The sequence below is a fragment of the Cavia porcellus genome, unplaced genomic scaffold (assembly GCF_034190915.1).
Source record: "Cavia porcellus strain 051 isolate PalLab524CR breed Dunkin Hartley unplaced genomic scaffold, mCavPor4.1 scaffold_5, whole genome shotgun sequence".
Taxonomy (NCBI): Eukaryota; Metazoa; Chordata; class Mammalia; order Rodentia; family Caviidae; genus Cavia; species Cavia porcellus.
Window position 1 is genome coordinate 49081806 of NW_026947488.1, and position 65460 is coordinate 49147265.

Below are 65460 nucleotides of genomic sequence, written 5' to 3' on the forward strand. Positions count from 1 at the left end.
TTGGCCCACTAAATCAGTGGGAGAGGTGCTGCTCAAATGTCCCAGTCTTCAGATCATGGGTGTTATTGTCCTTTTATCTATGAGCCTGGTCGATTCTCCAAATAAAGGCAGGGGCTGCCCAGTCCCACTCCCAGTAGCCTGATCAGGAAACTTTGCTAACAACACAAGCAGACACAGAGCTGGGCACTAGCGTGCACGTATACACACATACACACCCTTGTTCCTGCATGGTTTACACAAACGCAGCCTAGTCATGGTCAGACTCCCCAATTCTCACATGTTCCTGTAGGCCTAGGGCACTCCTGCATGGCCAGCCCCATGAAAATTTCCAGATACATGCAGTCCTGCTGTCTCCCATGTTACTGGAAGTACACAGTTGGATGCCCAGGAATCACAATCAGGAGAAGGGCAGAGGCTGCTTGTGGCTACTTGCATAACAGCCAGAAGATGCTGAGAAAACGGGAAATCAGACAGAGGAAGTCAGTAGGGACCTGGAGAGCCAGTGACAGGAGCTCAGCTCAGAGTGACAGAGTGTGGTGCAGCTGAGTCCTCCAGAACTCCAGAGCTGACACTGTCTCTTTTTCCAGTTGGGCATTCACTGACATCACTGTTGGTGGCTTGAAACCAGCCACACTGGGAATATTTACACCGTGGAAATCGACAAGACTAAAATCCATGTTTCTTCCCTCTCAAACAGTTGCTTATAAAACATTTACCAGCATACCACTGATCCAGGCCACAAGGGAGGAGCCAGCAGCCCTATTTGTAAATCTTAATTCTTTCTTTTTTTTTTTTTTTTGTCTTTTTTCCTTTTTATCAGTACCGGGGATCGAACTCACGACTGCCTGCTTTACAAGGCAGGCGCTTATGCCACTGAGCTAAATCCCCAGCCCCTAAGTCTTAATTCTTTACCACAGAAGTACTGGACATTTCTTCAGTGCTATCCTCTGTGCTAAGTGTGGGAACCAGTTTCCCACACTTAGAATGCATGAAAGAAAGAAGGAAGGAAGGAAAGAAAGAGAGAGAGAGAGAGAGAGAGAGAGAGAGAGAGAGAGAGAGAGACAGAAAGAAAAAGAAAGAAAGAAAGAAAGAAAGAAAGAAAGAAAGAAAGAAAGAAAGAAAGAAAGAGAGAAAAGATCTTTATGGTCCAAGAATATTGGATCTGCAAGAGAAACAACCTAGCACTGCCAGGAAGACTAAGTCAACACTGGATTCCATGTCCCAACTATCTGCTTGTAATCTCCCCAGCTTGCACCTTATCTCCTGAGTGTGTGACCCTACAGGGGATCTCTGGGATATCAAGGCCTTATGGCACTCAGTGTGAGTGCATCATGTCACCTTTCCATACCTCAATGCCTTTTTCTATAAAATGGGTGCCACAGGGATCATGTGAGTACCAAGTCCAGATATGGAAGGTATTGATAAAGGGAAGGGGAACATATTGTTTCTTTCATGATATTGATTCTGAATTTCTGCTTGTTAGAAGTTTTCAGTCGTACTGAGGATTTTATTGTACATATATCGAGTTCTTTCAGAAGGAAGTATCAATTTGTGTTACAAAAGGAATTTCTCACTGCTTCCTGAAGAGGTACGGGTAGAAGGGGGTGACAGTCAAAGAAGCACACACACACATCCATGGAACCTTGCTCACCCCAGCAGGTACCCACCCCCCAGATACACTGAAGGAGAAGCCAAGCATTGTGGAAGGAGCCAGCACCTATAATCCCAGCACTCATGAGGCTGAGGCAGGAGGACTGCTGTGAGTTTAAGGTCACCCTGAGCTACACAGTGAGTCTAATCTGAACTACACAGCAAGACCTTGTCTGAAAACAAACAAAAAACATTGAAGGATAGTGCTGCCCATGGGGCCCAGGACAGCTTCACTTCTCAAATCTAGGTCTGGGCAGGGTCCACAGCTAGAAATGGGGGAGGTGGAAGCGTACCTAGTTTCCACTAGAGGTCCACTAGTTTCACACTGCTGATGCCTCTGAGTTTGAGTTACACGGAAAGTAACTCCATTTCCGGGCTGTAAGTGCTTGCCAAACTCTGACTCCATCCTGACCCATACCCTACCCAAACAGACCCTTAACCCCGCAATGGACTGACCCCTAACCCTTGGCTTCATACTGACCGCTAATCTTCAGATTCACCTGACCCTTTGCTCTGACTTCTACCCACAAGGCACTGGGGCTCAGAGGTGTGGCTGAGTAGGCCACTCACAACCACAAATCTCCCAGTGCTCTGCCCAGGTTCACAGTAGCCTAGGACTTTTGCTTGACAGAGAATTCTTTGAGGATCTATCTTGGGGTGAGGTGTTGAGGCTGGGTACCACTGGCTCTGCAGCTGTGTGGTATTGTTGGATTTCAGGACTTCACCCAATGCCTGGATCCACCTGGATCGTTAAGCTGGGGACCCTGCCTCACTGGTTCATCTTTGCCTGCCAACACCCTAATGGAACAGGACTGTCAGCTAAGTAAGGCCACAAACCATTCCTTCCAGGCACAGATGGGGCCAACAACCAGGGCCCAAGGGCCAGATCAGAAATGGCACCCAAAGGGCTGCCCCACCTTGTTCAGAGGAGGCTGGGGATGCCCCTCCTGTGCTAGGGCAGGGATGACAAAATACCACCCATGGTCCCTCCCTTTCCATACATCCTGCCCCACGCCCATGGGTCTTCATCACATCAGCAGTCAGTTCACAAACAACCTCGGTTCCACAGCGTGGTGAAGCTCTCCCACCCCTGCCATGGACCTGCATGACCACTCTTGTACTCTGGTTTCTTGGCCATCTGAGGTCCCTGGATCCTAGGCTGGTGCGCCCTGCCTTCCTTCCAGCTCTCCCCAGGCAAGACTGCACCCTGTGTGAGCCCGGACCCCACCCAACATGGACCCTCAAGCTGGCCTCATAGAGAGAAACCTGAGTCCCCAGCACCCTGGCCACTCCCGCCACTCTCTCGCATCCCAGGGCCACAGAGTTTGGGGCCACTTCCCAGCACAAGCCTGCATTCGACCCCCAGATCTCACCTCAGGCCCAGACACACTGGGTCCACTGCTCTTCCGCCAGCCCGAACTCCGTGTCTCGCGTGGGGGGGTCCCAAAGCTCAGGTGGGAGCCCGGGCGCTGCACAGTTGTGTTCCTGCTACAAACCCACTGGAGTGCGAAGTTTGCGGTTCTGGGGCCAGCCGAAGGCCAGGATGGCCCCCTCGACGCCCCTAGCACCTCCTGAGCTCACCTCGGCCTTTAGATAGCTCGACACGGTCCGGCAGCCTGGATCCCGACCCGCAGCCCGCAGCTCCCAACCCACGGCCCTCGACGTGCGCCTGCCCCCCCACCCATTCGCCGGCCCCACCCGCAGTCCCTCCTCTCCCCTCCCCCTCCCCCGCCGGATGGCCGCGCGCCCGGCCCAGATGTGCAGGGGGGGCGGGGGCGGGGCCTGTGGGGCCTCCTCCAGGGCTCCAGCCGGCCCCGGCCTCCGCGCCCCTCCAGCGCCAGCCAGGCTCGGGAAAGCGGAGGGGTGGGGAGGAAGGGTGGGGAGGAGGGGCGGACGAATTCCAGACCCTCGCCAGCCTCCTGTCGCTCCCCCGCCTCCCCTTCCTTCCTACAGCCCACCTTGGGGCTCAGCCTGGGCGGCCCACCTGCAACCCTGCCGCAGCCCCTCCAGTCTCGCGGCCTCTCCTGCAGCCGCCTTTCCCTCCACTTCCCCAGCTAGGGCTGAGGGGCAGGTGAGGCAGCTTTGGGGCCGGCGCACACTGGGACCTGGCCTGGTCCTCGCTGAGGTTCCAGGAGCAGAGCAGCAGTTCTCACAGGCTGGGCCCCACTCCTGGCCATTCAGAGTACGTCCTGCCTCCGCGCCAAGAAGCACCCAGCTGGCTTCTGATCCTAACCCAGGCTCTCTTGGGGATTCCAAGATAAATAAGGGGTTCGATTGGCGGAGGACGATTCCGCTAGGCCCTCCTTGGCCCCTTCTGCTTCTTTACTCTGTATCCCCATAGAGGCTCCATCTGCTTCTCAGCCTTTGGTTTTGGAGACAGCGTCTGACTCCGTAGTTCAGGCTCATTACGTAGTCCAGATTGGCCTGTTACAGTGATCCTCTTGTCTCAGCCTCCTGAGTGCTGGGACCACAGGTGTGCGCCAACATGCCTGGCTTGCCTCTCAGTTCTTATCCCTTTGTGTCTGCTCCGCAGGGGAAGTCCCCTTCCCCAGGACTTCCAGGGAGCCCTATTTATTTTGGGTTTTTTTGAGACAGAGTCTCACTGTATTCAGATTGGCATCGAATTAGAGGCACTCCTCCTGCCTCAGCTTCCCTAAGGCTAGGATTACAGGCATTGGCTCCCATGGTCAGCTCCACATTTATATGGGCCATTTCTCCTGGGCTGCTTCTGTCCTCCTCTCTGCCAGGCTCCCCAGTGATAGTGTCATCTCCCCTAGGCTTGTGGCCCTTATTCTTAGGGCCTCCACCCAGTGGGTCTTCTTAACCAGGCCGAGGCTGGGGGATGTGCGTGCGTGCGTGAGTGTGTGTGTGTGCGTGCGTGTGTGTGCGTGTGTGTGTGTGTGTGTGTGTGTGTGTGTGTGTCCCTGTGTCTTGTATCATTGCATGTGTGTTTGTTGAATGTGCTCGCACTTCCCTGTGCATATGTGAGGGGGACCCCTAGCCTCCATCTCCTTAGCCACCAAGCTAAAGCAGGAAAGGAGGCAGCAGGGTTGTGAGACCCCGGGCAGGCTCTGGCCGGCACACAGGCCTGCCTCTCCTTTATCACTTCCCCTTCCAGGCCCTCCCTTCATCCGCCCCAGCACACACAAGGATTGGTTCATCTCTGAGGGCCACAGCAGCAGGAATGAAGGCCTTAGGGTGTCCCCACCCTGTACTTGGCACCCCACTTCAGGCCCCTTTCTGTCTGAATTGGGAGCTGCAGGCCCCGCCCTTGGGCAGCTGCCAGTCTAACACAGATGAGGGCAGCAGATGACCCCCGCGAAGCCTTGATTGAATCAATGATGCCACAGAAACTGGGCACAAGGCCGATGGGCAGGGGTCCCGCAGAGCCCTTGCCCCCTCACCCTGCTGTGCCCTTTTGTCTTCCTCCTGCTCCAGCGCCATGCTGGGCCCACCCACTGACCTCACCAGCTTCCTGCTTCTCCCTGACTGAGGGAGGACACTGAAGGAAGATGAAGAGGCTCAGTGGAGCGGCTGCTCCTGGGCCAGAGCTCCCCTCCTGGGCCTGGGCCCAGGCTCTTCCCCTCCCAGCTGATGCTCTCACTCCCAGCCCTGCCCTCACTGTCTCTAGTTTGCAACCAGAGCCTTTCAAAGGTGCAAACCTGGTACTTGACTTCAGCAACACAGCCCTCTCCCGGTCTGCCCGGGACCTACAGGAGCAGACCCAAACCAAAGTGTGGCCTCTTGCTAGTCCCTCAGACTTCTCCCCAGCCCTGAGCTCCAGGTCCTCTCATGGCCTGCTCAGCACAGCAGGCTTCTGAGCTCCCAGCGCTGGCCCACTCCTCAGCAGCCTTCCCTCGAGGGCCCTGAGTGGGTGCTGTGTGTGCTCAGAGCACCCCTTGCCCTAGTTACTGCCAGGAGGGCCTTCCAGGGAGGCAGGTACCCAGGACAGGGTGGAGCAGCAGGCAGCTTTAGGGCAGGAGATACCGTTTGTTTTAGGACACGCCAGCCCCACACCTAAGCCTCTTACTGCTAAGAGGTATGGAGAGAACTTCTAGTCCCCCCCATCAACATCCCCACTCTGGACTCTTGCCCAAGCCTGGCTCTGCCCTGGAGCGCGGGGCAGACACACGACACGCATGCCACACAGACAGGTGACCCTGCACATGGGGTGCTATGGAGGGAGCCTTGGGCTGTGCCAGAGCCTGACTGGGGACCACTCCGGTCCATGCCCATAGCGAGAAGTGACACTTTTAGTGTCACTGTGTGGTGAGAACTCAAGGGACTGAGAGAGAACAGGGTCTTGCTGATCCTGCCCCTACTGAGCTGCACCCTATTCCAGCTGCAGGGGCTCAGCACCCCAGCTCAGGTGCCCTGCTCCCTACCCGGCTTGGGGACGTGAAGAGGACAGCTCCTGGGACGAGCCCGCTGGTGTTTCCCTACCAGATTCCTGAGGTGTGAGCTTCCTTCCAGGAATTACTCTGCCTGCCCCCACCCAGATGGACTTCCTCTAGGGCCACCACCTCTGGCAGCATCATTTTCCTCACTGGGGGCCCAACCCCTCCCCAATACCCAAGGAGCATGGTGACCGGGAACTCCATGCTAGCTTTGGTGGCTCTGCTCATGAAAAGGCACATTTGGGATCCCATCTTGCAACCATGCCACCCCACTACCCTGCCCCAGATGCATCCAAACCCGCACTCTGTACTGATAGCACCCGCAGGCAGCCCCGGCCTCACTGTGCTATGCAGGTGTCCTGGCCTGACCTGAGGACTTCTTAGAGGAGATGACCCCTGATCAGAGCTCTGCCGGATGACAGAGTGAACCACACAGGAACAGGAAGGGCACAGCAGGTGGATGCTGGGTGTGGAGCAGCGTCTGTGTTCGGCAGCCAGATGAAGAGCTGGGCCCTTTATTTCTGCCACTTTCAGGCTCAGACCCAGCTTTGTGTTCGGCCACCTGCTCCTTTGCTCAGGAGCCCCCAGCCCCACTTGCTCCACTTGGGTGGCTTCCATTTGGATCTTTTTGTCTGTTCCTCACCCCTGGTGTTCCTGGTCAGCCCCTGCCCACAGAGGGAGGAAGGGCACAGGAGCAAACCTAAGGGAGAAGAAAGCACTGTGAAGATGCCATGCCACATGAGCCAGCAGGAGGAGAGAGTGGGATCCTAAGGGCTAGGGATTTAGCTCAGTGGCATAAGCGCCTGCCTTGCAAGCAGGCAGTCATGAGTTTGATCCCCGGTACCGATGAAAAGGAAAAAGACAAAAAAAAAAAAAAAAAAAACAAATCAGAGAGTGGGATCCTGGCTGGACAGTGCTGGTGGCCGCCGCCTAATCCCTGCTTCCCTCCCTCCCTCTCTTTCCTCCTCCTTGTCTTCCCCTCTACCTCCTCCTCTTTTTCCCTTCTTTCAGTGCTAGGGATTAAACCCAGAATCTTAGGCATCTAGACAAGGGAAATTCTGCTTTGAGCTACATCCCCAGTTCTACTCTCATTTTCTTTTTTCAGTTTTCTGGGGTTTTTTGTGTACGGGGGTTTGAACTCATGACCTTGTACTTGCCAGGCAGGAGCTGTGCCACTGAGCTATATCCCCAGCCCTGCTGTTATTTTGCTTGTGCAGTTTTTGTTTTTTTGTGGGACAGGGTCTCATCGTGTTGCTGTGTAATCCAGACTAGACTTGAATTGCTGATGTAACCAAGGCTGGGCTTGAGCTCATGATCCTCCCAATTGCTGAGATTACAGTGTGCACCCTGACACCTGGCTTGAACCTCATGTTCTCAATGACAGAATCCTCCTGCTAGGTCATCTGTGTGGTCACTTCACGTAAAGGACATACCTCCCCGCCCACCTTGCTGCTGATTGTGGCCATGTGACCCTTCTGGCTAATGAAGCAGAAGCCCAGAAGCAGAAGTGTTCTGTGGCATCTCCCTGCATCCTTCTTGAAACAGCTGGCAGGAGCCCATTGCTTGTCACCCCCACTCTGCTGCATCCTGTGGCCTGGATGTGGATGGGATGACTGGAATTTCAACCTTCACTTTAGACTTTGAGGTCAATGGACACCCTGAGTAATGGCAGAGCAGTGGCCAGCAAGGACACTGTGTCCTCGAACAGGACTCCCCTGCCAGCCCCAGACTTTTAAATGTAAAACAAGAAGCCCTTTGGTTTAGGGCACCGTATTTTATAGCCTGTGTTACTCACAGCAGAACATAATCCTACCCTCCCCAACCCCACAGGGAAACGTTGACGAGGCATTCGGTACACAGGTCTGGGGCTGAGAGCAGAGTTTTGGGTTGCAGGCAGGGATCTGGCAGTCATTCCAAGGGAGTGGAGACTGAAGACAGGAGGATGATGAGCTCATGCAGGCGGAGTGTGGAGGGATAGAGACCAGAAGGGCTTCTCAGGAAGCCTCCCACTCCCCTCCAGTTACCCCAGGAAGGAGGATGCTCGCTTTCCCCACCCCATTTCACCCAGCCTCTTCCAGTGAGGCCCACACAGGCTTCCTGGTCCCCAAACACATCTTTAGAATCAGACCCGAGGCGAATTGGGGAGGGGATGAGATGTGTATGGTGAGGATGGGGGAAGATTTCTGAGATTTTTAAAGGGAAAACTGTAAGAGAAGCTGTGTGGCCAAATAGAAGGGAAGGAGGGGCTTTGATAATGCTTTGCTATAATGTGAAGAGCCCCTCATGGTATTAAAAACACACACACACACACACACACAGAGCTTGAAGTTTGCGGGAATTGCCTTTGGGGAGTGAGATTGGACCTCTTTTGCCATAGCGAGGCTCTGAGCCTGGTCCTATGGATGATGGCTTTAATAAGGTCACAAGTGACACAACTTGCAGGGTAGGTAAGTTTAGGAGAAGTTGCTGTGAAAGACACAGGGCTTGGATATCATGGGATTGGGGTGGGATGCATCTGGGGTTCATCTGCTGCTGCAGGTGGCTCTCTGCCCCCACCCAGGATCCACCCAGCACGTAACTCTCTGTGTTACACTTTCTGTGGGTTTTAATAAGTACATAATGTCACATGTTCACCATTTCGGTGTCATATAGAATAAGCTTGCTGTCCCCAAAGTCACCATCTCCTGATTCCTGGCAACGAGTGATATTTTCCTTTTTCTCTCTCTTCCTTTTTCTTTCTTTCTTTCTTTCTTTCTTTCTTTCTTTCTTTCTTACTTCCCTTTCTTGTCCTTGGGATTGAACCTGGGGTCGTTAAAACTGAGCCACATCTTTGGCCCTTTTTTGAGGGGTTTCAGGACAGTCTCACAAAATTGTTGCAATTTCCCAAGCTGGGACTGAATTTGTGATCTTCCTGCCTCAGCCTCCCGGATTGCTGGGATTACAGGCACATGCTACCGTGCCTGCTTTTTTTTTTTTTTTTTTAAACTGTCTCCGTAGTTTTTATTTTTCCAGTGTCAAATAGTTGGAACTATGACCGGCGCAGCCCCAATGAAACAGGAGACAGGAGACGCTCTTGTGGACGACAGTTAACTGCTAGTTTATTTACGCGGGCTCTGGTTTATATATTTGGCCGTGACCAATCACAGGCTGCCACAAGGAAGCAGGGTGGGAATGGGATGCAGGCTCTGGCTACTATATCCAGCTGTGGCCAATCAGGAGTTGCCACAGAGTACGGAGTGAGCGCGGGGTGCGCACGGGTTGGCTAATTTAAAGAGGGACGTAGCGCATTGCAGAAGCTGGCGTGGTCCTTAGTCCCGGGTGGGGTATGGTATGTTGAGCGCCTGCGCCCAACATCTCCCCCTTTCTTTATAACTGACGCAGGGTCTCCAGAGGTTGGTGCCCCTCGTGAGGCGTCATGCTGCGCAGTCATGACAATGCCTCACTACTCGTTGGTGCTCTTTTGGAGGGGGCGGGAGTATTGTTTTATGAGCCCAACCCGCATGCTCACCAACATGGGGACCGGGGTGTCTCCTGGCCAAGGACGACACCCCCTGCGATGCTTTGCTCCACACCTGCGTCACAGCATGGCGAGCCATGCTGCCGGGCTTTGACCAGATTCCATGATCAGCGATGCTTGTTTGATACTTTGTCCCTATTCCTTTGTCTGCGAATCCGACAGAGCAGAAGTAGACTGCCGAATGCGGCAAGTGTAGTTATGGTAGCCAGAGCCCCTGTTCCTGCCCATTCCTTTATGAAAGCCAATTGGAGAGTTGGCCCAAGCTGGATCACAGGAAACTCGTCTGAGTCCGCCATAACTGGAACCGGTGCGAACTGGAGTACCTGCATAACAACAGCTGAAAGTGCACTGTTATCCCAACATTGTAACATATAACAGGTTGCGGTGGAACAATTTAGAAAAGTCATTGGCTGCAAGGACCGTACGAGATGCAAGAAGGAGGGGAAAAGGAGGCTACTAATGGGAGTTGTGGGTGTACTTGCTTGGTCTGGCTTGTGGGGCTCCTGTTGGTTCCCCTGTTCTGTGGTTGACGTTTCCTCTGGGTCGGGGTCTGGTGGTTTGCAGGGACGTATCAGGCGTTCCGGGACCCAGACAGGTTCGCTGCCTTCTTCCTGCGGGAAGATACAGACCACCCCTCTTGCCCAACTAAGTACTGGGCTGGGGCCTCTCCACACCCCATGCAGGAGGTCTTTCCAGCGTACCCAACCATGTTTGGGTGCGACAGGGTTGGCATGTAGCTGTGCTGGCGTGGATCCTTGTGGGTTGATGTTTACAAAATTGTAAGTGAAGAGGGCGAGATTTAGTCTGGCCCTAGGTGTCATGCCCTGGGCAATACCCTCCTTTTGTTTAAACAGAATAGACTTGAGGGTTTGATATGGCCTAACTTTAATTGCTCTTGAATAAGTTTGGATGCGGCTTCTGTTTTGTCTCGTGGTAGGGGCCACTGATTTATCCAAATGGGGTCATTAGAGGCCCATGTCAATTTGAGAGGGGCAGAAGCCGAGCCAGTGACCCCCACTAAAAACCCAAACCTTGCCTCTGAGCACGTGGTTGTGCCTGGATGGGTAAAGGCCTTCCTTGCAGGTCTTTGCCTAATCCTTTGCCTGGTTCATACCCTTGATTTTTAAGAATTCTCCTGGCTGTGTGAGAATATTCATTGCACAAGGTCAAGTCTAGGGCAGAGAGCACTTTTTTCTCCCATAGGGTAATTGGAAGCTGGAGAACATAGGGTATGAATTCTCCTGAGTGTCCCTCATTGTCTTCCCATTTAATTATCTGACTACTAATTTTAGGTGCATGAACTGATCCCAAGCCTTGCAGTGTTTGTTGTGCCGTCTGGGTAGGCCAGGTTAGTGGCCAGTCCTTTTCAGCTATAATAGAGCGGTCTGCTCCTGTGTCTAGCAGTCCGGATATTTTTTGCCCATTGAGTGACAACGTTAGCATGGGGCGCTCATCCAATCTAAGAACGAGGGCGGCAAAGGCTGGGTCTGATGATCCAAATCCTCTGTCTCCTCTAATACCTGACAATGATGGATAATCCCCATGACGGCTGGATAACACTAGCATCTGAGCGATGCGGTCTCCTGCCCCTACGGCTACTGGGCCTTTAGGAGCCTGCATCATCACCTTTATTTTTCCTGTGTAATCAGAATCTATAACACCCGGTAAGACCTGTATTCCTTTCATGGAGAGGGATGATCGACCAATTATCAACCCTACTGTGCCTTCCGGTAAGGGGCCGGACATATCTGTCTCTATGGCCTGTATCCCCATTTTCGGGGTTAATACGAGTCCAGTGGTGGCACAGAGGTCAAGTCCCCCTGAACCCGGAGAGGCTGTCCTCGGTTCTGACCTGCCCATGTTGGCGTCATTGGCAGTGTCTGGTCTACCATATACTCTCTGGCTGGGTAGAATCGGGGGCCCACCCCCCTGGGGGGGCCCCCCAATCCCGTTTTTTGGCCTCTCTGGGTTACGGCCCTTACCCGTGAGGGGCAGCCCATTTACATCAAAGGTGGAGCGGCACTCCGCGGCGGAGTGATTTCCCTTTTTACATCTGGGGCACTTTCGGTCTTCAGGAGGGGGGGGGTTGTTCTCTTCCGAGTCCCCAAGATGGACAGTCTCTTTTTATGTGTCCCTGTCTGCCGCATTTGAAGCAGCCTTCTTTCGGGCGGGCGCCATTCTGTGGCGCCACTCTGCCTTCCTGACCTTCTTTAGTTAGCTTCATTAGCATGGCTGCCAAACCTGAGTTGGTTAATGGCCCCCCGATCTCCCGACAGTGTTTCATCCATACCTCAAGAGGCCTATTTTTGTATGAACTAATGGCAGAGTGACATTTTTTAGTACATTGCTCAAAAATGAGCTGCTTAATGAGCGGCATGGCTGTCTCAGCGTCCCCAAAAATTCTCCCTGCCGCCTCCATCATGCGGGCCACAAAATCTGAAAAAGGCTCGCTCGGGCCCTGCAAAATTTTTGTCAAGTGGCCTGAGACTTCTCCCCTAGCCGAGACCCGTTTCCATGCTTGTATGGCTATTTTATTTATCTGTGCATACACCTCTTGTGGAAATATCAGCTGGTTATTGAGATATTGCCCTTGTCCTAATAACATATCCGCGTTCCAGGCGGCCTGATTGTTCTGGGCATTAGCTTGGGCCTGTTCTGTGGCAAGTTCAACATTCCAAGCTTTCCAATCAAGATATTGGCCTGGGCTGAGCACTGCCTTGCACAAACTGGCCCAATCAGCAGGTGTCATGGCGTTTCCTGCCATGGCTTCTACTAGGGACAGGGTATACGCCCCGTTAACACCGTACATGGTGCTGGCCTCCTTAAGATGCTTTATCGCCTTTATATCTATAGGCAGGTGGGCTCTGTTTCCCTGAGCATCCACAGCAACCGGAAAAGCCTGGCGAAAACGGCCCAGGCCTCCTGGGTCCTCTCTTTTGACTTGATGCCAAAGGTCTTCCTGGAATGTCCCAGGGGACATCTGGACCCGTTGCGGACAGCTACATAGCTGATGGCAGGGTCTCTGGTGGGCATGATAATCTGGCGGGTCGGGAGGTAGAGCCATAGGTCTTATACGGGGTGGCCCTGGGATCCCGTACTCACTTTCATTGACCCATTTACTCTGAGAAATCCTGCGTTGCAGCTCATTTATGGCCTCAGAGTAGGGCCCTCTCGACTGCGTGTGTGTGACTTCCTCTCTTTCGGTGGTGTCTGCATCCACCATTTTGTATACTTCTCCTTCCTCCCCCTCATTATCTGACGAGTCTGGGTTGGGTGGGGTCACCTCGCCTGCGGCACTGGACTCGCGAGATTGCTCGAGGGAGGATTCTGCCTGATGGTAATCAAGCGCCATGGCGCCAGCCCTTATATGGTCATGACAAGAGGTGTCTGCGAGGCAGCTTCTCACTACGGCCCAAAGGGGTCTGACTCCTGGCTCCAAGAGGCCATTTTCTGCTGCAAAGTCAAGATCTCTCCCTAATTTATCCCAGCTGGGGATGGTAATGGACCCCGTGGGACCAAACCAAGGTGCTACCTTATCGACCTGATCGAGGAAGTTTTGAATTTGTTCTCGTTTTATTTGTAATCCCTTTTCTCTCAGTAAGTCGCTTAAGGCGACTGACAGTGGCTGAGTAGCCCTGTTACCCATGTTAACCGGAATTTCAAGAGTTTCTTTTTATTTTATATTTTTCTTTTTCTTTTTTTTTTTTTTTTATACAGGAACAGCTTAGTCCCCGCGCCCCTTTACGGCGCCCCCAAAACCGGCCTCTTTACGGCCCCCGGAACTCTCTTTACGAGTTCCTGACCCTTGCGACGCGTCCGCCCAAGGTTGCCTGATAGCCCCCGCTATCCGGCCCTGTTGCGTAGCACCCGCTACCAACGTTGAGCAGTTTAACCTGTCAGCCCCCGCCCGCCAAGTAGCCCCTGCTATTGGCGCTTGACGGTTTTACCTGTTAACGTCTCTGTTCCGTCGGAGAGAGAGGTTCCTTCCCCATACTGTCGGAGAGAGGGTCTCAGCGTTCCGGGCTCCCCGTACGGGCCACCAGTTGACCGGCGCAGCCCCAATGAAACAGGAGACAGGAGATGCTCTTGTGGACGACAGTTAACTGCTAGTTTATTTACGCAGGCTCTGGTTTATATATTTGGCCGTGACCAATCACAGGCTGCCACAAGGAAGCAGGGCGGGAATGGGATGCAGGCTCTGGCTACTATATCCAGCTGTGGCCAATCAGGAGTTGCCACAGAGTACGGAGTAGACCGCGGGGTGCGCACGGGTTGGCTAATTTAAAGAGGGACGTAGCGCATTGCAGAAGCTGGCGTGGTCCTTAGTCCCGGGTGGGGTATGGTATGTTGAGCGCCTGCGCCCAACAGAACTATATACTTTGTAGTCATTCCAGACTGTCTTCTCCCACTTAGCAATATGCATTTTAGGTTTTTCCATAGCTTTTCATGGCTTGATAGGTCTTTTTACTGCAGAATAACATTCCTGTGTTAGTTACCTTTCTCGTCGCTGAGATAAATACCTGACACCTAAAGTTAAAGGAGGAAAGGTTTATTTAGCTCACCATTTGTAGAGGTTTCAGTTCATAATCAGTTGGCTCCAAGGCAGGGTGGCACAAGGCAGAGGGGCACTGTTGAGGCAGGAGAAACCAGCAAAAGCAACAAGGGAAGGAGAAGATGAGCCTCTTTCTGCCCCTTTTACCTTATCCAGACTGCTGAAATTAGGGTGGTGTCAATCCAACCAGTGAACTGATCCAGCAATCCATCACCCTTAATCCCAGTACCCTTGATCATAACATTGGACCATGAATCAATTGCAAACTAGTTTCAGCTACCTCCAAAGAAGCCCCATCTAAAAGTGCATGTGGCCTTGGGGGGACATCTGGACACAAACCATAGCAATTCTATTGATTACAGTATGTTGCCACCACGTGCAGTTCAAATTTTTGGACTATTCTTTGACCATGTAGGTGAAGTGGGGAATTAATTATGGATGGGTGGCATGGTGGCAGTAGGTAGTGGAAGGGAAGGAGTTAGGAAGGCAGAAATATGGTTTTCCAGCTCTTCAGCTCAGGAAGGCAAACCCAAAGGGGTGGAACATGTAGAGCGCTGCCCTCTCTGCAAACACCAGGGTACAGCTGAGTATGGGGGGATGTACGGGGGCGGGGCAAGGAGATTACGCAAACTTGTAGGAAAAAATCCAACCAGTACCAAATGGGATGAAGTAAAAAGCAAATGGTCCTACCCCTGGTTCCACTCCTTGGAATTTTTTCTTCATATTTAGATCTTCTAAAGTTGTAACCTCAGTTCTAAATAATGTGCTATACCTGCTATACCTTTGTCTCTCAATTTCGTAAACCAAGAGAATGTCTACTAAAGCCTCATCATTTATGAAAGGAATTTATTTTATTAGGAGTTGGGTCTTGCTATGTTGGCCAGGCTGGCCTCCAATTCCTTGTCTCAAGCAATCCTCTCACCTCAACTGCCCGAAGTAGCTGGGGTAACAGACAGGTGCATCACAGACGCCATGCCTGGCTAAGCAGGAATCTTTTTTTTTTGTCTTTTTCATTTTTATCGGTACCGGGGATCGAACTCATGACCGCCTGCTTGCAAGGCAGGTGCTTATGCCGCTGAGCTAAGTCCCCAGCCCCGGGAATCTTTTTTTGTTTTTCAGTAAGGAACAGAACTCAGGACCGTGTACTTGCCAGGCAGGTGTGGTGCTGCTAAGCTATGTCCCCAGCCCTAAGCAGGAACTTAAGTCGCACTGTCTCTTTTCTCCTCCCAGGTCTGCTTTCTCAGTCTTGTTTTCTCTGATATTACTGCAGTCTTACATTGTTGTCACCTATGGCACAAGACAGAATGTACACTTGAAATTTAGTTCCTTGAGGATGGGGATTTAGCTCAGCAGCATAAGCGCCTGCCTTGCCAGTGTGTGGTCGTGAGTTCCATCCCTGGTACCGATAAAAACGAAAAAGACAAAAAACCCCAATAATAATAAAAAAGAAATTTAGTTCCTCACCCATCACCTTCAGACAGAATTTCTTGAGCCAGTGTAGGAAAACCAGCCCCCCACGGACCACTTCCCCGTCTCTCCCCACCTTCTGATTTCTGTTGTTTTCTTTTTACATTTCCAAGGTCGAGGTCTGTAATGTTTATATCCCATCCCCGGATTATACTTAACTCATCCACACTTCACCTTTAAGTGGATTTGGAAAACTGAACACCAGCCACTACTGTGATGACATAAATGTGATTTCCTGCAGAGCCAGGTAATGAGATTGCTTCTCAGAGAAGGAAAGCAATGCCATCCCCACCCTGTGCTGCTGGAAGGGGAACATTTGTGCCAGTCCAAAGCCAAGGTCAAACAGATTCTCTTCTGTGCCACTAACTGCTCAAAATCCAGCCTTGCGTGTGTTGCTTCACTTTTGGTTCTTCGGATAGACTCTGTTGTGTCTAGCTTTCTAGCTCCCTTTCTGACCTCCTTCAGAGAGAAGAAACAGATGTTATCCCCTTCTGTCACCAGAAGGCCGCTCGACATGCACGCCTTCCCTGTGGGAGCCGAGTAAGATGGGGTGGCCGTGTTTTCCATTCTTTCTTGTTCTCTCCCCACTTTCCTTCCTTCCTTTGAACCCAGGATTAACACAAGCTCAGCGCTGTACCAATGAGCCACATCCTGGGCCTCCCTTTCCCTTTCTTTCATGAACTGCTGCTTTCCTGTTGCAAAGTTCCTCTTAGGGATGAGCCACAATCAAGGCTGGTAGTTTACTGTGATGGTCATTGGAGGGTGAGGGCAGGACACCCCACTGGGGCAAGGACAAGTGGAGTCCTATGCAATTTGATCAGTGGATGTGAGGAGAGGAAACCAACCACTCACCCTTTCAGCTTCAGGTAAGGCTTGATTCAGATGTTCACTGATGGCCTTGAGGACCTAGAGTCTTTCCTCTGCCCTGTCTCCTCTTCCTCCCCTGGCTCCTGTTAGTACACTGTTGAGCAGCCTCGTCTTGGGGGGAAAATGAGGTTCCCTCCCATCCATCCATGGAAATATAGGAAGGAAATCAGATTTTGTTTGTTGCTTGCCAGTATTGGAGATTGAACCTAAGGGGGCCAGTCCTATTTACTTACTTATTTTTGAGACAAGGCCTTGTGAAGTTTCCCAGGCTGGCCTCAAACTTGCAACCCTCTTGCCCACCTCCTGAGCAGTTGGGACCACAGATGTGCGCCACCCCTCATGTGCCATCTCCCTTCACCTTTTCTTTCTTTCTTTTTTTTATCTTTTTGAGACTGAGTTTTACTATGCAATTCAGAATGGTCTTAAACTCACTATGTAGCCCAGGCTGGCCTCAAACTTAATGATTCTCCTGAGTCAGCCCCCTGAGTGCTGAGATTCCAGGAGTGTGCCATCATGCCCGACTTTTTTTAAAAAAAAAAACAATAACAAAAAAGTGAATTACTTTTGGAAACTTTTTTTATTTATTTTATTTTATTTATTTATTTATTTATTTATTTTTTTGTCTTTTTCTTTTTTATCGGTACCGGGGATCGAACTCACGACTGTTTGCTTGCAAGGCAGGCACTTATGCCACTGAGCTAAATCCCCAGCCCCGGAAACTTTTTTTAAACAATAACAAAAACCATGTATGTTCCTACTTCCTCTTTATATCTCAGCAATTCCATTTTAAAATTCCAAGAATTAGTCCTTACTTTCTTTTCATAGCTGCTCCTTTTTGTTTTATGAATGAAATACTGAGTCTTTTTTTTAATAAGTTCTCCCTGTTTCTTAAATTGTTTCCTCTGGGAACAGTTTTTTCACCTTTTGTTTGGTTTATTGGAGTTGTTGGAGTAGAGGAGTTCAGAGCCCAACTCAGGAAGCAGCCTGCATTCAAAGTCCATCCCTGCCCTGCACTCATGTTACTGTGCCTCCTCGTGACTCAGTTTCCTGTAAGTGGAGATAAATATGACAGCTAGCCTGAGGGCTGTGGAGTATCAGCTGCAAATGCCCAGCACTTCTGCCCACTGGAGCGGGCCCTCAGGAGGGTTTGCTCTGCTTGTTTTCCAGCGCTGGGGACTCAAGTGCAGTGCCTTCACACTGCATAACGCTATTTTTTTTCTTTTTCCTTTTTATTGGTACCAGGGATTGAACTCACGACTGCCTGCTCGCAAGGCAGGCACTTATGCCGCTGAGCTAAATCCCCAGCCCCGATAATGCTATATTTTGAGACAAGATCGCAGTAGGTTGCCTAGGGTGGGCTAGAACTTTTGATCCTCCTGCTTCAGCTTCCCGAAGTGCTAGTACAGATGTGCACTGTCACACCCGGTTTATTCATTTCTTAACCTCTTCTTGTTGCTTTTCCTCAACTGCTGGTAATTCCCTGGTGACAGGATCGTCTTTGTGAACTAAGGGTGGGCTGCCCCAGGTGTTTGTGTAGGGAGCTCCCTCCACCCCAGCAGCATGCACAGAGGCTAGAGAGGACCCTGTATTGAGCTCAGTCCTTTGGGATGTGCTGATCCCCCAGAAAACCTCACCCTGCTTTGGCTCTGATCACCTGGGTCCCCATTCATCCCTCACTGCAAGCCCTCATCTTCTTCTCTTCTAGAAGTGACTCAGAATTTGTGCACAAGGGAACCTCTGTCCCCCTCCCCCCACGCCTGAACCATCCTGTTCCTGGCTGGGTCACTACAGATTGATTTCCTTTGCCCTTTCCTTACTGGGCTTGCAGTGGGACTGGAGGGGCTGTGAGTGGTAGAAGCTTGGTCCCCACCACCACTCAGAACTAGAGGCTGGTGGTTTGCTTTGCTGTGTCTCTGCTCTGCTGGAGATGGAACCCTTGGCCTCGAGAGTGTCTCTGTGCCCCAGTCCTGTGTGCGGGTCCAGAAGCTCCTGCCTTCATGCAGCTCTGCACAGAGGGTGCCCGGACCCTTCCCGGAGGAGAAGGCAGGAGCAGTAAACTGGCCCTTTCCATTTCCCTTGAGACCTCCTCTTCTCTGAGAACCTCTGCCCTCAAGCCCAGCCTTGGTGGGCTTCTCACCTAGGACTGAGGTTGTCAGGGAGGAGGTGGCCCTCAGTCTCCCTCTTACAGGGTCAGAAGGGGTGAGGACCTTTGCATGAGGAGGCAGGAGAGTTAATGGGACAGGGGACAGGCTATATTAAGTGACTAAACAGGTGGGAGTCACTTTGGGTAGGTGGGGAGGGGACAGCCTTCAGCCACCGTCACAGACAGAACCACAGCAGAGGCAACATTCAACAGAGTTCTTCCCATGTTCCAGGCCCAGGAAAGTTCTTCACACACTTATTTCTCCATGGCCACATAGTAGGTGAGTGATGTGTCTGGATTGAACCCAGCTCTGTATGAGTCCCAGGCTCTTTCCCACAGACTGCAGTCTGACCAGAGTGAGATCTCCTTTGCGCCGCTGGAGCCAGAGCTGTCCACTATGCAGAAGCACCAGCAGGGGCTGAGGGCTGAGGGCGCGGGAAGTGGAGGGCTCTGGCACCCTCTGGGGGAGACGGGAGGCTCTGCAGAGGCACGTACAAGGGGCAGGCAGGGCCTAGGCTAGAGTCTGGGGAGGTCCACAGAATGAATGAGTTAACCTGGGCCCATTCTCCTCCACACTGACACCTCAGGATTTACCCCGGCACATCCTCTGTCAGAATAAAGGCATGAGGCCTTGTGACTAACTTCTGGCTAACTAGATACAGGTAAAAATGTAGTGTGGTCTTTAAGGAATTATAAAGCAGGACATGTGGTCTGCTCTGTCTCTCCTTCCATTCAGCCTTCTGGAAAGCAGGTATAATGGTGGCGCTGAAGCCGCCATCTTGGAGCATGAGTAGAAGCAGTCCAGTGAGTTCAGCTGAGCAAAACCCAAGAAAGGTCTAGTTTGATAAAGACTGGGAAGTTGCTGTTATGGTTTAGATCTAAAATGTCTCCCCAAAGTCTCCTGTTTTTGGAGGGGGATCAGATCACAGTGTTACACTCACCAATGGGTGCACTGCAGATGAGTTCAGTAGCTGACAGTTTTTTGGTTTTTGATACAGGGTCTTACTATATAGTTCAAGCTGGTCTTGAACTCGCTATGACCCAGGCTCACCTTGGACTCCCAGTGACCTGCCCACGTCAGCCTCCTGAGTGTTAGGATTGCAGGCGTGGGCTGTCATACCCTACAAGTAACTGAAAGCACTGCTGGTAGATGGGGCCTGTTTTGGAGGTGGGTCACCGGGGGTGTGATCAGAGAAAAAAGTATCCTTGTCCCTGGCTCCTCCTTGCCCTCTCTCAGCTTCCTGGCTGCCGAGAGAGGAACAGCTTTTCTCTGCCAGACTTTTCCACCGTGCCCTTTGAGCTTTGGAGCCAGCAGGCTGTGGACTGAAACTTTGAGCAGAAAGGACCCTCACTCCTCTAAATCCTGGAGGCTGGGTACTCTGTCCCTGTTTGTAGAGTTGCCATATCAACATTAGCACAGGGACGCAATCTTCTAATCTCAGCTCTTGAGAGACTGAGGCAGGAGAGTTATAGTGAATTTGAGGCCAGCCTAGAATATACAGCAAGACCCTGACTCAAAAAAACCAAACGAAACAAACTCTCAGTCTATCTCAGTTTCTGTCTCTGTCTGTCTCTTCTCTCTCTCTCTCTCTCTCTCTCTCTCTCTCTCTCTCTCTCCATATATATATGATACCAATGCCAACTTGAGAGAAATGGAGTTATGTTTCTTATTTTATTTATTTTTATTGGTCATGTTTGTGGTACATAATAACGGCATTCCTCTTGGGGAACTGGTACATTTACACAACACATCTTAATTGTTTTGTTTGTCCCCTTCTCCTCTTCTACATTTCTAATACATTTCTAGTTTGTTTAGTCTGTTGGGTCTTAGTACTTGAAACAGATATATTTATTTATCTGTTTTGTAGCCAGAAATGTTTGCCTTAGGGCAAATTCTCAAACATTCCCATACCTGGGTTTTTCAGGTGTTTGTTGTTTTGTTTTTGAGAGCTTTTTTTTTTTGTTGTTTTTTGTTTTGGTTTTTTTGAGACAGGGTCTTGCATTCCTTCAGAGGAATGCAGTTAAGGTTGGATTTGAGCTTACTTTGTAGCCCAGGTTGGTCTTGAACTTGCAACAATCTTCCTGCCTCAGCCTCCTGAGTGCTGAGATTACAAATGTGCACCACCACACCTGACAATACTTTGGTTCTTGTATCTGGAGTGAGTATCTTAGGCCCTCTCGCAGAGTATGTGTGGAGGCTCCAAGTTTTTACCTATCGATAAATTACCTTGTAATTTTTGTTCCCTAAACTCATAGAAATGATGGTAAGCAGTGCTCCCCGACTGGGCAAGGAAGATGAGTCCTACTCTTTTACCCTAAGGAGGGTAAGCAGGTTGGGTATGTCATGGATTGTGTCTAGCTATCCCCCAAAAGCTTCATGTGGTCACAGGTGGGGCTTTCGGAGGTGGATGGATCTAGAATGTGTGATGCTGGAATCTGGTGTGCAATGCTAGCGTTAAGGGTGTAAGTGTTACCTGCCCTAAGAGCAAGTAGCCTGGATAAGACATATGAATCCAAAAGACATGTGAGTCCCTTGTCACATGCTGCTTGCTGTTTGGATGCTTTTGCTGCCTTGTTGCTGCCCTGGACTGTTTCTCTTCTGCAGTGCCCCTCTGCCATGCCAACCTGCCTTGGAGCCAGCAACTATGGACTGAAACAAAAATAATGTGAATTGTGAGCCAAAATAAACCTTTCCTCCTTTAACTTTGGGTGTTGGTTATTTTGTCTTAACACCTAGAAAAAAACCAACTAAGACAAGCATGCTGCTGTTGTGCTAGGCCTCAGATGGCTAATGTAGCTAAACAAGCAGCCATACAATTCCCCAAAGTACCCGGCCCAGAGCCCACAATGGCTCATGTGGGTCTGAGGAGGCTGGACCTAGCCCAGGGGGCTGGTTTCTATGTGTCCCACTCATCTTTCATCCTCTTCGGACCAGAGGGCTGGCTGAATCTGCCCTTTGTCCAGCGGTGGCCCAGATGCACATGGGAGGCTGCAGCATGAGGACACCCCTGGACTTGCCTATGTCACATCCACTCACATCTACTGGCCAGGGTGAGTCATGTAGCTAAGACAGAATCAAAGGCAGGAGTGGGACAGGAGGTGGTATGAAATGAAGGTATCTGCAGAGGAAAGCTTGGCACCAATATGTCACTGTCTCACAGTCCTAGAGACACTGAGGAAGGAAGCAACAAAGTGAACCCCATGGGTTTTGATCAGAAGAGAAAATGACCCAAGTTTGTAATGTCCAGATGGGTGACAATGAAGCACAGAATGACGGCTAATCTCTCAGGCCCTGAGGATGTCAGGATAGAAGGTTGCCAACGTATGCTTTAGGCCACTGTGACCAGAAATCTGGATCCACCCTGATTTAGGGTTTCACTCACTTTAGATCTGCATGTGTAAGTCAGCCCACAGGGTCCAGGGGCCTGGTCTGCCATCTTGGGTTCCCACAAGACAGGCAGGGCTGAATTGAGCTGAATCTGAGTTGCAAAAATTTTTTAAAAATGTGTTGTCACTTGCATCTTGGGTTGTTTGGAACAATTAACATCTGTTTGATGTGTCAAGTACATGTAGTAGCCCCTTTAAAAAAATGGGCTCTGGAATTGTAACTGTCTCCTCTGTGCTGGGTTCTTCTTCTACCTTAAATATAAGGGACAGTAAGGAAGGGTCATTCTATCTAACCTTTGGAGTGTCCTGGATATTGGAACCCTCAGGTTTCCACAAGTAGGACTTGCTTCTTATAGAGGCCACAGGAAGCCCTTTAGAGGACATGGAAAATAAGGCAGACTTGGTCTGGGTACCCTGACATCTCCCGCCAACATTGGGCTCCACTCCTTCCCTGTCAGCAGAAAACTCCTCTCCTCCTCCCAGTCTCCCCTCAAAGTGGCTCAGAGAGAGGTGGGTGGGCATGACTGTGAATAAGATACCTCACCCCCTTCTTATTTGCTTGAGAGGAGACTTTTCCTCCACCCCACTCCCACCCCCACCCCACTTCTGCTTGCTCATGTCCTAAAGAGTCCCAGGCTATCCGGAGACTTTCCTGACTCCATCCTTCCTGTCTTGGTGTTGTGCAAGGCTGCAGCTGCCTCCCTGACCCAGGAGCTCTGGGTTAGGCAGAGAACTAATGCTCTAGGAAAGAGGAAGCCAAGCCAAGTCCTGATCCTCATCGATTGGGGTGCAGAGTCAAGGAGCCAGCTGCATGCACCAGGAGCTCCGGCTGCTCCTGGGGCAACTTCCTTCTTGAGCAGGTACTGCTGACCTGGGGCCTGGGGCTAGGGGAATGGAGGGGGAAGGGCCAGAGCTTGTGGAGGACATATGAATGTGATTGCTGGACCATAAAACAAACCCAAGCCAGACACACGAATCAAAGCTGAACTCAGAACCCAAGTCTCCCCACCACCCTAAATCTTCCCAAACCACAGCCCGCTTGCAGACTTATCCCCACCCCACTGCAGCCCCAGCCCTGATCTCAGCTTCCCCTCACCGACATGGCATTGGCAACCACTTCCCAATTACCTTCCTCATGCAACCCCATCCTCCCCACCACCCGACCCCAGCTCCCTTATCCCAGCCAGACCTTCACTTGTCCTGGTCATCATGTGCAGCCAACTCCAGGTGGCATCCACCCCCAGCCACTGCTCTGTACTGCGCCCCCAGAAACCACAATCCCAGCCTGAATTCTATCCCAATCTTCATGCTACCATGCCCAGAGGCTGCCCTCACTCTAACCCAACCTCATTCTACTTTGTCCATCACCTCTGCACCTGTCCATGGACGGCCCCATCTTGGCCCACACAGCTCAGGGAGTAGATATGCTGGCCAGGACCATACAGAGCCTGGCTAAGAAGCCAAATGCAAGCTTTCTGCTGCTTGTGCCAAAGCCAATGCACAGTTTTTGGGGTTTTTTTTGGTCTTTTTCCTTTTTATCAGTACCAGGGACTGAACTCACGACTGCCTGCTTTCAAGGCAAGCGCTTATGCCGCTGAGCTAAATCCCCAGCCCCCAATGCACAGTTTTCGTAAATTCTATGGCTTGCAGAATGAATTTTGGGCCTGTGTTTTGGGGATTTCCTCTATTTTGAAGACAATCTATTCCTAGACTGGCCTGACTGTACCCTGACTTCCTGTCTTTGGACCAGAGCCCTCCAGCTGCCTGTACCACCCCATGTCCCTTCTTCTCCAGCCATATAGGGAAGTTGGGGAGAAGGCTGGTGCTGGGAAACAGAAACTGAATTCTATATCCAGTCACAGCTGGCTACAGTGAAATGACCTTTGTCCTATCTTGCCTGGATGCACTCAGCCTTGGTGTCAGAGGTCAGGGATTTGGGGCCTCAACCCGCCTAGATGTTCTGGGACCATCGGTCTCACATGCAGCAAATGTAGGCCCCCTTGGAATCCCAACCCAGGCTATCCCAACCCAATCTGATTCCAATTCCTGGAGCGAGGACTAAAACCCTGCCTTTGGAGCACCCAAGACTTGGGAACACAAGGGTGAATGTGTGGGTGCAATGCTGTTCCAGAGAGTCACTGTTTAAGGGAGGGCCACATTCCCTGGTACCTTCATTCTTCACCCCTTTCCCAGGACTAAAATCACTGCCACTAGGGGGCACTGGGCACTCACTAGGCCCAGCCACCCCAACCCAAACCCAGGAGCACCTTCACCTCTGCATCAAGTATCTCACAGGGACAAGAGCCTCTCTGGGTTTGTGCCTGCTCTTTCTTTTTCCAGGACAATTCTGTGGGCCGAGGCAGGCCTTTGGTGAGACAGGATAAGTCAGTGATGGCAAATCTTTTAAAGCTTTCAGCAGTAACCAACAGCCTGCTGCAGCATGTGTGCCACGGGCTCGTCACCACTAAGCCAATAAGGGGCTCCAATGGAGTGGAGTGTGAGGTTGGCACTGGGATAGGCATAGGTGACATCCACCAAGTGTTCTGGATGCTTCTAGAAAGTTTTCCTACACACTTCCTTTCTGGGGTCCATATGTCCACATCCACCATCTCTCCATGAGCTTCAGTATTACCCTGTTTAGGACCCCAAACAGGAAGACCCAGGGGCCTGGGGACTCAGCTTGTGGATATCCCTAGCTGCAGTGTGTCTGAGCTGCCTCCTGATGCCAAAGCCTGGTGCTCAGCTTAGGGGTAAAAATCCCTGGAAACAGAGCAGGCCTCGGACTGCCCCCAGCTGAGCACAGCTCTTGGTTGCCTGGCCGGTAGAGTTTTTCTTGTTGTGCCCATGCCCTTGCTGCACTCTCTGCTAGGATGTCCCTTCCACCTTCTGTCCCAAGCTAAGCATTGTATCTCAGTCCCATCCAAACCCAGTCTGTGCTCTGCCCTTTCCCAGGTGTGCCCTAGGGTAGCTAGCAGTCAGCTGAGGCAGATGGGCTGGGGCGTGGGAGATGTCATGCATTTCCTGTCCCCATTCTCAACTTCGCCAAACCCTCCTACCATCTGGTGAGTCAGCAGACACCAAGGAGGATTGCAAAGTTGACAGTGTGTGTGTGTGTGTGTGTGTGTGTGTGTGTGTGTGTGTGTGTAGATGGTGCCAGGTGCATTTTAGATGATTTCCCGCTTGACTGCCTCAAGTATACTTGGCAGCAGTAAGTATATGTGCAATATTGTGTAACAATCCCACTGTCTCTTTCCAGAACTTTCTCAGCATCCACACAGAGACTGCTTTCATTCAACGCTAACTCTCACTCTCTCCTCCCCCAGCTGCTGGTAACCTGTATTCCACGTCTTGTCTCTAGGAATTTATATTCTAGAAGTTCCACGGAGTGGAACTATACACTACTCACCCTTTTGTGTCTGACTGATTACACTCGATGTTTTCAGCCAGGTGTGGTACCCATGCCTGGAATCTCAGCTAATTTGAATGCTGAGGCAGGAAGACTGAATGTTCAAAGCCAGTCTAGGCAACTTAGCAGCATCCCGTCTGAAAATTAAAAATACATGAAAGGGCCTGGGATATAGCTGAAAACTCCCTGGATGCAGCCCCCAGTACTGAGAAACAAAACTGTACTGTTTCTAAGGTTGGCCTGAGATATAACCAGGGTTGGAATGTCACCCCTCACCCCACTGCTGCTCCATTGTATGCATATGGTGTATTTTCCTTGTCCATTCTGCTGATGTGGACTCCGCAGCTATTTCACCTTGTGGCTATTGTGAAAATGCTACCATGGACCTGGTGAACAAATGTCTGTCTGAATCCTTGCTTTCCATACTTTTCCATATATGGCTAGGAGCAGGAGGGCTGGATCATTTTGTGATGCTATGTTAAATTTTTATTCCCTTTGCAGTACTGGGCACTTAACCAGGGCCTTCATAGTGAGATAACGTTATGGAGCCCCAGAGAGCCCCCTCCCCACTGGAGGTATACAGCATGGTATACAGTAGGCACTTAACTCACATTTATAGGATATGTCCTGGGCAGGGCCCTTGTGCCACCTGCCATACCTAGACTTTCCCTGTCACCTCCCTGCTTCTACTCTGAACCCCAAAGAGGCTCAGGGCCCACACTCCTTTCTCACTTGCTGAGCTGGTCCCTGAGTGTCCCTGGGGCTTCTCTATACTGCTGAAGTCCCTAGGTCCTCAGTACCAGGTCCTCCAAGATCACTGCTCACAAGCTGCCAAGGATGAGGCAAACAGATAGCTCTAGGGTCACTACCACGACCATGAAGGGGAAGTTCCAGCTGAAAGTCCCACTTGTACTTACCTTGAAGTCTGGATAAGATTTTTGTAGACAAAGATCGCTTGTGGTGGTAGATGTCACAGCTGGGTAGCTAGTAGCTGGTGGGCAGACGGGACGGGGCAAGAAACGGGAGTCTTTTACCTCTTACAGGCAATGCGGAATAAACAGAAGAGTGATTCTTACAGGGAGCACTTTGGGAAACTGGATCAAGCTCCATTATGGCCAGGCTTGGTGGCATAGTCTTACTATTCCAGCACTCTGAGAGCCTGAGGCAGGAAGATCCCAATTGCTCAGCTTGGGCAATTTAGTGCCTTAGTGAGACCCTGTCTCAAAAAAATGGTCTGGAGTTATAGTTTAGTGTGAAGGCCCCTGGCTTCAAACAAAAAGTCATTATGGCCTGGTAAGCCTTGCCATAAGGAAAAAATTTCCAGTGAGAAACCCTCCTTGTCTACTGGGTACCCTGGAGTAAGTCACTGGGCATCACTGGGCTCCAGTTCCTCCAGGCCTGGGTAGAAGCAGGGGCCAGGAAGTGAAGGAGGAGGTTGAAACAGCTGCTAGTAGCCCCTGGGACTGTGTTCCTGATGGGCGGGGAAAGAAGAACTTGGGGTAGGGCCAAGGGGCAGGCTACCAAGTGAGAGCATTTCTAGGCATAGCCCCAGCCTGGGAGGTGGGCTCCTGGTTCCCTGCTGGTGACTACTCTGGAAGTCCTAAGGAGACCTGTGTCTTCCCTAGGTGGACCAGCACAGCAGGTGGGGACCTGGAGTCTCAGTGGGCTCTGGGGCTGAATGCCCTGAAGTATCCCAAGGAGATCCCTGTTTGCCCAGCCAGCCCAGTGCATCGCCCTCCTCCGCATCAGAACCAGCCCGGACGCTGCTATGGGCTTTGTGCTCCGGCTGCTCATCTTCGCCTCCATCCTTCCCTCAGGTAAGCTGCGGCCAGTGCCCAGCTCCCAGGGCTCTACCGGTGGAGGTCCAGCATTGGCAGACTGGACCTTGTCTGGTGAGGCCTGGCTGCTGAGAAGGAGGGAAGACAGAGGGAGGTAGTGGCAGAGATGAGCAGGGCCAAAGTCCCTCTTGGAGTCGCCAGCCAACCTTCTGAGCGCCATGGGGCAAGGACAACCTAACCTGGGGGCACCAAGAAGGACTGCACTAGGGGGCTTTGTGAGGGCAGGTCAGGGCTTGGCAGCCTACTGGGGACACCTCTCTGGAGCAGATGGCAGCAGGATTCCATGGGGTCCTCAGGCCACAGCCTCCTCCTCTCTGCCCCACCACTCCTCCTGCAGGCCAGCCCTCGTGGGGCGTCTCCAGTCCGGGAGATGTGCAGGGTGTGAAAGGATCCTGCCTGCTCATCCCCTGCACCTTCAGCTTCCCTGCCAGCGTGGAGGTGTCCGACGGCATCACTGCTATCTGGTATTATGACTACTCAAACACTCGGCAGGTGGTGAGTCACTCAGCCACACCCAATCTGGTGGAGTCTCGATTTCGTGGCCATGCGCAGCTGCTCGGAGATGTGACTCACAAAACATGCAGCTTGCTACTGAGCGACCTGCAGTCCAAGGATGCCGGTGCCTACAATTTCCGCTTCGAGATCAGTGAGGGCAACCGTTGGTCGGATGTCAAAGGCACCTCGGTCACCGTGACAGGTAAGAACAGGGTGGCCTGGCGTAGCCTGGCTCCCTGGCTTACAGCCTCATCCTTACCCTGACTGATCTCATCCTGGCCAATGTCAGCTGGGCCCCACGACCACCCTGCCTCCTCCTTGTAGCTTTTCTGGGCCCTGAAGTCTCTGGACCAGAGTTTATCCCTCATGTGGGTGGTGCCAGGCAAGAGACTTCAGGGTGGCCAAGTTGGGGATGGGAGTTCTGAGCTCTCCTGTCTTTGTCCTCAGAGGAGCCCCAGGCACCCACCATCACCTCCCCCAAGAAGCTGCTCGAGGGCACAGGGGTGACCTTCAACTGTTCCACGCCCTACGTGTGTCCGCAGAAGCCAGTCAGCCTGCAGTGGCAGGGCCAGGACCCCACTCGCTCTGTCATCTCCAGCGTCCAGAAACTTGACCCCACAGATGGAACCAGCCACACGGAGACCCTTCACATAGTCCCGTCCTGGCAAGACCATGGTCGGACCCTGTTCTGTCAGCTCTCAGTGGCCAACCACAGGCATCAGAGCCAGGTCAACCTCCATGTGCAGTGTGAGTGTTCGGGGAGCAGACACCTTTGCTACTGAGCCCACATTTGTGGCTCCCTGACAAAAAAAGCAGCCCCTAGAAAGTTTCTTCCCTGATGCCAAGCTGGGCACACTCAGGTCTCCAGACAGGGCAGGTGGGAGCCCAAAGAGCCAGGTGTAATCGCCTCTGCCTAGCCTGGTCTAATGGGCACATGTTCCACAATGCCAGCTGCTCACAGGTCTCAGGCCGCTGGCCCCCAAGCACTAGAGGGACAAATGCTGGGCAAGTCCCTTGGCTCCAGGGCTGCTGCTGTTCCATCTGTAGAGCGGAGTTAATGCTGCATTGTTCCTCTCTCATGCATCTGGAGAAAAATGAAAGAAGGTAGCCAGAAGAGTGCTTGGCACTTGGCAATGTAAGCTTTCATTAGCAAGTTTACACAGAGGCCTTGGGACGTGATTTGAAGGACCAGTTTCTAACTATTGCTGGTCTCTTCCTTACAAACCAGTCAACTCTTTTGAGAGCCGCTCTGATGCTGCTTTTTTAGCTCCCTGCCATTAGGCAGTTGGGCTCTTCTCCACAGTGACCACAGCCACTAAAGCAGTGTGGTACCTGTGACCTTCTCCATGCAATTGGACTCAACCAGAACAGGAACAGCGGGCAGTGTCATGAAGCAGAAAGCCACAGAAGGCCACATAAGCAAGCACCAACCACATTAGCAGAGTCAGGGTGGAAAGGGAAGGAAGCAGGGATGTGGGGGAGGGCGAAGATGGGGCCTGCCTGGACACAGGTTACTTGGGCCTGGTGTTTTCCTTGGGTGGCCTTCTTTAGAGCAGAGCTGTGAAAGGCTGGGAGTCCTCCCTTGTATCTCATCTGACACCCCCATGGGGTCTTGTAGATGCCCCCAAGGGCGTGAAGATCCTCCTCCACCCTTCCGGCCAGAACATCCTTCCAGGGAGCCTGGTCACACTCACCTGTCAAGTGAACAGCAGCAACCCCACTGTCAGCTCCATGCAGTGGTTCAAGGATGGGGTACCCCTCGAAGTCGATGGTCCCATACTGCAGTTTTCTCAGGCAGCCTGGAATGATTCTGGGGTCTACACCTGCGAAGCCAGGAATACAGTGGGCTCTTTGGCTTCACCACCCATCAGTCTCCATGTCTTCAGTGAGTCCCAGGGGAGCTGGATGGAGCCTGGGTGGTGGGGGTTCTGGCCAAGGCAGAGTCGAAGGCTGGCAGCTCAATGCCTGTGGGTGCAGACAAAGAAACCGGGCTCTGTCTTGATGTGAGATAGATGTCAGCCCTTCCCTGAGAGGTGGGATATCAGGAGGTGCATGGTGTCTGTAAGTGCCCACCCCACATGGAAGGTGGGCAGGTGAGGAAAAATCCACAGAGATTGAAACTGAATAGTTATGCCCCAGGATTCTATGAGGGTGGGCCTGGAAGTCACTGAATAACCTCCCAGCATGCCATGTGCTGCTGTTGCAGTGGCCAAGGTCAAAGTGAGTCCATCAGGTCTCATCCTGGAGAACCAGCCGGTGATGCTGGCCTGCGACACACCCAGGGAGGCGCCCAGTGAGCTTCGCTACAGCTGGTACAAGAACCAGGTCCTGCTGGAGAACGCCTACGCCCCCACCCTCCAGCTGCACTCAGTCACCAGGGCCGACACGGGCTTCTACTTCTGCGAGGTGCAGAATGCCCAGGGCAGCGTGCGCTCTGTTCCCGTCAGCGTGCTGGTCAGCTGTAAGTGACCAGGGTGGGGTGGCAGTGGACACTGCCAGGGCAGGACAGGAGAGTAGAGTGCTGCTGGAGGATCAGGGTCCCTGGCATGGGAGCTCTGAGGCCACTTTACCCAGATGGTAAACTGGATGGTCTCTGTGGCCAGCTGGCCTGGAATTCGTGGCTCTGCTGTGCACACCTGGGCTTTGATCTCCCTGGGCCTCAGTTTCCTCCTACTTTTCCAAACATTTTATTTGGAGCTAGAAATGTAGCTCACTGGTAGAATGCTTGTCTAGCATGTGTGAGGCCCAGAGTTTAAAGACCAGCACTGGACAAAATATGTATTTGGAAATAAGTTCAAACTTATAAAAGTTTTAAGATTAGTACAAACAATTGTCATATAATTTTAACCTAGAGTCTCCAAATACATTTTGGTACATTTGCTTCATTGTTTTTCTTTCTGTGTCTCTGTCTCTGTCTCTGTCTCTGTCTCTGTCTCTGTCTCTGTCTCTCTCCCCTGCTGAAAATCATAGCTTTGATTGCCTTGTCTTAAACACACATGCCCAGCACTCATATTTGCTTGTGGTTTGGCAGAATTATCTAACATACAACTTGCTTCATAATGAAGTGCTGTGTGCTTGTATAATTTATTGAATACTTGTGCCAGTGACTTGTCCTTGTGATCATGTGGGTCACCAGGGGCTGTAGCTCTCTACCACCACCCAGCGCCTTGAGACAGGGCCATATTACAAATCACTAGCTACGGAAAAGATCAAACTTCAAGCCAGGTGTGGTAATGCATGCCTGTAATCCCAGAACTCAGGAAGCTGAGGCAGGAGGATCACTATGGGTTTGAGGCCGGCCTGGTTACATAAGGGAGTTGAAGGCCAGCCGGCACTACATAGTGAAATCCTGTCTCAAAAAAAATCAAAGCTGGGACCAGGGGTTCAGCTTGGTGGTGTAGCGCTGGCCTGACAGGTGTGAGGTCCTGAGTTTGATTCCTGGTACCCCTTCTCCCCCCAAAATAAATCAAAATCAAAACCAAAACACCTCAAACTTCAAAGTAGAGTTTCCACTGAACATGTGTTGCTTTTATGTCATTGTGAAGCTGAAAAATCATAGACCACTGTAAACTGAGGATGATCTACAATTCCACTCTCGAGCTGCAGACACGATGCCTCTTTGCCCTGACTTCCCTGCCTGTACTTCTCAAGGCCATTCCCATACACCATTCCAGTGCAAGGGCCACGGTTAGGAAATGTGACATTGATCCAAGACTAAGCTACAATCCTTGTCCAAATTTTAGCGGTTGACCCAATAATGTCTTTCACGGCATTTTTTCCCCTCTGGTCCACAGAAGGTCACACATTTAGGGCTGGATCGCTGTCTCTCTCTGTGGTGTCCTGTCCTATGGGACAACTCCTCAGCCTTTCCTTGTCTTTCATGATGTGGAAACTTGAAGAACACAAGGCTGTCTTTTGTTTGGGACTCTGCATTTTGTCATCTTCAGTGTGTCCTGTTGAGTGTCAGTGTGTCCCGTGCTGGTAATGTCCCCTTGGATTGCTTGGTTAAAGTGCTGTCCACTGCCTGGTCTCTACCGGTTTTCTCATATTTATAGGGCCCTGACCTCCCCCCTGCAGAGCAGCTGCAAGGACTGATGGGACAATAGAGGAACTCCTGGACAGTCCCATTCCAGGGTATTCTGGTACAAAGGGGTCCAGGACCATAGGTTCAGGTGGGAACCCGGGAAGCACTGTCAAGGATGACAGGCCCACCTCCGGTCTCCATACAGACCCACCCCTCGCCCCGGACCTGAGTGCCTTCCTGGAGACACAGGCCAAACTCGTGGGCATCCTCCAGTGCTCTGTGGTCAGTGAGCCCCTGGCCACGCTAGTGCTGTCCCACGGGGACCTCATCCTGGCCTCCAGCTCAGGGGAGAGTGACTACAATCCCCGCTTCACTGTGTCCTCTGCTCCCAACTCCCTGCGCCTGGAGATTCGAGACCTGCAAGCAGCCGACAGTGGGACGTACACGTGCACAGCAGCCAACTTCCTTGGAAACTCGACCTCTACCCTGGACTTCCAGGCCAATGGTAAGTTGGACATAGACGATGTGGGAGTGTGTGGATGTGTGTGCATGTGCTTGCACATGGGTATGTATGTTGAGGGGAGTCCTCAAAAGGAGGCTTGCTTTGGCCTCTTCCTTCTGGGAGTCCAGGGTCTGTGCTAGGAGTTAAGGGAAAGAGACAGAATAGAAAAGTGAGGGGTTGCTGCTGTCGGTGCTTATGCCGCCCTCTCCTCTGTCTGAGGCCATGGTAGACACAGCTGCCTAGCACATTAGGCAAAGCAGGATTTGGTACAAGCCAGGTTGTAGCTCAGAGTCCTGGGCTGTGCTGCAGACAGTTACTACCAGGAGGTCCGAATTGGCCTTCAAGGCCAAACACTCCTGACCCACCACTAGCCGGGACCTGGCTCAGCCCCAGGGGCGAAGCAGAAGCTCCTGCAGCAGGAGGGAGGGGTACTGGGAGGGGTGGGGCTCTCACAGGCTCCCCAGCCTCATCTTTCCACCTGCAGCTGCCCGGCTCTTCATCAGCCCAGCGGCCGAGGTGGTGGAAGGGCAGGCGGTGACCCTAAGCTGCAGGAGCAGCCTCAGCCTGGGGCCTGACACCCGCTTCTCCTGGTATCTGAATGGGGCCCTGCTCCTCGAGGGACCCAGCAGCAGCCTCCTGCTCCCCGCTGCCTCCAGCACCAATGCCGGTTCTTACCACTGCCGCGCCCAGGATGGCCACAGCACCAGCGGCCCCTCTGCGCCGGCCATCCTCACTGTGCTCTGTAAGAAGCTTCACCTGGCTGTGCCTGCTGTGGGGAGGGCACCCAGCAGCCACCCACCTCCTCCAGCCCACTTGACCCCATGTGACCTCTCCACCCAGGGCCGAAGCTGTGATGGTGTGACTGAGCCCTCTTGTACCTCCCTGTGTCCTGACCTCCAAATGCAACTCATTTGTCTCTCTCTAGCCATCCTGACCCCATGTCCAAGCTGTGTTCTCTGGGCAGCCTTGGGATAACAAACTCCTATAGATGTGTACAAACCTTATGGTCTGGGCCTTTGGGGTTCCTGTACGTACTAAGGCAGAAGCCCTTGGGCCAGGTATATAGCTCAGCAGTGCAGCACCTGCCTACAAGTGTGAGGTCATGAATTCAATTCCTGGTACCAAAAGGAAAAAAAAAAAAAAAAAAAAAGGAAACCCTTAGCACTGGACGGAGCAGGCCCTCTTCATGCTACCACAGGCAGATACCCTGCAGGAGCCAAGGCGGTCAGTCCCATTCAGGGCACGTTTAAACTCCAGAGGTCCTCCCTGACACACAGGTCCTAGCCCCAGGAGTCGCTGAGACTTTCGGCCACGTAGTGCGTACATCCTAGCTAGAAAATCACTCCCCTTTTTCCAGGTGGGGTCGCCCAGCACCAGGGTCTGGTCTGCTTTCCCTTTAGCAGTGCACAGCTGCACAGATGTCTACGACTGCTCTGGGAGCCCAGACTGGAGTGGACCTGGGGCCTTGGCAGTGGCCTTGGGGTGAGTGTCCTGCACTTCCTTCCACAGATCCCCCCCACCAGCCCACACTCACTGCCCGCCTGGAACTGGATGCCACTGGAGCTGAGGCTGGTCGCCACGGTCTCCTACTGTGCCGTGTGGACAGCGACCCGCCTGCCCACCTACAGCTGTTCCACGGGGACCGCATGGTGGCCACAACATCTGTGGGAGGCTGCAGCACCTGTGGGGTTTGCTCCCAGCGCACAAAGGTCACCAAGGAGCCCAACCTGCTGCGGGTGGAGATTCACAACCCGGTGCTGGAGGACGAGGGCGAGTACCTGTGCAGGGCCAGCAATACCCTGGGCAATGCCTCAGCCTCAGCCACCTTCAATGCCCAGGGTGAGAGGCAGGACTGGAAAGGGGAGGGGCAAATGGTGTGGGCAGGGGATACACCTCTGTTGCCCCCAGGCCTTCCTTCTGGTCCCTGGGTGGGGCAGGGGTGGTCAGAGCAAGGGCCGTCTCCATTGAGGCTATGTCACCTGCTGTCCAGCCACTGTCCTGGTCATTGCCCCGTCCAACTCCCTGGAGGAAGGCACAGAGGCCAATCTGACTTGCAGTGTGAGCCGGGAAGCTGCTGACGTCCCTGCCAACTTCTCCTGGTTCCAGAATGGGGTGCTGTGGGCTCAGGGTCCCCAGGAGACCATAAGGCTACCGTCCGTGGCCAGGACTGACGCCGCCCTGTATGCCTGTCAGCTCATCACCGAGGCTACCACCCAGCCCTCGGCACCTGTGGTCCTGAATGTGCTCTGTGGGTACCAGGCAGAGTAGCAGGGACCTGGGGATAGCCCTGGAGCACCCAGGGTAGGGTTCGGATGTGGGGAGAGCAAAGCCTGGCTGGGCCTGGGCTGTGTGTGCAGGGTGGGGGGGACGATGTAGCAATTGGAATGTGGTGGGTTGGGCTGCAGGGGTCTGAGTTCCCCGATTCCTACAGATCCCCCGGATCCTCCGAAGCTGTCATCCCTCCTGGACATGGGCCAGGGCCACATGGCCATGTTCATCTGCACTGTGGACAGTCACCCTCTGGCTCAGCTGTCCCTATTCCATGGGGAGCGCCTCCTGGCCACCAGCCTTAGACCCCAGCCCCAATCCCATGGTAGGCTCCAGGCCAAGGCCACCCCCAACTTCCTGCAGCTGGAGGTCCGAGAACTGGCTATTGGGGACTCTGGTCACTATCACTGTGAGGCCACAAATGTTCTGGGGTCAGCCAACACCTCACTCTTCTTCCATGTCCGAGGTAAGTGAGTGTCCTTTGATGATGGAAAGCCCTAATACTAGCGGGCTCTTTGTTCAGACACTGGGTTGCTTTTGTGCTGTGAATTTTGCACAGAAATGGGAATCTTTCTCCTTTTCAGCTTGCCAACCTCCCTTTGCCTCCTGGTAGATATTTTGGTCTGTAATTACTGCAGCAACCACTAGGAAATAGTGGCAGTTATGCAAGGTGGCTGGTTAGGTTAGCACACTTCTGACATAACTTGTTAATAGCATCATTTTGTTATAAGTACAGTAAAAATTCTCATACAAAGCCTAACATACACATGCACTATGCATATACACGTATGAGTGCATATCCATATACATTCTGTATTCCTATTCTTCTCTACAAAAATTCTCCCTGAGCAAAGAAACAAGAAAAAAGGAAAGGTAATGTCCAGAAAGCAAAAGCCCAAGAAAAACGTAACAATCAGCAGTGGCAAGTTACATTTACTTTGGACCTTTGTTCTGTATCTTTTCTTTTCTTTTTTTTTTTTTTTTTTTGTGCCTTTCTCCTTTTTATCAGTAGCGGGGATCGAACTCACGACTGCCTGCTTGCAAGGCAGGCGCTTATGCCGCTGAGCTAAATCCCCAGCCCTATCTTTTCTTATTATTAGGTCAATTTCGAAGGCAGAGAAATCGAGGGCAGTCTTTCCCAGGAGCTCACTCGCTGGCACATGACCTGCAGGCCCCACTGACTCTGGACTGATGTAGTTTAGGCCCCTGCGTGGCCTGTGCTCTTGGCTTCAACCCAGCACTGTTTCGTCACTCTTGACCCTCAGCTCCTCCTCCTCTGTCAGTCAGAGCTGGGGACTGAGAGGACCTACCCTTGCCCACTTCCCAGTGCCTGGCTGGGTGCAGAGAGGGCCAGAAAGGGCTAGAAAGAGCTCAAGGTCGTACAGTGCCAACCTGCTCCTCAAGCCCTTGGCCATCTGTGTCATTCATGGTCAGGACGATGGTCCTCAACTTGACCTAAACCCCTTTTATTTCAATGCTGTAAGGGTCGAACCAACATTTGTCAAGAGCTCACACACACAGGCGCACAAACCCGATTCCCATAGACTCAGCCTCCCATGGGTGGGATGTGATTGGCAGAGCAAAACCATAATTCTAAGGGGTGAGTGGCAAGTGTCAGGCAGACAGAGCTGGTATAAGTGGGCTGAGAGCAGGAGAGGCAGAGACACACGGCTGAAGCTGGGCAGCAGTCTGGAGCGGAGCCTTCAGAGACACAGGGATGGGGGCATGATGTCCTGAGTGGCCATGCATCCAGCCCCAGACTGCTGGAGTTGTGCCACAGCCGTGGTTTCTCTCTGCAGGAGCCTGGGTCCAAGTCTCACCATCCCCTGAGCTGCAGGAGGGCCAGGCTGTGGTGCTGAGCTGCCAAGTGCCCACAGGCATCTCTCAGGAGGCTTCGTACCTCTGGTTTCGGGATGGCCGGCCCCTCCATGAGTTGACCTCGGCTACACTGCGCATTCCAGCCATAACTCTGAAGCAAGCTGGTGCCTACCACTGCCAAGTTCAGGCCCCAGGCTCTGCTATCACCTTGGCTGCCCCAGTCAGCCTGCATGTGTCCTGTAAGGGCATGTCCCACCCATGGGTGGGGAGGGGCTGCATTCCCTGGTCCTGGCTCTGTGACCACAACAGAGCCCTGTGGATGGGGGACCCTGGCCAAGCCCTGACCATTCCCCACCCACACAGATGCCCCACGCCAGGTCAAGCTCACCACCTTGATGGACGCAGGCCCAGGGCGACTGGGCCTTATCCTATGCCATGTGGAAAGTGACCCTCCATCCCAGCTGCGGCTGCTCCACGGGGACCACCTGGTAGCCTCTACCCTGCAAGCTGTGGGAGAAGCTGCAGGCCACAATGCCCAGCTGCAGGTATCTGTGACCCCTAATGCACTGCGCCTGGAGATCCACAACACAGTGCTGGAAGATGAGGGCGTCTACACCTGTGAGGCCACCAACACCCTGGGCCAGGCCTCCGCTTCAGCTGACTTCGATGCCCAGGGTCAGTGTGTATTTGTGTGTGTGCACATACGCGTGTACCCTGAAAAGAAGAGAGATGAGAGAGGGCTCTGGAAGCCACTGAGCTGTATCCCCAGCTCTTTGTATTCTTTGAAATAGGATCTTTCTTGTTTTCCTTTTTCTCTCTTTTTTTTAATGTTACTAGACATTGAACCCAGGGGAGTCTCTGCCACTGAGCTACATTCCCAGTGCTATTTTCTTTTATTGTTTGTTTTTTGAGACAGTTTCACTCTGTAGTTCAGGCTGACCTTAAACTCATTATGTAACCCAGGTTGGCCTCAAATTCACAGCAATCCTCCTGTCTCAGTCTTCCAAGTGCTAGCATTACTGGCATGCACTACCATACTTGGTTTTATATGTATATGTATATGTGTATGTATATGTATATTATTTATTTTGAGATGGAGTCTCACAAAGTTACCCAGGCTGGCCTTAAACTTGTGATCCTCCTGCCTTAACCTTCCCACTAGCTGAGGTTACAGGCATGTGGCATCATGCCTAGCTGGAAGAGCTCTTTTTAAACATGGAATTTTCCATGGATGCCTGGCTGATAAACTCATCAGAAAATGCATCTCAAGAAGAAACCATAGGGGCACAGGGAGGCCTGGTTCTCCCCATTTGCTCTACCAGGGCAGGGAGGGTCTCAGGCCTCTACCGGGACCTGTTTGGGAGACAATGAGTCCATTTCGAGGGGGGTCCTGGGGTGACTCATCTGCATGGAGGCAGGTGGCCCGCTTTACTCAGCCTGAGGCCCTCACAGGTATCCCTCTCTCCACAGCCGTGAGAGTGCAAGTATGGCCCAAGCCCACTGTGCAGGAGGGGCAGCAGGTAAACCTTACCTGCCTTGTGTGGGCCACCCACCCAGCCCAGCTCACCTACACATGGTACCAAGATGGACAACAGCGCCCAGGTGCCCGCTCCATCTCCCTGCCCAACGTCACGCTCACCGATGCTGCCTCCTATCGCTGTGGTGTGGGGTCTGCTGGCCAGGTTCCCCGCCTCTCTGCACCTGTCACCCTGGATATCCTCTGTGAGTCTGATGGGATGCAGGGTGGGGTCCAAGGCATGACCAGAGCCCCACAGCTAGCCAGGACTACACACCCAGCCAGCAGATGGAGCACAGGACAAGGAGCATTGGTTTGGGGGAAATGATGGGTTGTCTCTGAGAAGAGGTACAGTTGGGATGGGAGCCAACATCTCCTAGGTTCCAGTGCCACCTGCAAGCTCCTTAGACACCTTCTGTGCCCCTGCAGATGCACCCCGAAACCTACATCTGACCTACCTCCTGGAGCGCCATGCCAGGCAGCTGGCTTTGGTGCTGTGCACGGTGGATAGCCACCCACCTGCCCAGCTGACCCTCAGCCATGCGGGTCGCCTCCTGGCCTCCTCATCCACAGCCTCTGTCCCCAACACCCTGCGCCTGGAGCTAAAGGAGCCACAGCCCAGTGACGAGGGACTGTACAGCTGCTCAGCCCACAGCCCTCTGGGCCAGACTAATGCGTCCATGGAACTGCGGCTGGAGGGTGAGGCAGGCCAGGCCCGGGCTACAGGAATAACCATAGGCATCCGCTGCAGTGTCTGACTGGGCCCGACTGACCCTGACCTCCTCAGGTGTACGGGTGACACTGGCTCCATCAGCTGCTGTCCCTGAGGGAACCTCCATAACAGTGACCTGTGAGGACCCTGCTGCACGCCCACCCACACTTTATGCCTGGTACCACAATGGCCGCTGGATGCAAGAAGGGACGGCTGCCTCACTTACGTTCCTGAGGGCCACACGGGCTCACACAGGCGCCTACTCCTGCCAAGTCCACGACGCCCAGGGCACACGAAGCTCCCGGCCCACCTCCCTACAAGTCCTCTGTGAGTAGGGATCCTTGGCCGGCGCTGCCTGGGATGAAGATAGAGGAGGGTGCTTCTAGGCCCCAGTGGGGGTGCATGGGGAGTACTATGAGCTCAGGAATGGGCACTTGGAAAATAACAGACATAGGGCCCTAGGACCCCTGCTTGGAGCACTCTGCCCATAGGATTCTTGGCAGGTGTCACTTCTAGGAAGGGATTATTTAACTAGAGGCTCCAGCCTTGCCACCATCAGGCAGGGGGGCATCAGGAAATACAGAGCACTTAAACAAGGCCCCCATCTGTTTCCTTCCCCTCAGATCCCCCCAGGGATGCTGTCCTTTCTTCCTTCCGTGACTCCAGAACCAGCCCCATGGCCATGGTACAGTGCACTGTGGATAGTGAGCCACCCGCCGAGCTGGCACTGACCCACAATGGCACTGTGCTAGCTACTAGCCATGGGCTCCACGGCTCAGCATCTGGGACTAGTCACATCCAGGTGGCCCGTAATGCCCTGCGGCTGCAGGTGCCAGATAAGCCAGCAGGTGACGACGACATCTATGTTTGCACAGCCCAAAATGTGCTGGGTTCAACTAGGACCACCTGGCAGCTGCGGATGGAAGGTGAGTGGGAGAGAGGGAGAGAAGGGGGTGTGGGTGCCGTGAGCCAGTGCCTGTGTGAAGGGTTGTGTCTGTCACTAGACAACCTGAAGGGGCATGAGATAGCCCTGCCCTGCAAGGCCAAATCACTGGAGGGGTTGCCCAGCCTGGGGGGAGATGTGGCTTCACCCTGAGAGATCTTCATCCTGAGGTACAGCAGGTGTCACAGTGCCCAGGGAAGCTGGCAGAGGCAAGACAGAACCCTGCCCTCGTAGGGCCCAGGGGTGGGGACAGAAGCAGAGCCCCACCTTCAGGCAACCCAGTCTGAGAGCAAGATGCAGGCTCATCCACCAGACTGGTCAGGTGAAGGAGGCCTGTCTTGTGCCAGGAGCCCTGGAGGCAAAGCAGCATCTTCTTACTCTGAGTCAGAGGAGAAAGACACCGTCCCACCTTTCAGTGCCCGGGCCCCAAGATGGGCCAAGACTTCTTCTGTACATTGTACAGGACCATAGAGCCCTGACCACTTGTCTGTCCTTGCCCTGCAGGTGTGAGTGTGGTGGCCAAGCCAGGCCTGGAGGTGCCCGAGGGCTCTGCACTGAACCTGAGCTGCCACCTCCCTCATTCTCCTGGGTCCATGGGCAACTCCACCTTTGCATGGTTCTGGAATGGCCGGCTGCTGCACATGCATCCAGTGCCCACTCTTGCCTTCAGCCATGTGGGCCGTGCCCAGGCTGGACTGTACTACTGCCGGGCAGAGCTGCCCTCTGGTGCCTCTGTCTCTGCTCCTGTCATGCTCCGAGTGCTCTGTGAGTGTGAAAGCTCTGCCTCAGTCTCCCTGCATCTCGAGTGCCCACCTCAGATTTTTCTCTTCCGTTTGCAAAGAGAGTAAAGACTTCACAGGCTTGCAATGTTGAGTAAGAATTTCACCTGTTGGGATGTCCTGTGCATCTGTGTCTTGATTCCCTGTGAAAGGGGAACCATGGCAGCTTCCTAGTCTTGGGAGGAGCACAGGAGATAAGCAGAGGACCTGGCACACAATAGACTCTCATCAACTATGGTCTCATATTCTAGTCTTCACCAGCACCCATGCCTCATCAGTTAGCTATTGCTGCATAACAAATGACCCCAACCCAGAATTTTATGCATCTGAAATCTGGGCTGGGTTCAGCTGGCCAGTTCTCTTGGTCTTGTCTTATCCAGTTGCAGCTGTCCAGTGGCTCCACTGAGGCTGGATGGTCAAAAATGACCTCACTCTTGTGGTGGGTCTGATCTTCCCACACAGTCATGTTCAGGAAGCAGAGCAGAAGCTTTTGAGGACTAGCCACAATATCACTTCTGCCTTCAGTTGGTCAAAGTGAGCCATAGATGCCAGGGGCGAGGAAATAGACTCTACCTCCTTACAGGAGGTGCAGCAAAGTCATGGTGAACAGAGGCAGGGAAGGAAGGATTTATGCTCATTTCCTGAAACCACCATGCTCCTTTCCTCCCCACAGACCCTCCCAAGACACCTACCATGACAGTCTTTGTGGAGCCTGAGGGTGGCCTCCGGGGCATCCTAGACTGCCGGGTGGACAGTGAACCCCTGGCCAGCCTGATTCTCCGCCTTGGCAACAGATTGGTGGCCTCCAGCCAGCCCCAGGGTGTTCCCACAGAGTCGCACATCCAAGTCTCAGCCTCCCCCAACGGCCTGAGGGTGGACATGGAGCTGCTAAGGCCCAGCGACCAGGGAGAATATGTGTGCTTCGCCTCCAATAGCCTGGGCTCAGCTTCTGCCTCTGCCTACTTTGGGGTCTCAGGTGAGGGGAGGGGCTCCAGCTACTCCCTTCAGACATGGCCTGTCTGTCCAGTCTAAACTGGCCTCTTAGAGTTCTCCAGATGGGAGCTTTGAGATGAAGTGCAAGGGCAGCACTGGGGCTCAGAACCATGGCTGCCCCTGAGCTCCTCCTCTGTGTTCCAGCCCTGCACCAGCTGCATTTGCTCCAGTGTCTCCTTTGGGTGCTGGGACTGCTGGCCGCCTTACTGTGCTTGCTGTTGGGCCTGGGGGCCTACTGTGTATGGAGGTGGGTCTGGGTTGTCCTGCCCTTTTTCCTCCAGCACTCCCCACCTACTTTAGGGGAACTTCCCACTTGCCAAGTTCAAGTACTGCTACGCCTCCTCATGTGGGTCCCCCAGAATTACCTCTAGCCTTCTATGCCCCCCCCCCACCCCGTACCCTGTGTGTGTTGAAGAAAGGGCTGTGCAGGAAGAAACAGCAGGTGCTCTGGACAGTGGGAAGCCTGAAGGCATGGGTGGAGGAGGAAATGAGGAGCAGGAGCCTCTGAGTTCATTCTTGACTGCAGGAAGCGTTCCAGACATTTGAGCCTAGGCAGGAATTTGGAGATGAACTTCTCCGAGGGACATGGGGACATGCAGGTAAGCATTCCGTAAACAAGGGCATGTGCAGGCATAATGCCAGCTTGTTCACAGTGCCCTGCTGGCATCTGGGATGATGCCTGGGGCCAGAAGGAGGTTGGGGAGGAAGTGCAGGGGGCCAAGACCCCGCGAGAGTGAGAGAGAGCCATATTCTGCTCAGGGCTGGGCTGCGTGGCTTTTTGGTCTTAGCAGCCTCAGGCTCAGTTCCAAGACACATTTCCTGATTCCTTTGCCTTTGTTTTGAGTTCTTCAACACTCCTGAGCCTGCCTGTCACCTGGGCAGGGTTGACAGTGTGCCCCCTCTGCAGATGAGCGACTTCAGGGGCCAGAGGCAGAGCTCTGGCTGTGCCCACTCTGCCAATCTTCTTGGGGAAGCGGGGCGCGCAGGGACCATGGTTGGGCCCATAGTCAGCCTACGACCAGGCCTTTCTTTGTGGGAAGCTTATTGAGCACGCACAGGCACGTGCTCAGCAGCTGAGCTGACAGGTGGTGCTGCTGCCCTCAGGAGGAGGAGGAGGATACTGATGAACCAGGCACTGTGAAGCAGGCAGCGCTGGGTCCTGGCCACGTCTTTGCAAAAGACATGGTGACATCTGACTTCTGAAGACTTGGCTGCAACTCTTTTATGGTGGTAAGAGGTGAAGAAAGGCTTCGTCCACCCAGGAGGGTGCTGATTCCAGGGAATCCTCAAGAAAACTGAGTTGATTGTGTCATTTACTTGTGTCTGTGCCTGTCTTTCCTCTGGACCTCCTCCCTTCGCCATCTCTCTTCCAAAGGAGGCACTGCAAAACACAAGGCTGTCTGTGTCTTCACAGCCTTGCCGAGCACTCTGTGCCTGACAGTGTATGAACAGGCCAGGCTTCTGTAACATGATACCAAATACAGTGGCTTCAACATGGATAGAGTTTTATTTTTCTTTCCCCTTCTAGTCTGGATATGCTATGGTGGTACAGGGTGTTGGGGCTCAGGCTCCTTTCATCTTACTTTTTCCCATCCCTAAACTATTGCCTTAGACAGTGAGGTTCACATGGCCCCACTGTGTCCATGTTCCCTACATCCAGAAGAGGGAAGGATGGAAGCGGACGGCAGGAGGCTCACCCGTTCCCATTGTGTGCACAGCCCCGGAGCTGCACGGGTCAGTTTCCTCCCTTCCCCTCAGCTGGAGTTTGCTCACCAGAGCACACCAACCTGCAAGCGAAACTGGGCAGGAAGTTTTTATTCTGAGCCCAGAGTCCATTTGGAATTTTTGTTTCCAAAGGGCTTTCAACTATGGAGTCAATCCTGGGACTTTTGATACTGATGGGACTGACCTACCTCAATGCGCCTAGCCATTCCGTTCTTGGGCTTCCTGAGAGAGATAATTAGTCCCTCTCACAAGATAACACTAAAGAAATTGAGACTTGGTATTCTCTAGGGTGAGGGCATGCCAGGTCTTTGGGCCAGTGCTGGCCCTTGAAAGAAGAGGCGCCCCATTTCCTCACCTTCCACCCCACCCCAGCTTTAGCAGTGAAGAACAGACACAGATGTGCTTACCATCTCTGGGCTTGCTCCAAGAGCACCCCTCTCCAGTGACAGGTGAGCTCCTGTCATTTTGCTGGTTTTCAATGTACCAGAGGTTGTTAAAACAAATGAAGGCGACCGACAAGGAACCAGGGCCTGGGAGGAGCTGGTGCTTGATCAGCTGGTGACTGCCGTGTAGCCTGGTAGCAGATGATGGGAGGAGCAAAGGGTCTGCAGATCTGGGCTGAGAAACATGGAGAGTATTGGCTACTGGTTCAGGAGCTAACAGGCTGGGAAGGAATTAGAGGCCAGGTGAGCACTGTGAGGCTAGGCTGTACCCTCCCTCCCTCGTTCTGGATCCCGTTTCCTTTCATGGCTGATTGCCACACTCCTCCCAGACCTGGTCCTGCATGTCTTTCCAATAAACCTCCATCCTATGATGCAACTGGAGTGAGTTTTTTTTCCTTGAAATCCTAACTTCTGGGCTAGAACACAGAGGATTCAAAATTAATGCATTTGTTCAGGGACCATCCACAAGAGGTGGCCTGGGATTGTAAATCACATGATACTGTCACAAACCATCTTCTGCTGGATTGAGTGTGTCCCTTCCTGCTCCCTGAAGCTCTGACTGTGTGCTGCTCACCCAAAAGGACCAGCACAGCACTGGTTTCTTCTACCTTGTTGAGTAGGAGGGTGGAAACCTTGGGTTAAAGTCAAGGGTGGGACAGACAGAGCAAACCAAGTGCAGCCAGGTGCTTGGGGGCTGCCTGGCAGAGGGGAGAATTGCAGATGGCCACGGAGGGGGATCTGGGCACATGTGACTTGGAAGTCTTCATCTGCATCTGTGTCCCTTCAAGGAGATATATGTCCACAGTGGGCTGGAGGGAGCTCGGTTGAGTACTTCTGTGGTCTAAAGGCTCCCAAGACTTTGAAATAAACTTACAATTGAAGTGTAACATCAATTATAAGTGTAAACTTATAATTGAAAGTACACACTGTATAAGTGTGAAGAATGATTTTCCCCAAAGCAAAGAACTATGCAGCCAGCACAGATCAAGAAACAAAGTGTACCCCAGCACCTCCCTGGAGTTCTCTCCCAGTCTCAATTCCCCAAGGGCTGCTACTGTTTTGACCTCTAACACCATAGATTTCATGTTTCGGGTCTTGAACTTTGTATAAATGGCACTGTGCAGTATGTATGACAGTTTTGGGAAATAATTCAAGAATATCTATGGAGCTAACATACTCCCATGACCCTGACATTCCACCCCTGTGTATTTACCCAAGAAAAGAGGGTTTATGTCCCTGTGAGACTTGTATGAGTGATCACAGCAATGCTACCCATCACAGCCACGAATAGAGACAATAAATGCACAGTAGCAATGGAGAGGCAACATCAACTGTGCCACGTTCCCACGATGGAATATTACACAACAGTGAGCATAAGCGATGACTTCAGACAATGTACAAGTGATGTTTCAGTGTTGAGGGAAAGGAGCCAGAGGCAGGAGCCTTTGGTGTGGGAGGTACCGCTTTTCCAGGGTGACTGAATCGTGTCCTCTGCCAGGTTGTAAAGAAGACACAAGTTTTCAGGCACCGTGGAGCTCTGAGTCTGGAGGAGGGAAGAGGCGAGCAACTATGGTCCTCTGTGAAACACACCATGCGGAAGCACTGTGCAGGGTCCGCAGCCTGGCTTTGGGTCGGGACCTGAACGAGGAGACCTTGCACTGCTTCTTGGGTGCCACCTTGAACAGCCTTGCTCTGGCAGCCCCTTTTCCCAGGCCCTCTCTGCCTTGAGCCTGCTGATTATGGACTGAAAACACGAGCCAAAATAAACCTCTCCTCCTTTAGGTCGTGAGCGATATGTATTTAAACCCCAGTGAGAACGTGGCTGATACCCTGAGGCTACCATCATGCACCAAGTTTCAGTCAGTGATTGGCTGGGTAAGTGGCAGTGGTCCCATAAGATTTCAAAGCAGCTGAAAAATTCCTGTCCCATAGTATTTCACTGACCCTGTCCTACATTTAGGTATGTTTAGAAGCAAACACTTTGCCTTGTGTTTCAATTGCCTGCAGCGTTCCCTACAGAAACATGCTGGCCAGGGCTGTGGCCTGTGAACAGTAGGTTCCACCATATGCAGAACCGAGGTGTGGAGAGGCTGCACTGGCCAGGTCCCATGAGCACAGGCTCTGTTTTGTGCAGTCTGCTTCTGTGTCTCTGCCCCTGAATCTCCCTCTTTCTCTCTCTGTCTCTCTCGGCACTGGGTACTGAACCAAGGACCTCATACACACTAGGCAAGCGCTGCACCACTGAGCTATGTTTCCAGTCTCTTTTAAAAAGAGGTTTTTGTTTTGTTTTGTTTTTAAATTTTGAAGCAAGTTCTAAGTTGCCCAGGCCAACCTGATCTCAAACTTTGACTCTTTCTGCCTCAGCCTCCTGAGTAGCTGGGGTTACAGGTGGTGAGGCATTTCTCAGAATATATCCCATCGTCAAGCAAGGCATGACTGTGCTGACACACAAAATAGTGCAAATGAATCTCAAAAACTCATAAAGGGGGAAAGGAGCCAGACGCGGCAGAGTGTGTGGTGTATAATTCCATTCATGTGCATAGGGAAGGAAACCTATGGACAAAAAGAGACCAGCAGCTGCCGGGGCTGGGAGTGGGAGAACCTCGGAAAGGGGCACAGGTGGCCTGTGGGGAGTGCTGGAAACGCACCACACTTGTGGTGACAGTTACACTAGTATACACAGTCATCAAACTCACTTAAATACCCTTACATGCAACTTACTGCAAGGATGTGATACCTTAATAAAACTGATATTCTTGGAAGTTGATTTAAAAATCTAAACTAGCTGGGGATTTAGCTCAGCAGTACAAGTGCCTGCCTGGCAAGCATGAGGTGGTGAGTTCGATCCCCAGTACATACACATGCACACATCAAAAGAACAACAACAATAACCACAACCCTAATAATTAATCATCATAAAGACAACACCAGTGGGGCTGGGGATTTAGCTCAGCGGCATAAACGCCTGCCTTGCAAGTGTGTGGTCCTGAGTTTGATCCCTGGTACTGATAAAAAGAAAAAAGACAAAAAAAAAAAAAAAAAAAAAAAAAAGACAACACTAGTAAAGACCTTCTAAATGTACTGATATACAAAGTGAATTATTAACTGAAAAAGTCAAAGGGCAGCAAAATCTTAATAAGAGAGGAAAAAGTTCTATTGTCTTTGGTTTATATAAAAAAAACTAAAGGTCTGTGCAAAAAACTAAAGTTTCCTGTGGGAAATGATGGTTGAAAGGATGGAGACTGAAGAGATAGCAGGACTTTTCCCTAAGCACTTATTTTATCATGCTTAAAAAACAAACAGTTCAAAGTGGGTTTTGCTCTGTTGCCCATGGTGACTCAGAATTCCTGGACTACAGCGACATCCCGCCTCAGCCTCTGGAGTAGCTGGGACTCCCGTGGGGTCCATGGTGCCACATTCTGACAGGCTTTCTGATGTTTGAATCACATAAGTGTAGGTTTCTCTTCTTGCTGAACCTTTTACCAACAGAATCACTAATTCCAAATTCTCAGGAACAGATTTGCTTGAAAACCAACAGCCCTCCCTATCAGAATACTTTGTACCTCGCACTCAAACAAACAAGCTTTTATAACAAGAAACAGATGCTGTGAGACCGAAAGTCCCCCCACGCAGGGGGGTGGGTGCATGGCTCTGTACGGGCCTGACCTCTCGCCAGGCCGGGGGAGCAGGGCTGAGCTACCTCCTGCGCCTGTCCCGCCTCATCGCGCCTTTCTGGAAGAGCAGCCCGCAGACCGCAGGCCTCTGCTCTAGACCTCGGCTAGTGGCCGCTGCCGCTGGAGGCAGCTGCACCTGACGGCCTCCTCCTCCCGGGCTCCGCGGACAGAACTGAGTCCCAGGGGACGGCGGCGCAGGGGGCGCTCCAGCCTTGGTCTTACTCCTCCATCCCTCTGTGGTCCTCAAAGAACCTTCCCGCCGGTCCCCGCCCCGTCCCACCCTCTGCCCCAAGCCCCGGTGCTGCCCCGCCCGCTCCCTCCTCCCGCCCCCCTCCCGCCGGTCGGGTCGAGCCCCAGGGGCCAGGTCCAGACCGGGAGGCGGTGGCCAGGAGGCTTGCGCGGGCGTGGGGCGGCCTCCATCCAGCCGGGGCGGAGCCGGCGGCCGGGGCCTGGAGGCCCAGGCGCTCCCAGCCATGGGCAGGGGGTCCCTGAGAGCTCGGAGGTCGCCGGTGCTGCGGTGGCTGCTGTCACTACTGCTGCTGTCTCCCGGACTGGTGCCTGGTGCCTGGGTGCTTCCAGGTGAGGTTGTGGGCTGGCGAGCCCCAGGGACAGGTGGGTGGCAGCCGTGGGGCTGGGCGAGCCCTCTGCTCCAGTCAGTGGCTAGAGGGTCTGAAACCCAGGCATGGCCTGGCGGAGGACAGGGCCGGGGAGGATCTGAGTGGGCGCCCATGAGACCTGCACTCAGCTTTGGGCTGGCTTCAGGTCGTCTGGCCCACATCTTTTTTTGCCCACCAGGAGCAAAGCAGAGGCGCAAGGCTACTGCCCAGCAGCTTCCCAACCTCAGGGGCTGCTGCCTGGAGTCTCTAATAGTACAGCCCGCAGGGTGGGGACACTGCTGCGTCTCTGGCCATGGGCCAGTAGGTCTCCCCCTCCAGGAGGCCCCAGGCCCACTGAGCCCCTCAATCCTGTGCTGCCCACAGCACCCGCTGTCCCGAGGCTCCCTACCTTCCCCGCCTGGCCAGCGTGTGTGTACTGTTTATAGAGTTCCCTTGTTTGGTTAGACAGACAAGGACTTCTCCAAACAGACTGGGCCTGCTTGGCAGTGCCTTGGGAAGACTGCATCTCCTTCCAGGGGAGCCTCCCTGAACTCTCTGCAAGGTGGGGCCACTTGCCAGGAGGATTTGCAGATCTTGTGCAGCAAGCACCTGGCAGAAGGGCAGAAAGGGCACTCCTGGAGGAGGCCTGGAGGCCTGGGCAGGCAGCCTGGAGGGTTCAAGTTCCACAGCTCTATGTTGGGGACCCACAGGTATGGGCGCCTGGTCTGTTCTGGCCTGGTAGGGGAAGGGGCGCAGATGTCATGCCTTTGGGAACCATTTCTGGTCATCCCACTGCTCTGAAACATTAGGATCTAGCCTGGGGCCAGGAGGTGGGATGAGACCCCTGAGAGAGGGGGGCTCTATGCTCCCACTTCTCTCCTTGGGCTGAGAAGCCAGCTCCATCTCAGCCCCTTAACCACAGTGCCAGTGGCAGCAAGCAAGTGCCAGGGCCACACTGCGCCCATACCCAGTATCCTTGGAGGCCTGGACCAGCCTGGTTCTCACACCCAGTTAAGCCCCTCTAGGCTCAGAGATCTCCTCCTTCCATTTGACCAGACTCTGCTCAGCACCTCCCCCACTGGTTCCTAGGGCTTCTGTAGCAAGGGGCTGGGCCCTTTCCCCCTCCTGCCTGATGACAGCTCAGTCATCAGTTAAGCAGGGGACTCCTGAAGCTGTGTTACCCCAGATCTTCCAGGCCTGAGGTCTGGGAGGGGAGGTACAGGAGGAAGGAGTTGGGGTGCCTAGGAGGGCTGGGCCCTTTTCCCAGGCGGTCATCAGCGAAGGCAGGTCTGGGGTAACGAGTGGGCAGTGGTGGGCAGCTGTCTTTTCTGGGAGCCAGGCTTGCTCCGAGAACTAAGTGTCAGAGGGGTGGGAGGGCTGGTTGCAGGCTCCTGCCTGGATGGGGGGAGGTGGTGAGACTGTGTGGGGAAGGGCAGGAGCACCCTAAAAGTACTCCGGGCCCCTTTGAGCAATCTTTGGCTCGAGGATTCCTCCTAGAGACCTCCAGGCACACCCTGGTTGGGAGGCCTGACACTGTGCCCTGGGTCCCCAAGGGGAGCCCTGCACATAGAGGACTCTCAAGACATCTGGCTGCCTCCTGGCAGATCTCTCACTCTAAAGGTATCTGCCGCCCAGTCTAAAAATACCCATGGCTGTCCCCTCCTGCCCCTCTCCTCTGTACTGGGAGCCTAGGCCTCTTCCTTGTGACCTCTGACCCCCGCCTGCCCCTCAAAGTCAGGCAGCCCCAGATCCCCAGCTGAGCTCTTCCATCCCATGCTCCTGTCTCTCTCTCTGCCCCTTGCTGGTGACTTCTCACTTGAGATGTCCAGTGAGTGTTGGACATGGAGCCTCCCCTCAGGCCACCCATGTCTCCATCCTTGCCCCTCTGCTGTCCCCAGCCCTCCCATTCCTCAGGCCCCTCTTACTCTGTGCCGTCTTTACTGCAGGGAACACTTCTGCAGAGCCAGTCACCCCACACTGGATCCTGGATGGACGATCCTGGAGCACCGTCACTTTGGAAGAGCTGGTCAGTGCCATGTTACCCCCTGCACTGCAGGAGTCTGGGGTCTCCCAGCCCCTCTGGCCTTCCCTTAGTGGTAGCTTGGCAGCTTTTCTGCCCCTCCCCATGGGTGGGAAGGCGGGGTGCGGTGGAGAAGCATCTAGATGTTGCCAGCCTGCACACATGGAAGTCATTTCTAGCATCGTCCACACCCTCTTCCCTCCCCCACCATTATTCAGACTACCCCACCCCGTCAGGCAGAGCTGGGCCTTGAGTTTAGGGGGCCTGAAGCTCTTCAGGAGCCCCTTTAAAAAGACACCAAAATAGCTTCCTTTGGCTGAGTTTGCAGAGCAGGTGACACAATATTGTCCCTCCCAGGGCCCTTCCACTGAGGATCCCAAAAAGTCAGCCTCATTGCCTCCTGTGGAATCCACTTGTGGCCAGGGGTAATGGTCATTGTCCTGCGCCCCAGGTGCAGGCTCACTCTGTTTGCTTCTCCAGAACATCAGTCCTGCCTCCTCCCAACTCCTAATCATCACACGGTGTTCAGGTCACAGCATCTGCACTGCAAACCAAGAAGCCAATAGCCTTGGTGTGCCCATTTCACAGAAGGGCAAACTGAAGCCCAGAAAGGCTGGAAAATTGCCCACAGCCACACAGCTCTTTGGGCCCAGAAACCTGAGACCTGCTGAGGTCTGAAAACACTCAGTTTTGCATTTCCAAGGAAGCTAGCACAGCCCACTGTCCAAGTCCAGCAAGCACAAATATCAGAGAGTGCTTCCATGTAGCCGGGGGTCCTGAATTAGGGTCTTCCCTGGGGATCTCCAGACCTTCAGGGCCCCATTCAACTGGTCTGTGCTTTGATGCGGTTCTGGACATCCCTGGCAGAGGGGCAGGCTGGCACATACGGGGTCACCTGAACCGTGGGCCTCCCTAACTGGCCTGGGCTGTGACCCAGAGGAGAATCCCAGAGAGCCCTGCTTTGCCAGCTCTGGCTCTGTCCCCAGGAAGCCTGCCAGGAGAGGGAGGCCAGGCAGGAAACAGCTCCAGCAGGGCATCGTCTGAAGGCAGGAAGCTCGCAGTTCAGGAGGGGGATGGGTACATGGGGAGGGGGAAGCTTACCAGGAGGGCAAACAGAGAAAGCTGCAAGGGCTGCAGAGGGATGGGGACCTCAAGTGTGCTCTTCCATCTGGGCCACTGCCTTCCTCCTAGTGCACACTTTTCCCAACAAACCAGTGGCATTCCAGCCGAGTGAGCTCACACTTGGACCTCACAGGGCCTGGCTGGGGAAATGAGGGCTGTCTGTTTCCCACCTGCAGAGGAAGCCCCCCCCCCCAACTCTGAGCCCCCTGGCCTGGGTCCCAGCCCAGTGCATTTTGGGATAAAAGGGGAGCACCAGCCAGGGCAGGGGCAAACATTCCGAAGATGCAGCAGTCCCCCAGGAATCTTCTGAGCTGTTTCCAAGTCTGGGCCCCCAGCCAGGCTGAGTGGACAAGGTGGGGAAGATGGGGTGCTTCACGGAGTGGAAAAGGCAAAGACGGTAGGGAGAAGGCCTTCTCGATTTCTAGCAGTGAGAGCCTGGGATGGCCCATGTTTGCTCTGGGAGCTCAGATGTGGGGCAGGCTTGCTGGAGCTGTGGAGAACTGGAGGATGGGGCAGTTTGCCAGGATGAGAGGTGGAGGAATAAAGTCTGAATTCTCAGGGATTGTGTTCCCCCAAGGTACAGACACAGTGGGCTGGGGCTACAGCTCAGTGGCAAGCCCTTGGCTAGCATGTGTGTGGCCCTGGGTTCCATCCCCAGCACCTCAAAATAAAAGACACAGAAACAAGTCCCCACATAGCACAGAGGCTGTGAAGAGGCCTGAGCCCCAGCTGCTCAGTGTCCCTCACCATGTTCTTCAGATGCCATAGTCTTCCTCTCCTGGTCATGCCCCTTCTGGTGCAAAAGACGAGGGCACGCCATGGGAAAGCCCAGTAACACTGGGTAAAGCAGGGTACCTTTCCGGGGGGTGCCTTACCTCTGGGAGACATGGGATGTCCCTGGCACTCTTTATGCACTTTGCACCGTTGTCACAACAGACACCCCAGGTCTGGGGAGATCTTTGCATGTCCTTGCCCCATGCCTGCCCAGGCCCTCATAACCCCACGGGGCTGGCTGTCCTTAGGAGCTTTCTCAGCAGCCAGCTCCACATCCTCCTGCTCCCTTCACGACCGTCACTCCTTCTTGCCTAGATCTGGATGCCTGACTCCGGGCTGGTGGCCTTGGAGTCTGAGGGCCAGGCACTCCTGCTTGAGTTGGAGAACAGCCGGTAAGTATCAGGCTGTGGTGGGCCCAGAACAGACCCCCTCTCTGGAGTGGGTCATGCTGGCCACCCGGACTGAAGCTACCCCCTGAGGGAGTCTGAATGGAAAAGGGACTCAGAAGGGATGCAGGTGACAGCAGTCACTCCAGCTGGAGGCTGGCCCCTGGAGGCCGAGATGGGCCCCTGAAGCTAGGCATCCCCATTGTGAGCACAGCATTCTTCCTAACACTGGGCAGTTTGGCAGCGCCCTGGTGGAAACCGGTGAGCACCACCTAGTGTTGAGTTATAAAGAATCTCAGCTGTTTCCACAGATGTAACTGGGGACTAGGCTGAAGGAACAGCCAGGCAAAGATGCAGCAGCGACAAGGGTCAAAGCACATTCAGGGTGCCAGTGTGTTTATCCTGCCTGTAGAGTTAACATCTACGAGAAAGAAAGTATGTTTGGGGGGTGAATTTAGGGGACCCAGCAGGGCCAGCTCGAAAGGGATTTTAGTGCTTCGGATCCTGAACATGCACAACAACTATTCTGAGCTGGTGAACGAGCAGGCAGGCAGGGCTCAGGTTTAGGCAGGGTTCCCACACAAAGTGGGGGGTCTTAGAACCATCCAGCCTCACCGTGCATAGGTCTCGCTCACTGAGTTTCATGGCAGGCACTGTTCCGAACGCTCTATGTGTTTTACTTCTTCCTGGAGTCTGAACCGTGGTTTCCAGAGACTCAGCAACCGTGTGTGTGTGTGTGTGTGTGTGTGTGTGTGTGTGTGTGTGCGCGCCTGCTCAGAGGAGCAGGCGGCAGCAGGTGTGCACTGCTTCCTCTCACTGAGGGGCAGCAGGTGATGTGGAGGGTCCAGAGGCCTGAGGAGAGGATGTGAGGGAGATGAGAGGGCGGCCTGGTTCCCAGCAGGGAGGCAGCAGGCTTCAGGTCTCACCTCCTCAGCAGCATCTCCTAATCCTTCCCCTCCTGAGCTGTGGGGCTTAGTGGAACTCAGACCCTTCCTTCTTCCTGCTCCTCCTGGTGCTTCCCCTGTGTCCACCTCCCACATCTGAGCTAGCTCAGGCTTTTCTGAGGGTGCCTCACACTTAGAGCTAAGCATTAGCATTCCGGGAGGGAGGCTGGGGGAGCCTGGGCTCCGTAAGTGATTCCTAAACCCCCCTCCTGGCAGGCTGCTGGCACCAGGATACACAGAAACCCACTACGGCCAGGATGGGCAGCCAGTGGTGCTGCTCCCCGAGCACATGGTGAGGCACTTCCGGAGGGTCTGAGGACAGTGTGAAGGTGCTGGGGATGTCACTCGAGATAGCCCTGCACTATCCCTGCCCCTCTCCCCAATTCCATTCCTAGAGGAAGTTGAGCCAGTCCTCCCCTTCCCTTCTTGCCCTCCCCTTTCCTCTGGCTTCAGCTCTGGCTGAGGTTTTGGGGCCTGGGTCTTTCCTCCCCAGGACCACTGCCTCTACCATGGACGAGTGAGGGGCTTCTCCAACTCCTGGGTCATGCTCAGCACCTGCTCCCGGGTGAGGTGAGCAGCCCTAGGGCTGGGGTGTAGACCCAAGCTGAAGCAAGAGCTCCCCGACACCCCACTCTCACATCTCTGCACCTAGAGGCCTGATTGGGCTCAACAGCAATGCCAGCTATTACCTGCATCCCTGGCCACCTGGGGACCCAGAGGACTGGTCAACCCACAGGATTTTCCAAATGGAGAGACTGCTCACCGGCAAAGGGACCTGTGGCTACAGGGAGCACAGGGACAAAGAGGGCATGGCCAGGCTTCCTTCTGCCCCCCAAAGCAGGGTCAGTGGCACAGACCCCAGTGGGAAAGGGAACACAGTGCGCCTATGTAGCCCCCCAAATCAGAGGAGACAGGAATGCATGTCCCAGGCCAGGGGCCACCTGTCCCAGTATTTTAACTAAGGCTGAAGAGATAAGTTCTGGCCAACTTTTAAGCCTGTTCTTTCTGGGAATTGGAGTTGGTTAGGACTGAAGGCCAGCAGCCTGCCACTCAAGGTCACCATTTGGCTCCCTACAGGACAAGCGAGAAGCGCCTAGGGGCCCGAGGTACCTGGAGCTGTACCTAGTAGCAGACCACTCCCTGGTGAGGGCAGTCCCCAGGGTTGGGAGGGGACAGGGCAGGCCAGCACAGCCCCTCACAGTGTCGGAAATTTCTGCCTTCTCAGTACTTGATCCAGCACCAGAACTTGAACCACACCAAACAGCGTCTCCTGGAGATTGCCAATTATGTAGACCAGGTTGGGGAGGCAGGAGAGGTGGTGTGGCAGGGCAGGGTAGGGGGAGAGGGGTTCTGCCCCCAAGGGGCCTCACACCTCTCCTCGTCAGCTCCTCAGGACCCTGGACATTCAGGTGGTGCTGACCGGCCTGGAAGTGTGGACAGAGCAGGACCGCAGCCGCGTCACGGCCGACGCGAACGCCACGCTTTGGGACTTTCTGCAGTGGCGTCGGGAGCTATGGGCACGGCGACCGCACGACTCCACACAGCTGCTCACGTGGGTGCCTCTGACCTCTGCGCGGATGGCAGGCAGGACGGCCAAGGCTCCCGCCCCTCCTCTGTTCACACTGGGCTCGCTTTTCAGGGGCCGCACTTTCCGGGGCTCCTCCGTGGGGCTGGCGCCCGTCGGGGGCATATGCCGCTCAGAGAGCTCGGGAGGCGTGAGCACGGTGAGCCGGGGGCCTGGGGATGGGCCTGGGGTGAAGCTCCCGCCCCGCGGTGACACCCACGCGCCCTCTAGGACCATTCGGAGCTCCCCATCGGCGCTGCGGTCACCATGGCCCACGAGATCGGCCACAGCTTGGGCCTCAGCCACGACCCCGACGGCTGCTGCACAGAGCAAGGCGGCTGCGTCATGGCCGCGGCCACGGGGTACGCGCGGGCTAGGGCGCGGGAGCGGACACGTTCCCTGCATGCTGCTTTGGTCATCCCGAGTTTCTCTTTTGTAAACGGGGATGGTGAAACCACTTGTCCTGTTGTTCATGAGGCCTCAGTGGAAAAAACGCAGGCAAAGTGGATTCTCGGGAGTGTGAAGATTTTGTAAAAAACCCAGCAAGGTTGCCCCACGCGGGAGTAGCACCGCTGGGGGCGCTGTTGCTCCTCAGGCCCCGGATTGTCCTCTGGGCGTCACACCTGCTCCGCCTCGGGCCCCTCTCTGGGCTCTGCCTCCACAGCATGCGAGCCTCCGGTCGCCCGGGCGCTGTCCGCGCCTCGGGTCGCAGCGTGACCGTCTCCCGGGCTGGGAATCCGGCCCGGGAGTGGGGTTGGGGTGTCCCGCGCTGCTGACGCCCTCCCCCCGCCAGGCACCCGTTCCCGCGCGTCTTCAGCGCCTGCAGCCGCCGCCAGCTACGCGCCTTCTTCCGCAAGGGAGGCGGCGCGTGCCTCTCCAACGCCCCGGAGCCCGGGCTCCCGGTGCCGCCCTCGCGCTGCGGGAACGGCTTCGTGGAAGCGGGCGAAGAGTGCGACTGCGGGTCTGGCCAGGTCAGGTCCGCCTCTGGGGACCGAGCCTGGCCCTCTTCTCGCCCCCTCCGGACGTCTGAGGCACTTACCCCGCACCTCGTCCAGTTTCACCTTTCTGATCCTAGAAGTGCCCGGACCCTTGCTGCTTCGCCCACAACTGCTCGCTGCGCGCGGGCGCCCAGTGCGCCCACGGGGACTGCTGCGCGCGCTGCCTGGTGAGGGCAGGTTGGTCCCTGCTGGGTGCTGGCTCTGTGCGCTCGTTGCCTGGCCCTGAATGAGCTCGGCTCAGATCTGTCACTATCCCTTGTCTCAACCGGGCATCTGCGTAGCTGAAGCCGGCTGGCTCGTTGTGCCGCCAGGCTGCGGGAGACTGCGACCTCCCTGAGTTCTGCACGGGCGCCTCGCCGCACTGTCCCCCGGATGTTTACCTGCTGAATGGCTGGCCCTGCGCCGGGGGCCGAGGCTACTGCCGGGACGGCGCGTGCCCCACGCTGGAGCAGCAGTGCGAGCAACTCTGGGGGCCTGGTGAGACCACGCTCCCTCGCACCCTGGCCCCTCCTAGGCGGCGGCCTTTCCAGATCCTGTAGACAGGATCTGCTGGGGAACTGAGGCTCCCGCTGCGCTACCTCAGGGTCGCGCTTTCATCCTCAGGCTCCCGCCCAGCCCCTGAGGCCTGTTTCCAGCAGGGGAACCTCGCCGGAGACGCCTCTGGAAACTGTGGCCAGGATGGCGCAGGCCGCTTCCTGCCTTGCGCTCAGAGGTGAGGAGCAGAGTAGTGGATCCGTGTGTGTTCGAGAAGGCCACACTTGTGATGTTGACCACCCTCCACTTGCTCCCCAGGGACGCTCAGTGTGGGACGCTGCAGTGCCAGGGCGGGGAACCCAACCCCATGGTGCCGCACATGGCGCCTGTGGAGTCCACGGCTCGCTTCGATGGCCACGAAGTGGCTTGCCGTGCAGCCCTGGTGCTCCCGGATGCCCAACTGGACCCGCTGGACTTGGGCCTGGTAGAGCCAGGCACTCACTGTGGACCTGGAATGGTGAGCCCTGCACACTCCACCCCTCCTGGCCACTTGAGTTCCATAGGCAAAAGTGTTACTTCACTGCCCAGTGGGCACACTGCCCATAGGTGTGCCAAGACAGACACTGCCAGAACGCTTCCTCCCAGGAGCTGGAGCGCTGCCTGACTGCCTGCCACAACCGTGGAGTGAGTAGCCTGAGCAGTGGAGGGTGACATTGAGGTCCCTGACTTGACATGACTCCCCTCTCTCTCTGCTCTGCAGGTTTGCAATAGCAACCAAAACTGCCACTGCTCTTCGGGCTGGGCTCCGCCCTTCTGTGACAAGCTAGGCTTCGGCGGCAGTGTAGACAGTGGCCCAGTGCGGCCTGAAAGTGCGCCAGTTGGGGGCAGGTGGGCAGGGCCCCAGGTGGTGCACCTGATCAGGAACTCAGTGCCCTGTCCTCTGCAGGTGGCAATACCTTCCTGCTGGCAGTGCTCCTCAGCTTCCTGCTGTCTCTGCTCACCGGGGTGGGCCTGGCCTGGTGCTGCTTCCGACTCCCTGGGCTCCAGCTCCAGCGATGCCCCTGGGGCTGTAGGAAGGACCCCGAAAGCAATGGGTAGGCTATGAGCACTCAGGTTGGGGTGGGGGCTAAGCCTTCAGAGCTCTTTGGGGCTTGGACAGCTGGCTGGGTCCTCAGCCTTGCTCCCAGGTATGGAAGGACCGTGGAGGCAGTGGAACCCAGGGTGTGGGTCCCGGCCTCTGCCTGCACCCGGCTTTGGCCTCCATTCCCTTCCTGCCAGCCCTGCCCCTCCTGCCTCCCAACTCTCCCACCAGGCGGCTGCCTCACCCTTGTCTCGGGCCACTTTTTCTCCAGCTCCCAATACGCTGCAAGCGCCCTGTCTCTGAGCCCTGCCTCTCCAGCTGTCTCATGAGTTTTGAGCCCTCTGCCTCTTCTTCTGCCCAAATCACTTCTGTCACCCCTTCAAGTTCCCCAGTGTTCAGTCCAACACATCTTTGCCCTCTGTGCCCCTGGACAGCTATGGTGCTGGCTGCTCTTGTGCCACAGCCCTGAACACGATTCTCAGTGATCTGGGTGGAGGACCACATAGTACTAAGTGTGGTCCACCTAAGGTGGTCCCTTTGCTGGGACCCTATGACCGTGTCTCACCGCCCAGCCCTGGACAGGCAGGTTTGGGCTGGAGATGGGGGCAGAGGGCATTGCGGACAGGGGCAGGACACCAGCCAGGCCCCAGGTGCCCACTGCCAGTAATTTCGCACAGCTGTCATGACTGGGGTTTTGTGGGCAGTGGACAAGGTGGACAGCACAAGAGGGGGCACTTCGGGTGGCAGTGGCTGCATCTTGTCACCAAGGTAAGGTCTCAGGGGCAGGGGAGCTTTTGGGAGATAGATGGGGCAAGGGCCACCGAAGATAGTGTGGCATTACTGTGGGCAGCGGGGTAACCAAGACGAGGAGCACAGGTGGCACAGCTGCTGGGGAGGGGCACGTCCGGCCCACTAGGGATCTGAGCAGTGCCAACATCTAGAGGGATCTGGAGGCTGTTGTGGCGCCAGAGCTGGGGGGAAATGGCAGGGCGCCTGGGAGGCCACGGGTCTCACGCAAAGCCTGGGTCCCAAGGGCTTTGCTTAAGAGGAGGCCCGGAGGAGCGAGGGAGTGACTGGGAGAGAAGTCAGAAACTCAGGCAGTACGGACCTTGGCCCTCGCCTGGCTATGGGAAAGCAGTGTCCCACACAGGCTCACTTTTCCAACGTCCTGCCTCTCGTCCTGCTGCTCAGGCCCAAAGGCGGCCCACACAGGGACCACAGTGTAGGTGACGTTCATCTTGTGCAGCTGGACCCTAGGGCCATCGGAGACCCCTGGCCACTGGGTAAGTGAAGCACCAGAGGGAAAGGAAGGGATGGGCTCTTGCTGTCTGCCTCCTTCCAAGTGGGCTCCCTCCTCCCCGCTCAGCACTCAGCACCCGTGCCCCACCCCGTTGCAGGGGCTCCAGCCGACTGTGCTGAGCACTCATTCTCCACATTTGCTCCCAGCCCCTGAGAACCCTGCCCAAGCCCAGCAGCTACCCTGGGAAGCCTGAGCCCTGCAGCCCTTTTACCTCTGAGGTAGCGTTGACCCCAATGCCGAGCCTCCCCTGCCGTTTCTCGGCCACCACCCCTCTCTCCTTCAGCTGGCTGCCCACATCTCAGGCAGCCGGGTTTGGGTTAATATGGGAGTGAGCCATGACTTCTTGGGGAACCTGCTGTCTTGGAGACCAGGATGTTGGAGGCCCCTTGGGTGTGGGAGGGAGAAGTTGTGGTTCTTTTTGGCTCTTAGGTCCTCACTGAGGGGAAGAAGGAGTCCCTGCCACATGACTTGCAGCCTTGACTTCACTCCCTGCAGGTCAAGTCCAGATACCAAGACTCTATTACGGGGGATAGGTGACCACTGACGGCCACTCTAGGAGATTGAATCCCAAGGATAGACTCAGGGAGTCAACTGATCCATGTCTTCCAAAGCTTGGAGGTTTCTTCCTGCCCTGCTGAGCCACTCCAGGACCCCAGAGCCTCATCAGAAGTTTCCTGATACCGTCCCTGGTCCTGCGGGCTGGGGCATGCCCTCCAGCCTAAACATCCATCACAGAGGAGCGAAGCCTCACAGTCCCCAGCCTGCAGTAGGGAGCCCTCTGTTATGGGTGTTGCTGCGTCTCCTGCACTTTCCCTCCGTGCAGCTCTGTGGGGGCAGGGCCTCCTGGACCCCAACATTTCTGATGGAACGTACATTTCCAGGAGCCTGAGTCTTGCAAACAAGCACACAAAACCACCGGGACCACCTTTCCAGTCTCCCCCTGCTCCATCCGGTACCTTGGCTGCTTCTGTAGCCCCCACCCTGACTGCTAGCTTTCCACCTGAGGCTGCAGAGGGTGTGGTCCTCTGTAGCCCCTTCCCTGGGACATTGCTTAGTCCTTCCCCATTCTGTGGGAAGGGTCAGGGGAGCCAGGTCAGGAAAGACAGCAGTGTAGTCATGAGAAAGATAGGCTTCTGTTTTTTCTGTTGTAAATTGAACCCCTTGAGGTGTCTTGAGGGTCACCTGGGTTGGCTGGTGGTGGGTGGAGCCTCCAGTGACAGCCAGGGTTCATCCGGCCTCAGCAGGGCATCACCCAGGGAATTACCCCTTTGCTTGCCTCTCCTGTCCCCTTAGATATTCTCATCTCCCATTGCTCATGCCAGAGTTGCTGAGTGACTTTCTGTATCAGATAGCTGTTGCTATGTAACAAAATCATTTCCAAAACCAAGTTGCTTAAATCAACAGGCACCCCACCATATTTCTGAGGGTGTGAAGAATCAGGAATCTTCGTAGTCTATCATTGGCAGCCAAAGAGGTAGCAACCCCAACTCATCTGTAGCTCATTCTGTCATGGTTCTAATAAATATCCCAAGTTAGTTTTATTTATTTATTTATTTTTGGAGGCACGTGACAAACTAAAACACAAATGGAATAGCAAAAAATCCAAGAAAAGCCAAAAATATTAAGGAGAAAAAAGCAAGGAACATTAGCATGCCTGCAGGACGGCCAGCAGTGAGGGCCGTCACTGCCTGACCTCAATGCCCAACCACAAGGAACTGAATGCAACTGCTTTCTGATGCCCCCGTGTCTTGGGGTACAGTGGGATGTCAGTTTATGGAGGTGACTGGGGACTTGGGGAGGTTAAAAAGAGGCTGCTGCCCACAGTTTCCTGGAGAGCAGAGTGTGCAGGGCCACACGGGCCACCTGGGAGCAGCAGGTTTGGTCAGGAGGTGAGGATGGAGGAGAGGCTGAAGTCAAATCCTTGAGGGGTTTCCTGGGAAGCTGGGCGGGGGTGGGGGGCGTGTGTGGCAGAGGGGACTGATGACTGGCTGAATTATCCTGCCAGGGCTGGGGTACAGATTGGTCCCTGCTGCCAGGGCCTGCTGCTGGGTTGGTTTGCAGCAGGGGACACAGTGGCTGAGAGCGTGGGTTCCAGATTGGCTGGCTGTTGGGAAAGGCATGAATAGTGTCACAGCTCCTAGAATGACCAGCTCCTCCCCAGCCAGCAAGGCCCTCTGAAGCCCTGATGCTAAATCACCATCAAATACAGAAAGTAAGAAAACATGATCAGTACACTTCTTGGCCTTCAAGAGGAGGTGTCTGGAGCCCTGAGACTCCAGGTGCAGGGGGTCCCACAGAAGTCAAACTCCAAGGTCACCTGGCTGTCCCATCTCACCGAGTATTGAACCCTTGGCAGCCAGATAGGAGAGGAAATGGGGTGGAAGAAAAATGCTGCCCTGAGGGGTCACATCTGGGGCCTGGGTTTGCCCACCCCTCACCTTCAAGGGCGGCATCGGCTGGGCATATAGCTCAGCCGCACAAGCACCTGCCTGGCAAGTGCAAGGTCCTGAGTTCCATTCCTGGCACCAAAACAAACAAAAAACCCGAAAGGCAGTATTTATGCCTTGAGTGGTTGTGGCCTCCAGGCAGGTGGCAGGGCACACATGCCTTGTGTCATCAGACCTCAGTCTTGAGTTTCCTTCCTCATTCACTTTGTCATCCCATTGAGGTACGTGCCTGAATCCCAGCACTTGGGAGGCTGAGGGAGGAGGATTGCTATGAGTTTGAGTCCAGTCTAAACTACATAGTGAGACTCTGAAAAAGGGGGAGGAAAGAAGGGCAGGCAGACAAACAAACATAGACAAAGAGACTGAGACACATGCACAACCTGGAAGTCGCATTGAGTCCCTGCTAGAATCCTTCAATTCCACACTCCCCCCAGGATGTACATGAGCTCCCTACCCAGCCCAGTAGAAAACTACATCTGTACAAAACACAAGAGAAACACTGGGGTCCCCACAGATGTCCACCTGCTTTGCAAAGATATTTATAGCAAACAGGTTTGTATGGTAATGCAGGTAATGATAGTCCATGGAGTAAGAAAAAGAACTGGACAAAATATGAAAACAGCAGGTGGCGTAAGCCTGTAATCCTAGCACTCTGGGAGGCTGAAGCAGGAGGATCCCAAGTTGAAGCCCAGCCTGAGCAACTTAATGAGACCCTGTCTCAAATTTTTATTTATTTATTTTTTTGGTTCTGGGAATTGAACTCAGTAGCTTGCGCTTGCCAGGGAGGTGCTGTGCTGCTGAGCTATATCCCTGGCCCTGTCTCAAAATTTTAAAAAGGGGTATTTGGCTCAGTGTGAAAGCCCTGAGACTCCTCCCCTCCCACACACAACATACCTGTGTCTGAAAGGGAGCAGCTGGCAGAAATGTCCTGTGTCTGTCTAGACTTCAAGGGGAGGCTTAAGACAGAAGGCAATGCTTCATTAATTACATGTGCATTGCAAAGGGAGCCACTAACAACTGAAATAGAGGCTACACCTTTAACTTTCAAAACTATAGAGCAGAAAGAATCAAATTAAGAGCTCAGGGTATATCTCAGTATCATATATGAGGCTAGAAAATACTCATCACTGTCAAAAAAAATTTGTTTAAAAAAAACTTAGGGCCAGGAATTTAGCTCAGTGGCCTAAGAGCCTGCCTGGCAAGCGTGAAGTTGTGAGTTTGATCCTGGTACCAAAAGCCTCAGAGGAAAAAAAAAAAAACAGAATTACAACAAAAATAGGGCAAATGGCAAGCCAATAGCAATAAACCCAAATGTGCCAGTAATAAACTATAAATGGACTTAACCTGCCAGTTACAAGAAAAAGTGTCAGATTTGAGAAAAAAAAAGTTATTTTCCCCTTAAAGAACATACATAAGCCAGGCATAATGGTTCATGCCTGCAATCTCAGAACTCAGGAGGCTGGGGCAGGAGGATCACCAGGAGTTTGAGGCCAGTCTGGGCTACACAGTGAGTTCAAGGCCAGTCATAATGACACAGTGAGGCCCTGTCTCAAAAAGCCAAAAGTAACAAATGACATGCATCATGCACACTTGAAATCCCAGACACCCAGGGGGCTGAGCGAGGAGGCTGACAAGTTCAGGGACAGCCTAGGCAACTTGGGGAGACCCTGCTCAAAGTAAAAGCATGATAAGGTGTCAGTACAGAGCTCAGCACTTCCTGGGTTCAGTCCTCAGTGCAAGAATGAGTGAAAGAATGGAAGAAATAGGAAGGGGGGAGGAAAGGAGGGAAAAAAGAAGGAAGAAAGAAAAAAAAGGGAAGGGACAGACATCTAAAACATGCTCAAAGCAAGACTGGAAAAAAATGGGTCATAAAACACTGTATTCCACAAATATAAAGAACAATTAGGAGGGCCCATGTTAATCACAGGGATAAAATAAACTTTAAGACATTACCAGGTGTGATCATTGCGTAAATTTGGGAAGATTTAACAACTGTAAGTATGAATGTGACAAATAAAATAGCAAACAAGTATTTACGGGAAAGGTGGGCAAATTCATTGTTACAGTGGTGATTGTAACAGAGCTCACAATTCCTGATAAATAAAGCTGGGTGTGGTGGCATGTGCTGTAATTCCAGCACTTGAGAGGGTGAGACAGGAGGACTGCCAAGAGTTCAAGGCCAACTTGGGCTACATAGTGAGACACTATCTAAAAAAAAAAAGACAGTTTTATCAAAAACTAGTAAAGATACTGGCGGGCTTGGTAGCACACACCTGTAACCCCAGCATTCAGGAGGCTGACGCAGGTGAACCTCAAGGTTGAGGCAGCCTAATCTACCTAAGTGAAGTCATGTCTCAGAAATGAATAAAACAAAAGAGATAAAACTACAGATATGTGAAATGGAAAATTCTTAGTAAATATGACTGGCCAACATTTGTTCAAAGAGAAATGAATGTCCAAACAGTTACTTGTCAGTGAAATCTGAATCAGTAAATGTCCTTCCCCAAAAAGCACAGGGCTCGGATGTTTGATTTTTTTCTCAAGGAGGCTCTCTTGGATTTGAAGAAAGAGATCATCTCAGTAGTGTAAAAACCCTTCTGGTGGACTGAACAGAAGGAACTCTTCCCCTCATTCTGAGACCAACGTAATTCCAGAGGGAAACCAGCTGAGACTCTGCACATAAGGGAAACCGCAGGCCAAAGTCATTCCATAACCCGCGTGTGAAAAACTGAAACCAACAGTTAACAAACTGAACCCCAAAACATATTTTAAAAAGACAAGGGGCTGGGGACTTAGCTCAGCGGCATAAGCACCTGCCTTGCAAGCAGGCGGTCATGAGTTCGATCCTTGGTACCAATAAAAATGAAAAAAAAGACAAAAACAAACAAACAAACAAAAGACAAACAATAGGGTAGAAAGGAGGGAAAGGAACAGGGTTGGCAGTAACAGAAATCAGCAGGGGACTCCAAGTCTCCAGTTCTGTTTATAAGATGCATTTCTCATCCTGACTCATAGGCACTTGGGAGCTCACTCATTACACTTTATACCTTTCTGCGTATTAGTAATATTAATACTTCACACTTCAAAAGATATGGCATTATTATTATGTATGTATAAAGTTAGCTTTAAATTTGATCAGAAGGCTGGGGATTTAGTTCAGCAGCTTAAGTGCCTGTCTTGCAAGTGCAAGGTCATGAGTTCAATCCCTGGTACCAAAAATTAAAATAAAATAAAATAAAATAAAGTAAAAAATAAATAAATTTTGCCATAAAAATTTTACTCAGGAAGCTGAAGTAGGAGGACCACAGCCAAGTTGTGGGCAATTTGGGAAGAAAACCTGGGCCATTTATGGAAATCTTGTCCCAAAATACAATTTAGGGCCAGGGATTTAGGGCTGGGGATTTAGTTCAGGGGTGTAAGTACCTGTCTGGCAAGTGCAAGGTGATGAGTTTGGTCCCCAGTACCTAAAAAAAAAAGTACAATTAAAAAAAAGGGGGGGGGAAGCCTGGGGATGTCTTATACAACAAAACAAACAAACAAACAAACGTAATGCAATTTCAGACAAACCTGAAGGGCTTTATGTCTGTGCTTTCTCTTTCAAAAATTTTCCACACATTTGGAGTTTACTGTGACCCTCTTTCTGGGAGATTCAAGTTTCTCCTCTCATTCGGGTGCTGGGTTCTAAGAAGGAAGACTGGTTTATGGTCCTGAGAAGGAAAGTTGTCTAGACCAGACTCTTGTCCAGCTCCACTGTTTGCATCAAAAGCCCAAAAAATCACTTGCTTTCTTGTTTATCATTTATACCTCAGTGCTGAAGGTTTTAATGTCAACATTTTTAAATGGAATAACACTTTGGTGGAGCACATGGTGGCACATTCCTATAATCCCCAGCACTCCTAGAGGCTGAGTCAGGAGGATGGCCTTGAGTTCAAGTCAGATGCTGTCTCAAAAAAAAAAAAGAAACACCACCCCAAAAAAGTAACTTTGGTTACTTAAAATATTGCTGTGCCTCACAGTAATCCGATGAAAACATCAGGTAAATTCAAGAGAATCTGCTAAATAACTACCCACATTCTTCAAAAGTGTCAAGGGTAAGAATTAGGAGAGATGGGGAAACCATCTCAGATGGGGGCACTGAGGCGCCATGAGCACGAAGTGTCACATGGAGTCCCAGATTGGATCTCAGAACAGAAAAAGAACATGACTGAGAAAGCCAGGGCGTTCAGAGTGGCCTGTGCTCAGTTAACAGCACTGCAGAACACTAATGTCCTTGTTTTAATAACTGCATTATGATTTCTGCAAGACATCAGCAGCGGGGGAGAGTAAAGGGTATGAAGAAAACACTAATGTGTTTGCAAATGTGTTCCCCTTATCCACAGATGGAATTAATGAACAGAAGGTTAATGGTAAACTTATACAGAAAGGAAAAAAGGTGGCTTCCTAAAGCTACAATGGTGGGGGTGGGCGTCCGTTTCTCTGTGGACATGGCCAGCTTCCTGGGGACCGGGGTCCATCTAAGCACTCAGTGCTGGCTGTCACGCTCCATTTCCACCTGGAGATGAAGCCTGGGGAGGGAACAAAGTGGAGAGGGCCCGAGTGTCACAACCGCTGCAACTGTTGCCAGGTCTCCTCCAGGGG

The 65460-nt window shown here is 53.4% G+C and overlaps 4 protein-coding genes and 1 long non-coding RNA gene across 15 annotated transcripts in view; 3 read left to right on the plus strand and 2 right to left on the minus strand.

The window, feature by feature from the left end:
* Hspa12b (heat shock protein family A (Hsp70) member 12B) overlaps positions 1-3335 on the minus strand; it is a 19114-nt gene extending 15779 nt beyond the window's left edge. Inside the window, exon 1 of the mRNA XM_003476616.5 lies at positions 3024-3335. The gene's annotated coding sequence lies outside the window, so the exon portion shown is untranslated. The remainder of the gene's footprint in view (positions 1-3023) is intronic.
* Positions 3336-22663: 19328 nt separating this feature from the next.
* On the plus strand, positions 22664-42773 carry Siglec1 (sialic acid binding Ig like lectin 1). Of its 3 annotated transcripts, XM_003476411.4 has the most exons (22): positions 22665-22840; positions 27012-27203; positions 27562-27921; positions 28167-28466; positions 29338-29604; positions 29926-30180; positions 31949-32248; positions 32730-32987; positions 33755-34084; positions 34236-34493; positions 34677-34979; positions 36313-36570; positions 36695-37006; positions 37802-38053; positions 38277-38546; positions 38635-38886; positions 39183-39485; positions 40007-40267; positions 40955-41257; positions 41419-41521; positions 41801-41873; positions 42379-42773. In XM_003476411.4, exons 2-22 carry the CDS (start codon positions 27155-27157, stop codon positions 42475-42477), a joined length of 5166 nt encoding a protein of 1721 aa, XP_003476459.2. In that variant the 5' UTR covers positions 22665-22840; positions 27012-27154; the 3' UTR covers positions 42478-42773. The 3 variants fall into 3 exon arrangements, with proteins under 3 accessions (XP_063104833.1, XP_003476459.2, XP_063104834.1); XM_063248763.1 differs by lacking the exon at positions 34236-34493 and having other exon boundaries at positions 22664-22840; XM_063248764.1 differs by lacking the exons at positions 22665-22840; positions 27012-27203 and having other exon boundaries at positions 27752-27921; positions 28262-28466.
* On the minus strand, positions 41816-53177 carry LOC106029106 (uncharacterized). Its single transcript, XR_010047531.1, has 2 exons — positions 49638-53177; positions 41816-43617 (listed from the first exon to the last, which is right to left on the minus strand). It is a non-coding gene; the product is annotated as an uncharacterized LOC106029106 (long non-coding RNA).
* On the plus strand, positions 47172-59916 carry Adam33 (ADAM metallopeptidase domain 33). Of its 7 annotated transcripts, none has more exons than XR_001202761.3 (22): positions 47179-47695; positions 49659-49738; positions 51944-52020; positions 53175-53250; positions 53452-53528; positions 53611-53800; positions 54036-54101; positions 54184-54255; positions 54344-54510; positions 54598-54682; positions 54754-54884; positions 55316-55493; positions 55598-55687; positions 55802-55997; positions 56124-56232; positions 56313-56511; positions 56601-56678; positions 56755-56863; positions 56941-57088; positions 58267-58358; positions 58473-58593; positions 58871-59916. XR_001202761.3 is itself a non-coding variant. In XM_013159789.3 (22 exons), exons 1-21 carry the CDS (start codon positions 47590-47592, stop codon positions 58566-58568), a joined length of 2373 nt encoding a protein of 790 aa, XP_013015243.2. In that variant the 5' UTR covers positions 47179-47589; the 3' UTR covers positions 58569-58593; positions 58871-59916. The 7 variants fall into 7 exon arrangements, 2 of the variants coding, with proteins under 2 accessions (XP_013015243.2, XP_013015244.2); XM_013159789.3 differs by having other exon boundaries at positions 58522-58593; XR_010047528.1 differs by lacking the exon at positions 56601-56678 and having other exon boundaries at positions 47177-47695.
* Positions 59917-65233: 5317 nt separating this feature from the next.
* The window catches only part of Gfra4 (GDNF family receptor alpha 4), a 4193-nt gene continuing 3966 nt past the window's right edge, over positions 65234-65460 (plus strand). For 2 of the 3 annotated variants that reach the window (XM_063248766.1, XM_063248767.1), the window contains exon 1: positions 65440-65460. This exon is cut by the window's right edge and continues 187 nt beyond it. Coding sequence is in view for 1 of the 3 variants with exons in the window: in XM_063248765.1 (XP_063104835.1) it covers positions 65381-65460 (80 nt within the window). In the remaining 2 variants the exon portion in view is untranslated. The other variant, XM_063248765.1, reaches the window with a different exon arrangement.

Bases quoted from the DNA above. Each gene is read 5' to 3' on its own strand.
- Siglec1 (XM_003476411.4), top strand. From the start codon at position 27,155: ATGGGCTTTGTGCTCCGGCTGCTCATCTTCGCCTCCATCCTTCCCTCA. The intron at 32,988-33,754 runs GTAAGAAGCTTC...TTCCTTCCACAG, and splicing joins GGCCATCCTCACTGTGCTCT to ATCCCCCCCACCAGCCCACA. The intron at 39,486-40,006 runs GTGAGTGGGAGA...CTTGCCCTGCAG, and splicing joins CTGGCAGCTGCGGATGGAAG to GTGTGAGTGTGGTGGCCAAG.
- Adam33 (XM_013159789.3), top strand. From the start codon at position 47,590: ATGGGCAGGGGGTCCCTGAGAGCTCGGAGGTCGCCGGTGCTGCGGTGG. The intron at 53,251-53,451 runs GTGAGGCACTTC...TTTCCTCCCCAG, and splicing joins TGCTGCTCCCCGAGCACATG to GACCACTGCCTCTACCATGG. The intron at 53,529-53,610 runs GTGAGCAGCCCT...CTCTGCACCTAG, and splicing joins AGCACCTGCTCCCGGGTGAG to AGGCCTGATTGGGCTCAACA.